Consider the following 72,089-nt stretch of genomic DNA (forward strand, 5'->3'; position numbering starts at 1 on the left):
AATCCTGGACTCTGTTGTTCACTGGATGCCCACTGCAGCATGGTTCATATCCCACCATCACCATTTTTCTTGTCCACCCCAGGAGAACCTGCTTTTCCCTGGAAACAATGGAGGCCCTATTTTTGCAATTTCCTCCTCACTATACAGACCTCTGATTTTATTCTAGGAAAGGGATCCCAACCCTTATGAAGCTGCTCTTTAGATGATCATTTCAACCCTACTTCAATGTGATTGCTGAATGTTACAAATTATATTCTAGATGTCAACTGCCTGGTGAATCACAGCATTGTCACAATATGTGAATCACAGTGGGGCTATTCCCACAATCAGGCAAAATCGGGCTAGGGGAGCCTAGCCCGATTTCGCCTGATTGTGGGAGCCACCGGGCTCGCAGGCGAGCCCAGTGGCTTCCTGGCAGTTACCCCGCCAATCTACCCCTCCCCTTAAACCGGGTTTGCAGAGTGAGTGCTCCACAAACCCAGTTTTTAAAATCATGAGTAGCTCCACGCCACGGCCACTCATGAGTAGACCCCCAGCCAGGAGGCTTAAAAGCAGCCTCCTGGCTCGGGGGTCTCTCCAGTATGCCCTGCGCGCTACCGCAGGGCATACTGGAGCTTCCGGGGGCTGCGCGGCCCCTGAACTCCCCAGCCCTGGCCTGTTCCGTGACGGAGCCGGCAGTTGTGTGGGTGGCTGCTGTGGCCGCCCGGAGCAGGCTGGCTGGTCATCTGCGGGAAGAGCGGGCTAAGGCCACTCTCCCCACAAAACCCCTAGAGGCTCTTCACACGAATCGTGTGAAGAGCCTCATTATGTTACAGAATTTTGTGCCACCTGTGAGTTTGCAAGTCTTTTGTCCACTACTGATTCACTATATGGTAAGGAGGAGTCAGCTGAACCACTTCCGAATCCAGACCATGTTTTAAGGGTGACAGAATCAGAGTCTGCTTGTCAAGTTAAACTTAATGGCCATGAAGTGCAGATGCTGGCTGGTTCTGGTTCTTCATACTCTACCATTTCCCATCTACTTTACAGGAAACCCGTTACTACATCAGATCTGCATTTGCAGCCTTCAGACATCCATCCATGGGGATATGGAAGTTCCCCTATTGTTATAAAGGGGAGGAATGTGTTGTATTCAATCCAGTTATCTTTTATGCTTTTTTTTTTGTTTTGTTTAGAAGTTTGTCCTAGTAGAGAGTGTGGGATGTGGAGTCAGAAAGGAAAAGGAAGGGGAAAGTGAAAGAGAAAATTGAGTTGTTTCTGAATAAACTCTTAGTTATATTTATACAAAATTCCTTTGGGTTTGTGAGTGAAGCACCTATAAAAAAGTTTCTGTTGTGACATAATTCTGGTCAGATTCATTGGCATTTTGTATAAACATCTTCCCATTTATATTTCTTTGGTATATTGTATTTAGAAAAGGGGACTGCACTTATGTATAATCTGTTTGCAATCCAGTGTGGTTCTAAAAGTAAAGGTAAAGTGTGCCATCAAGTCGATTTCAACTCCTGGTGCCCGCAGAGCCCTGTGGTTTTCTTTGGTAGAATACAGGAAGGGTTTACCATTGCCTCCTCCTGTGCAGTCTGAGATGGTGCCTTTCAGCATCTTCCTCTATCGCTGCTGCCTAATATAGTACAGCAGGGATTCGAACCGGCAACCTTCTGCGTGTTAGTCGAATATTTCCCTGCTGCACCACTACAACCCGATAAAAACTGGACTCTCCAGTTGGCTATGTAGAACTTGCATTCTTGGTAGCATAGCTGCTTTATGGCTCAGCATATTGCCTGTTGCAATTCTTAGAATTTCTCTGCGCAAAAACCCATTTAATAACGAGAGGCAGTGCATTCTCATCTCTTATCTGCCTTCAGTCTCTTCACCAGTCATTGCAATTCAAGCTACATGGTGCCCTGCTCTAGGGTAGTGGTGAGGGCAGGACACTATCACTTTTTAAAGCAGCAAACGTACCTGCTGTCAGCACCCAGCATCTTATATGGCTGGGTGACTGACCCAGCATCCCATGCAGAGGGTGCCTCGCTGGCCTCCATGCATGCATGGTAGCCATTTGAGGGTCCAGTGTGGCAGAAACCTGCTATGCTATATTGACCCCTCAAATGGCCACCACACATGCATGGAGGCCAGCTGAGCAGCAGGGGCAGACCACCCTCCCCACAGGATCCAGGGTTGGCTACCACCAGTAGGGATGTGCACGGAACCTCGGAGGTGTGGTCTGTCACTGGGGGGAGTGTGTCTTTAAGGGGGGTGGTAGTACTTCCCCCCCCGCCGCCGCTCTTCCCTCTCCGGCGCTGGACTTTCCAAAAACGTTCTTGGGGCGGCAGAGTTCCTCCCTGCTGCCCCTGACCCCGTCATTGTCTGCAAAGGGTTAAAGTAGAAAAAGCTGGCGCGCCGCTTTATTTAGCGGGGGAGAGTAACTGCCCCTATTCACTCCCAGCACAGTACTTCCAGTGACTATTGCTGGTATCTATCTTATGTTTCGTTTTAGAATGTGAGCCCTTTGGGGACAGGGAGCCATCTTGTTTATTTATTATTCATCTGTGTAAACCACCCTGAGCCATTTTTGGAAGGGCGGTATAGAAATTGAAATAATAATAATAATAATAATAATAATAAGAAGAAGAAGAAGAAGAAGAAGAAGAAGAAGAAGAAGCAGCAGCAGCTGTCTTGGCTTCTCTAAAAGATTCATGGGAAATATGGTTTGGCAAATATCACTAGTTTCACCTCCTGAACTATAATTCCCAGAGTTCCCAGCTTACTGGGACAAGAGACACTTTCAAAAGTAGTCTCTTTTATTTCGCCCAGCCCAGCATGCCCAGCCCAGAATGCCTCCCAGTGGCTGTTCTAATGTCCTCTTTGTTCTTTAACTGTGAACCCATTTGGACGACAGGGGACAATTTTCTCATTCGCTTTTCTCATTTTCCTGTTGCCATGTTACCCACTTGGTGAACCTTTTGGGTGTGTGTGAAAAGTGGCATATAAATATTCTTAATATTTTTTTGGAAGGGTGGTATAGAAATCAATCAATCAATCAATCAATCAATCAATCAATCAAATAAATAAATAAATAAATAAATAAATAAATAGACTTTAAAAATAGGTAATGGATGTTAAAACCAGTTTAAGTCTACAGTGTAGATATGCCTGTTAACATTTTCCTCCACTGAAATCTGCCTAACTGCTATAAAACAGAAGCAAACAACAACAACAACAACAACAACGAGGAAAGCTGTAGACAGTTTTAGGGGCTTAAACAAGGCCAGAAAAATGAACCAGAATATACACATTCCCCAAAGCTACCATCAAGACAAGAAGGATCCAGCCAACAATTTGATGCATGGTGTTGTCTGCATAGGAAAGAAATAGCTGTAATACTGGAATCAATTTGAGCCCTATAGGGGAACTATAAACCTGTGAGCCAAATTTGGCCTCATTGCACAAACAGTGCCTCCATTGATTTCCACAGAAGCCACACACATGGCTTCTGAGGGCAGAACATGGAACCCTAGGTCTTTAATCCTCTGCTGCTGCTGAGCTCAGCCATTATATATACTTAGTGGGGGGAAATAAAGGTCCAGTAGAGTTGTAACTTAGAGGAGTTTTTGGACCATTGACCATAAGTGATCTGTCTGAAGTGGGTTTCCCCCTACTAACGAAAAAGCCAATTTCACTGGGGTTATGGAAAGTCATAAATAGCCCATCGTTAAAAACTTCCAGTCTACCATATTTTTTAAAAAAATACAACACTGGGAAACTACTTAAAATTAAGAAAATCCATTTTCCAGAGTCAGGACATGATTCGCCAAGGAAAAACAATCAGGAAAGGGTGGTTTTTTTTAGCACCTCTGATTCTCTAACCGGCATGATTCTGGCATTCCAAGTTTCAGCACTTTTAGTACTGTATCATGTAACCTCCCCTCAGGTAGCTACTCCGTCAAGAATGGCTGGGAGCATTCCTCAGACATCTCACAGCTACATCTGTTTGCCTGTTTGCACAGCAGCCGCAAGAAAGTGATTAAACAAACAAAGATTATTTCGCTGGCGCAAGGTGATAAAATAAAGATTTACTTGCTGTCATGAAAAAATACCCATCATACTTTTGGGGGATGAAAGGCTGTTTGAAGATGCTTTCTTATGCACGTTCCCTGTATAGCCTGAGATAACAATATAACATGCAATGGTATGTCATTCATCTGGGGTTTCTCCTGGGTCCAAATCCATATCTTGCCTACCAATCTGTTTATTATAATGCAAATGTCTCACAGAGTTCAAGAGACAACATTATCATGTATAAATTATATCTCATGTATAAATTAGAATTTCTGAGTCATATAGGACTTCAATAGAATTCGGTAAGTTCCGTTGGTTTAAAAACAGTGGATGTGATCCAACCCTTTGCACATTTTCAAATAGCCCAGTCCTGTGAGCCTCTGTGCAGAGGGTATGCCTTGGAAAGACTGGGCCAAGGTTTAACTCCATCCAGTGTCCTGCATCCCAGATGCCTCCAGGAAGTCCACCAACTGGATGCCTCCAAGGAAGTCAACAAACAAGGAATGAAGACAATAGCTCAATCCAATGTTGCTTCCTAGCAACTGGAGGCCCACTGTCTCTGAACATGGAGGCACACTGCCAGAGGCAACTTATTAATGGGACAAAGTGAGGCAATGGCTTCAAGCAGCACCTACCAGGAGGTAGTGAGTGTGGGCATCCAACCTTGTCACCACCACCCCATTTCCCTCAGGTGTTGTAAGAACAGCCCTGCTGGATCAGGCAGAAGGCCTATCTAGTCCAGCATCCTGTTACACACAGTGGCCCACCAGATACCCCCAAGAAGCCCACAGGCAAGAGGTGAGGGCATGCCCACTCTCCTGCTGTTGCTCCCCTACAACTGGTATTCAGAGGTATCTTGCCTCTGAGGCTGAAGGTGACTTATAGCCACCAGACTAGTAGCCATTGATAGACCTGTCCTCCATGAATTTGTCCAAGCCCCTTTTAAAGCCATCCGAGCTAGCAGCCATCACCACATCCCATGGTAGAGAATTCCATAGATTTATTACGTGTTGTGTGAAAAAGTACTCACCTTGCTGCTCTCTGCCACCTTTCCTTGCCACTCCTTGCTGCTCGCAGTTTGTACTCACCTACTATCTTGGATATGCTGTGGTACCACCAGGCATGCATTTCCCAACTTTTCTTGAGAGAGAGAGAGAGAGAGAGAGAGAGAGAGAGAGAGAGAAGAACTATCCAGATGGCTAGTGAACTGCCTGCAAACTGTGCGATGCTGGCAGGCTTTGTGTGCCCTGCTGCCAGCCATGCTCCTGATGCCCATGCACTGATGTCAGGGGGCATGGTTGATGGCATCTTAATGTTGCCTCAGAGGCTTGAGCCAGCTCTGCACACTGCCTCTGAATATGGAGTTCATTTCCATTTCGCTATCACAGCATATAGCCATTAATAGACCTGTCCACCATGATTTTGCCTAATCTCTTTTTGAAGCTGCCTAAACTACTGACCATCATGACATTCTGTGGTAGTGAGTCCCAGACACTAATTGAGAGTTGTGAGAAGAAGTACTTTCTTTTGCCTGTCCTGTATCCACTGACAATCAGTTTCATTGGCTGACCCCGAGTTAGCTATTTTTGACAGCTGTGCAGAGCTGTGCGGGGTGATCAGGTCACAGAAATGTTTTGTTTTGATTAATTACTCTAGACTGGAGCATATAAAGCAGAGGGTGAATTTAGGTGACGGGTTTTCCTACTGAGCAATTATTTCATACAATCAAAACATGATAGGTTCCAACGTGGGAGTGAGTTATGTGCAGAAATGCCACATGTAATCGTCTCCACACCCATCATTCTTGCAGAGGCCAGCTTTCTATGATGCCTTTTCATTTCATCTGCATCTACTAGAGTAATGACAGCCACTGGGGTCCTTACTGTGTTTTGATAAGATACCATGTATGCCACTTCATCTTTCTTTAAAGCAGTCAGCCCAAATGGATAAATTATACAAAAGCAGTACAATCAGGAAAGTGTCTGCCTGCCCTAACCTCAGCATTTGTATTACACATCCACATAATTCACATTTATGCCAGCTACACAAATGTAGGCGTTTTTAAGCAGAATTCACTAGCTACATAAAAAGAGCAGAATATTTCTTCCTTCCTTCCTTCCTTCCTTCCTTTCTTCTTCTTTTTTTTTTAAAAAAAATTGCATTCTCCCCACCACCTCCATTTGAGCAACATGAGCTGGAGATGTCAACAAAATAGGACTTACATGCAAAGGGTTTGTTTGTTTGCTTTTTGCGCATCATGAAAAGAGAAAGGAGATATTCTAAAGGTTCCCTGCTTCTGGTGCCCTATAATCTTGGCTTTCTCTGGTATGAATAATTGGAACTTCTAAATGCTAATGCAATTTGTAGCTACCAATTGGCAATACTCTGGGGCATATAGCTAGAATCAGCCAACAGGAAACCAAATTGGTGCTGATATTATTTATATCATTTGTAATTGCTAGTTAGGCGACAGCCCTGTTCTGAGCAGTAATCTTCTTATTAAACCTCCACTCCCTTGTGCTGTTTCTTGTCTCTGAGCATTCCCTCTTGTGGCCCCTTATCAAATGCTCTTCCTCTAAGTACTTGGCTGGTTTCCTCTCTATCTTATTTAAAGACATTATTCAAGCTCATCGTTTCTATCTCATGATGTACCATTTGACATTTTTGTTTCCTCTTCCTAGGCTGATCCTTGTATGCTTGAATTCTCCTCCCTTTGCTCACTCTCTCCCACCTTCTGCCAAGTTCCCCCCTTCCCTCCAACGCTCCACTCTCCCTTTTTTGGGTCATGGGTGTTTTTTTCCAGACTGTGATCCTATGGACAGGGACGTGTGTGTGTGTGTGTGTGTGTGTGTGTGTGTGTGTGTGTGTGTGTGTACAGGACACATATTGGGAAATTTTAAAAAATAATACATGATGCTGAGATCAGGGGCAGTCGGTACTGGCGGATTGAGGGGGCAGTAAATTGTGTACACTGCCTAGAAATGGGCATATCAGGTTGTATAGACATATGATAGATAGATAGATAGATAGATAGATAGATAGATAGATAGATAGATAATCACTCCTCCTGCCCTGTCCCAGCTGCCTCACTCTCCCTCACTGCACCTGTCTGGAGTGTTAACTCTTTGCTCATGGGTTGTTCGTTTGCCAGGTTGGGAAACTGCACAAATGACCAACCCATGAGCAAAGGGTTAATGCTGCAGCCAGGCATGACAAGAGAGAGCAAGGCAATGGGACTGTGTGAGAGGAGGGAGAATGAGCCTCACCTGAGGCTCATTTACCACCCCCTCAATCAACCCGTACCAGCCACCACTGGTGAGATAGTGATGGGGTAATAGATGCAGAGATGACTTCACAGTGGAAGTTTGCAGAGCTCACATCTCACCGAATCCCATACTTGATCATTATCTCAATTTATAGTTAGTTATAATTATTGTACTGATAGTAAGGCTTAAGGGGAGGCTTAAGCACTTGATAGGGTTGCAATGAAGGCCTTGGAAAGGATATTTAGATGCCATGACGTGTCTATACCTACAAAGATTAGACTCGTTTGGACAATGGTTTGCCCCGTGACACTCTATGGATGTGAAAGCTGGACTTTGAAGAAGCAAGATAGAAAAAGTATTGATGCTTTTGAACTTTGGTGCTGGAGAAGACTTTTGAGAATACCATGGACAGCCAGGAAAACAAACAAATGGATCATGGAACAAATCAATCCAGACTTTTCACTCGAGGCACAAATGACTAGGCTCAAACTATCATGCTTCGGACACATTATGTGAAGATCCAGCTCCCTTGAGAAGTTCAGAATGCTGGGAAAAGTTGAAGGAAAGAGAAGAAGAGGACGACCAGCAGCAAGATGAATGGACTCAATTATGACAGCATTACAACAACTGAGAGACCTTAAAAGCCAAGTTGAAGACCGATTATCCTGGAGAGAATCTATCTATGTGGTCCCTAAGAGTCGATACTGACTTGATGGTACTTAATCAATCAGTTAATCAGGCCTCACTTAGAGCAACTGCTGAGAGGGTGGGCCTTTCCTAATAAGGTAAAGAGCCTGGAAAATTCAGAACTGAAGGATGAGACCCACAGAGCCACCTCCTGAAGAAGAGAAAGCTTTGCTCTGTTGGTTTGTTCTGTCCCAGGAGTGCCCTGAGGAAATAGCTGACTGAGAGCTGCTGGGGAAATAGAAAGGCTGCAGCCTGTGAATAAGAAGTTAGGACCAGTTCAGTTAGACACATGGGGAAGCTTATTTTTCTTCACTGTATTACTTGGAATCTGAGTTGCCTGATTTAATGAAAACTATCCCTCTTACAATCTACTTTGTGAAGATACAATTACTGTTATTGCATATTGTTGTTTTTCTTTTAATCTAATAATAAATCCTTGTTGGTGAAGTGTGCTACTCCTCATTTTGGGTCCGCCTTAGTCACATGCATGTGAAAGCCTAGGACTGCTCAGTCCTTTTTGGGAGGTTTTTGCCACTTTACCCCTCCCCCCAAGTAACCTTATATGGAAAGTGGGTTTCCCCACATCAGAATAAAGCAGATGGTGGCAGCCTACTGTGAATCCGTTAGACAAGGATCCAACACAGTTGACTCCCTCCGCCTCTTCTGGCTCTGGGAGGAGTCATGATAGTTATAGCCATTATCTCAATTCTAGTCTGGTAGCTATAGGCCACCTCCAGCCTCAGAGGCAAGATGCCTCTGAATATAGAGGGAGCAATAGCAGGAGAGAGGGCATGCCCTCACCTCTTGCCTGTGGGCTTCTCGGAAGCACCTCGTTGGCCACTGTGGGAAAGTTTCCACTGTCCAGGATGCTGGACTAGATAGGCCTTTGGCCTGATCCAGCAGGGCTGTTTTATGTTCTTGTTATGTATAGCTGCTGATTGGCTTGCAAATGCACCTATCATGAAATGTGTCCTGGATCTGCTTCACATTTTGTGATAGCCTGTGGCTAACTTCAGCCAAGTGAATGGTGTGTAGAAAAGATGGAAAGATCATTCCTTGGGCCAAGCTTTTTAGTCCAGTCCAACCCTGTGCCCAAAGCTGGGACTACTCAGTGCCTCCTCCAATTCAGCCATGCTACCCAGATCCCAGTGTGTCATAAAAGAAGAGCAAGTACATTGCCGAGAAGTATTGGTGGATAAAACAGTTAATATCTAAGATGAGCAACAGGTAAACAGTAGATTTTGCCTTATGATTTCACATCATTTGAGAAAACAGAATTGATTCATGCAACCACTTTAACATGGCAACAATGTTCTTGAGCATGACAACTTGTCATTATATGAAGTGGTAGGTTATCTTGCAAATGCTCTGTCATTCTCACTGACATGTGTTGGCATTGCTGCCTACTGACTCATATTTCTAAATATTTTCCAGGACAGAGTGAGCTGTGCTCTTGACTGGAGCCTGAAATACACGGGTGCATTCACAAGACTAGTTATCAGTCCAAGCAAAACGCCAACAAATGACAACTCATTGTGGCTCTGCTAGATCACCACAATGGCAATGGGGTTTGTCTCTGAGAAACCATAACATGGGCTGTACAGTTCACTAGCTCACTGCACACCTCAAAAGCCCATTTATTAGTCCACAGTTACACATTTCCAGTAATAGTTACACATGTCAAGGCATATAATAGCACATTTCAGGTTTTTAGAGTATGTTACATGGGTCTGGATCATGCAATCATTCAGAACTAGATTTAATGTGAATTAACTACATCAGCATTCTTGTGTGAGCACCAAGATCATTTATGGCCTGAGATGAATCTGAGATTTCCGCCTTGGCTTAAATTATTTCTGTAGTTACAGTATTTCAGTAATGCTTGCAAAAATTTTGCATGGTATGTCCTTACTATAGGCTAGGACTGAAGAGGACTCTGCTGCATCTCTTCAGGACCACTCAGGAAGAAAGCACAAAGAAGAAAAGAAGGTGACTGGTAGTAGAAGCAGAAAAAGAAGGGTGAAGGCAATTCCCTTTCTTTGAAGTAGCGATCATGTGTGTGCCCGCCGCGCAAGTCTCATATTGCGTGCACACGTCACACACGCAACGTACACATGCAACATGCACAGCAGGTGTACGTGCGATTGCTACTTCCGGTATTTTCGGCCAACAACGGGGGCAGGGGCAGCAGGGAGGAACGCTGCTGCCCCCAAAACATTTCAAAATATTTCAAAAAAATGGAGCGCCGGCGGGGGGAAAGCGGCGGGAGGGGTAAGTGCAACCCCCTGCCCTTAAAGGGAGACCCCCGCTGCCGGGCCGCTGGACAGGGCCACGTTCTAACCAGTTTGGAGACTTCTATAGTGGCCTCCAGACTGGATCGTGCACATCCCTACTGTATTTTGGGGTGCAGAATTTGCAGGCCCTTTGGGAAGTAGGGTGCAGTATTTCATATTACATTCTTGCTCCAATGTGCAGTACTTCGGGGTGCAATACAAGAGGGAGAAAGACAATAACTGGCAGTGCTGTACTCTGACACTGTTTATGCCCAAGGCCCCAAATTGTTTTGTGGGACTTCGGGTGGGGGGTGACCTCTTTACTAACTGCGGCTCCGAGAAACTGCACATGAAGAATGTACCGGTCCACGACTCCAAAAACGTTGAGAAACACTGCCCTAGGTAACCGCTTAGGTGGTCTGTCTAATTGATGGGCCAACCCTGCATGCTGACTGTTAAGGGGGACTCCTTCCCCTTTGTAGGGCTCCACACCAGAAACTGTCCCTCTCCTAATTTAATGCCTGTGCTGTAGCAGTCCTTAAGCTGCTCCTTCACAAAACCATTGCATGGTTTGATTTCATTTGTACCGTGAAGTCTAGACTGAACGTTATGTGAAGCCTCGCTTCCTTTGCTGACATTCTGTGCAAGTGTGGTATGTGTGTATATATATTTGGGGTAATGGATGGTTCAAGTGCCTGGGTGTGGATGCTGAAAAAGTTGGTTGTCTTCAGCTGATAGCGGAGGGTTGTGTGCAGAAGCAATTGCAGAGAAGGAAGCGGAGAGCTAAAATAAACACAACAATGTCTGATGAAAGGTGGCAGTTTTCTCTTATCACAACCATTAAAATGTCAGTCCAGAAGAGGAGGAGAAAAAAGAGTCAGGCCAGGAACCTCGTGGAATTTGCAGTCAGCATTTAGTTCAGTAAACTGTTTGTGTTTTGTTATTTTCTATGCTGGGACAGAATGTTGGTTGGGTTGTTGTTGGTTTTTGCTTGGAGTCACTTAGAGGGTGGGAAGAAAGCTTGCAGGATACTATGTGTAGGTCTGAGGAAATTGTTTTGACTGAGTAATAGAATCCAAGTAGGTCCGAAGCATGGATGAGCCACAGGTGCCAAGCCAGAATGGCGTATGGCCACAGTCATGTGGCAGGTTTCATGATCTAAGTCCAGATTCATGTTGCCTCCTAAGTCCACGGCTGTGTGTTGTCTAGACTCAAAGCCTGGCTACATGTTACATTCACAACACAGGAAGGAACCTTTAACATCCTTTACAGACTAAGCCCAGGATAAGAACATAAATACATAAGAAGAGCTTTGCTGGACTGGGTCTAAGGCCTATCTAGCCCAGCACTTTCCCACAGTGGCCCACCAGATGCCTTGGGAAGCCACACAATCAGGAGATGAAGGCATGCCCCTCTCCTGTTGCTGCTGTTCTACACCTGTTATTCAGAGGCATCCTGCCTCTGAACATAGAGCTAGCCTATAGCCATTGATAGACTTGTCCTCCATGAATTTGTCTAATTTGTCAGATGCTTAAAGCCATACAGGTTGGTGGCCATCACCATATCCTGTGGCAGAGAGTTCTATAGACTAATTATGTGCTGTGCGAAAAAGTACTTCCTTTTGTCGGTTAAATAGTTAGGTTAAATTTCTTAACAATCAGTTTCATAACATGACCCCTGGTTCTAGAGTTTTGAGAGCGGGAGAAGCCTATCCACTTTCTCCAAACCATCAATAATTTTCTAAACCTCTGTCATGTCTTCTTTTAGTCACCTTTCCCCCCTAAAATTAGAACATAAGGATACCTAAGGAATACCTTAACATAGGAACATAGGAATTTATGTATGTGAGATGTACATAGGTATATAGGATATGCAAGCCGGCTCACTTGGAGACGGCTCGGTTTGGGTAGTCCGAATTCGAACTGTCCAGCCCCCACAAAAGGAGAAGTCAGTCCTAATTTGAACCGGCCCGGCCCCTGGTTTGAAGAACCAGCTCGCGGGCTGGCTTGGGTATACTTATAAAGGGGAATCCTTAGGGGCATCCTTAAGAAAAGGGCATCCCTAATCCTAATGGTATAGGCAGTGTGGTAAGGGGGAGTAGCTGAAGAAATCAGCCTCCATTGGACTCTGTACCTTTAGAAGAGGTGATGGAGAAGTCGTGGTGGGGGACGCTGGCGACAGTGGTTTGTGTGTGTGTATGTAGGACTGGTGGTCACTGCCAAACAAACCTTTTTATGTGGTGTCCCCTTCACTCTGGAAGTAGTTCTCCACTGCAATGTCACTGACCAGGGACCTTGCCTTTTTAAAAAAAGTGGTTAAGAAGGTTATTTTTAAAGCAGGCTTTTAAGGGTTAGTTTCTATTGTGAATTTGTTCTGTCTTGTCCCCTTCTCTATTGTTTTGCTGATGTTTTATGATTTTACGCTGTATTTTAAATTTTGATTCGGTTCCTCACTTTGGGAGCCCCATCCTGAAAAGCAGATTATAATGTCTAAATAAATGACCAGAGGCTTAACTGCTAAGAATTCAGAATTCTTATCTCCCAATAAATGAGCAAAAGTAGAAGAGCTTGCTGTGAAGATCATACCAAGAGGGAAGGTTCTTCAAGGGTCTTTTCCCATTTGGATATCTCTGGTTATCTCAAGCAGCTAATCTTCCCTAGCAGTTGGGAGGAGAGGAGCAGGGAAGATTAACTGTGCGAGATAACTAGAGAAAACATAGGGAAAAAGCTTACTGGTCAGCAGCATCTCCTCCCTTTTCAATAGGACTTCAAGGCAAACAACTGCTTTTTTTCTCAGATCTTGGGAGGAAGGCTTCAGAATTCTGTTCAGTCAAAGCCTCACTGCTTTTCACTGAGTGAAATATGCATGTTCTCAAACTTTGTGGGACTTGAGTCTTCCTTTATTGGTTAGGGAACCCTTGTTACTTGCAAACAGCAAGAAGAATGTCCATAAGATTGGAGGAAATCATGGCAGCAACAATAGATTTTGTAACATTAGCCATAGCATCTGTGCCCTTCCTGATGGCCTTATTAGCCACAGTGTTAAGAATCACTTAAGTTGTTGCATCATAACATACAAAGAGATTAGTGAAATCAGATGGGCCAGAAAAGAAAAGACCAGAGAAACATATGGTGACAGAACAGGAAAGCTGTTTCTTAATCTAGTTCTTTTGTGTCTCTTTTAGATTGTGAGCCCTTTGGGACTGTCTTCTCACTCCCTGTAAATTACCATGCACACAGATGGTACTATAAAAAGAAATAGCTAATAGGTGCCACTGAGCCTAGTACTTGGTCATTGTTCAGCTCTGTTGGGATTCCATAAATTGCGCCTTCACAATAGGAGACACTGGCCACAACTTCTTTTCTCTATAGATCTTTAGGCCAGAATAAAGACATATGTATTACCATTACAGATTGTCTTCGAGTTTCTATTGTCAAACACACTGCAGTTTTTATTTATCTATTTTTTAATTTTACATTTTATATCCTGGTCTTCCTCCAAGGAGCCCAGAATGGTGTACTATATATTTAAGTTTCTCCTCACAACAACCCTGTGAAGTAGGTTAGGCTGAGAGAGAAGTGACTGGCCCAGAGTCACCCAGCAAGTATCATGGCTGAATGGGGATTTGAACTTGGGTCTTTTCCTGGTCCTAGCCCAGCACTCTAACCACTGCACAATGCTGGCCCTTTCTCCCTCTGTCCCCATCATTTTTTATAACTGTAGTTCTTCTACAGCCAGGTTTCTTGGGTGTTTTTTCTAACTCAAGCAGTTGTGGGTCTCAAAACCTGTACATCAAAAATGGCTTAATGTAAGCACAGGATGAGAGTGCAGATGCGGATGGCTGGTGATTGATTGATTGATTGATTAAGTGCCATCAAGTCGGTGTCAACTCTTAGGGACCACATAGATAAATTCTCTCCAGGATGATCTGTCTTCAACTTGGCCTTTAAGGTTTCTCAGTAGTTTATTCTTTGGTGTCATAATTGAATCCACCCACCTTGCTGCTGGTCGTCCTCTTCTCTTTCCTTCAACTTTCCCCGGCATTATGTACTTCTCAAGGGAGCTGGATCTTCACATAATGTGTTCTAAGTATGACAGTTTGAGCCTGGTCATTTGTGCCTCGAGTGAAAAGTCTGGATTGATTTGTTCCGTGATCCATTTGTTTGTTTTCCTGGCTGTCTGTGGTATCCTCAAAGGTCCTCTCCAACACCAAAGTTCAAAAGCATCAATGCTTTTTCTGTCTTGCTTATTCAAAATCCAGCTTTCGCATCCATAGAGTGTCATGGGAAAAACCACTGTCTGAGCGATTCTAATTTTTGTAGGTATAGACACATCATGGCATCTAAATATCCTTTCCAAGGCCTTCATTGCAACCCTACCAAGTGCTAGTCTGCGGTGTATTTCTTGACTGCGGGATCCTTTACTGTTAATGGTCGATCCTAAAAGGCAGAAACTATCCACCACTTCAATGTCTTCATTATCAATTCTGAGGCTGGTTGCTGTACCCGTTGTCATTAGTTTAGCCTGCTTTATATTTAGTCGTAGTCCCATTTTTTCACTGTGCTCTTTGACTTTCATTACTAGAGCTTGCAGATCGTCCGCTTTCAGAGTGGTGTCATCAGCGTAGCGCAGGTTATTGATGTTCTTTCCTCCAACTTTAAAACCACGCTCATTTTCTTCCAATCCATCTTCTCTCAGTATATGTTCAGCATATAAATTGAATAAAGAGGGAGAAAGTATACAGACTTGTCTTACTCCTTTGCCGATCTGGAACCAGTCTGTTTCACCATGTTCTGTCTGGACTGTGGCTTCCTGTCCTGTGTATAGGTTTCTCATGAGAACAATGAGATGTTCTGGGAAGCCCATTTTCCTAAGGATATTCCACAACTTGACATGGTCAAATGCAATCGAAGGCTTTTCTGTAGCTAATAAAGCACATATTGACTTCTTTTTTGTATTCTTTGGCTTTCTCTAAATACAATTATCCAGCATGCATCTTGTTCCTTGGCCATTTCTGAAACCAGCTTGAACATCTGGCATTTCCCTTTCCACGTAGGGCTCTAATCTGCATTGGATGATCTTGAGCATTATTTTGCGTGTGTGTGAAATTAAGGATATTGTGTGATGGTTTGCGCAATCTGTTAAGTCTTCTTTGGCAGGTACCCTGCCAATTAACTTTGTTAGTTGGGTACTTTGGCAAGTGCCCTGACACTAAGCATTAGGAACATAGGAAGCTGCCATATACTGAGTCAGACCATTGGTCTAGCTAGCTCAGTATTGTCTTCACAGACTGGCAGCGGCTTCTCCAAGGTTGCAGGCAGGAATCTGTCTCAGCCCTATCTTGGAGAAACCAGGGAGGGAACTTGAAACCTTCTGCTCTTCCCAGAGCAGCTCCGTCCCCTGAGGGAAATATCTTGCAGTGCTCACACTTCTAGTCTCCCTTCATATGCAACCAGGGTGGACCCTGCTTAGCTAAGGGGACAAGTCATGCTTGCTACCACAAGACCAGCTCTCCAGTATGACTGAGATATCTGTGGTAGATATCTCATTCATATCGCTTTTGTTTATTTAAGAGCCAGAAGAAACATAGCATAATGAGATACATATGTTAAAAGGGAGATATCTACAGACATAAAGAATGCTCTGTGCAAATTTTATTGGATTTGATGGTAAAGCCATTTCAGTACAAGTGCATTTACAAATGGGGGCAGCTAGTTAGATGTAATACCCCAAGAGATATATGACATGAATGGGATGCATAAAAATGACTTGTGGAAGGGAGGTGTGCTGGTTGGTACATCTCATATACTCTCAAAGATAACAGGAACAAAGACAGCACAGGTCCAGCCTTGCCTTGAGGACAGTGAGCCCCCAGGCTTCTTTCTTTAAAAGGATGATGTCACCACAGTTAAGTCTAAACCTGACTTAAACTGCTGGAGATGAATGATGGTCATAATCATAAAGAGTTAGCAGTTAATTCAAACCAGTGGAATATGCACTTAGAGAGGCAAGGCAATTACGCAGCACAAAGATTCTTGCATTGCAGAGGAGAGTTTACGAGCAGCTGGTTGATAATAGCTTTTTGCAAAAATAAACACTCACTAAATGCACAACTGCAAAAAAGCTCTTTGAATCTGAGGGCTGGGAAATACATTATGGGTAAAACAAAGCATTTATCACAGGGTCAATTTGTTTTTCTCTTGGGTAGTTGCCATATATCCTTCATGTTACCTTACAGGAAAGCAGCAGATGCCTCCTGGCTGATTGTCCCTTATCCCTGACAATCCCTGATTGTCACTTATCCCTGATCCCAGTACCTTTTAGCCACTGTTTAAAGATTTGCTACTGCCTAGAGCCGTGGTTTTCAACTACCCTATCTTCCAGGAACCCACACCACACTGATTTATGTGCTGCAAAACCCATTCATAGGAATCTTGGCACGTTGCAAAGGATTCTGGGCTATTTTCTAGTCTATTTGTGCCTGTTGGGCCTATGAAGCTGCCTTATACTGAGTCAGACCATTGGTCCATGTACCTCAGTGCTGTCTACCAGGGGCGTAGCAAGGTTGGAGTGGGCCCAGAGACAACATTTTAAAATGCTGCCCCCACCCCCCACTGAAGCTCAGCTCATGAAGTAAAGAAATCTTAAATGAGGCTGAATAGTGGTAAAAAATCATAGTAAAAGTTTATATATATATATATATATATATATATATATATATATATATATACCTCTCTCTCTCTCTCTCTCTCTCTCTCTCTCTCTCCTATGTGCCACAATAGAACATCATCCTAAATTATTTTTAAAAGGTTTTGTAAATTGTAGATGATGCAAGTCATTTAATGGTACTAGAGAAAGACATGCTGTTCTGGTAGCTCCAGGTCTTAACACCCACATCAATTTTGGAGGATGAATACAACTGAAGGAAGCCCAGGCGGGTGCATGGCTGGGGGAGTCAGTCATGTGACTTGCCTCTGGAGGGTCCCCCAAAGCAGTGGGCCCTCAGACAACTGTCAGCATGGTGTTGCTGACCACACAAATGGCACCTGTGCATGTGTGTGCTGGTGCCGCACAGGGGTACTTGGGCTGAGCACCACCCCAGCAGGAAGCTGCATGGGGCGGAGGAGAGCAGGTAAGGACCTGCTTTCCTCTTTCTTAAAGCTCCTCTGCGCTGCTACAAAACATGCTCGAAGTGCGCTTCAAACCGCAGTTTTGGCATAAATCAGACAAGCTTTCTTAAATTCCTTCAGTAAAATTACTCCCTGTGTCTGCTAACCCCCTTTGCATATTGTGTTTGATGCCGATTAAAAGTAGCAGAGTTGCAAGTGGCATTCTATTTTGGGACCTCACTTTGCCATGTTGGTTTGCTTGCTAATCTGGCGACATTAATTCACACTGCCAAACTGTTAAGTGTTGAATGGATCCATGGGAGACATTTGGAAGTGACTTCTTCAGCATACATCCCCAACATCCAACTCAGTCTAAAAGCCCTGAGTCACTGACAATCTTCCATGTCAAAACAACAACCACTTGTTGAATTAGGCACATGACCAAAAGGTCAGGTGACCCTCAGAAATGTCTGTTCATACATTTCTCTTGTTCAGACTCCATTGAAGTAAGCAGGAAATATTAAAAGAGTGTGATGATGGACATGGCAGTGGGTTGTAAGGTTGATATGCTAGTTGAATAGAATGGCTTCGTTGACTTTCTGATAATTGGTGTTTGTGTATCATTTTTATTATTTTTAAATATTGAAGTTTGCCTAGAGTGGACTGCACATAAGCTTTGCATGTCTGGGCATTTTGCCTGTTGCTGTGACATTTCTTTGGCTCCTGGTTGGTTCTGTCCCTGAGCATCCTACAGTGCCCTTTCAGAGGTTATCATCTTTGCACTTGCCCAGAGTCTCATAAATTAAGCTTGTAAAGTCATTTACATTCCAAAGCTCTGGTTTCTTGCATTGCCCTTGAGTGCTAATCCCATTAGCGAGTCTCTGAGGAATTGTACACTCATTCGAAGGGCCCTGCTGGATCTGGACAAAGGAACATCTAGTCCAGCATTCTGTTTCACAAAGGTCAGCTAGATGGGTCTGAGAATCCCAGAAGCCAAACATGGAGGCAAATAGCCCTGTTCTGCTGCTTTCCATAGACTGGTATTCAGAGACATATTGCTTCTGAAACTAAAGGTAGTGTAGCTTAGGTTGTGCTGTCGAGTTGCTGTTGACTCCTGGCAACCACAGAGCTATGTGGTTTTCTTGGTAGAATACAGGAGGGGTTTACCATTGGCTTCTCCTGCACAGTATGAGATGTGTGCCTTTCTGCACCTTTGTGTATCACTGCTGCCCTATATAGGAGTTCCCCACATTCTGGGAAACACACCAGCAAAGATTCGAGCCAACAGCCTCCTGGTCTCTAGGCAGGTTGCTTCCCCACTACAGACTAAAGAGGAATTGAGGGCCCTTGTGGGTGTGGAGGCCTTGGACTTTGGTAATCAGAGCACCTCTGATTACCAGGGGTCTTCATGTGCTGGAGGAGCAAGGCAGCTTCTCCCCTCCAGCATGCAGATGGTGGAATCCCGCTACATGAATGAAGAACTATGCAGAGGCCCGGGTCACAAAACTTCTCTCCCTGAAACAAAGCATGTGGGTGGGATTGCATAAATGAAGCCTCTGCATAACTGGGCATTCAAGTGGAGCTCCTGACTCTTATATTACATTATCTATATATTAGAGGTGAAAAGGATACATTAGCTCCAGCTAATGGCACAGCAGGGGAAATGCTTGACTAACAATCAGAAGGTTTCCGGTTCGAATCCCCGCTGGTACTATATTGGGCAGCAGCAATATAGGAAGATGCTGAGAGGCATCACCTCATACTGCATGGGAGAAGGCAATGGTAAACCCCTCCTGTATTCTACCAAAAGAAAACCACAGGGCTCTGTGAGCGCCAGGAATCGAAATCAACTTGACAGCACACTTTACCTTTAATATATAAAGAGGACATCATCTTTCCATTCCACTTTCTGGGATGGCAAATAATGAAACTATTTTCACGAGCAGTGAAAACCGGGCTAGGGAAGCTGAGCCTGGTTTTCGTTGTGCATGAGAACTGGCGGGAGCCATGCAGCTCCCAGTGGCAGCACAGCAGCAAGCCCTCTTAAGTAGCCTGCCACTTAACCCAGGTTTTGGGTGTGAATGCGCCCAAAAGCTGGGCTAAATGATCGTATGTCTGCCGCGGCTGCTTGCAGCCATGGCAGGCACACTCAGGGGTGGGGGTTCCGAGTAATGCACCATGCACTCACACAGTGTATTACTGGGGCTCCGGGGGGGTGGGATGCCACGTGGCAGTGCTTCCCTGCTCCCGACCCCCAAGCTGCTGGGAGAGCCGCGGGCGGCCCGCAGGAGAGCCACTGCTCATCTGGGGGGGCGATCCACTCACCCAGGGAAAGGTAAGCGATCATCTGTGGGGAGGGTTGGGCAAACCTGCTGCCCCCACAGACCTCCTTTAGGTGCTTCACACTGCTTGTGTGAAGCGCCTCAACATTTAGAACTGCATATGGGGGAGGGCTTGAAATCACTACTGATTTCTCGGGACAGGGAGAATTTCTCGGGACATTTCACTACTGCACTCGGGACAGGGCCTTCTCTGTTGCTGCTCCTAGACTCTGGAATGCTCTCCTAGTGGCCATTCGTTCCTCGGACTCCATCATGGCTTTTAGAAAGCTTGTAAAGACTTGGCTTTTTATCCAGGCTTTTACATAATCGTTTTTACTGCTGCTTCTGTGTGTTTTTATCTGTTGTATTGTTTTTATCTGTTGTATTGTTTTTATGCCTGTTTTTATATGTTTTTATACTTTTTAGCTTGATGTTTTTATTGTCTTTTTATTGTATGTTTTAACTTTTGTAAACCGCCTTGGAGTTGTCTTTTAACGAAAGGCGGTATATAAATGCAAAAATAAATAAATAAATAAATATTGAGACAGAAGCATTTTGGGTAGTCATAAGGAAACTTTTCTGCTTTGGTTTAGCCTGCCAAATAATATCCCACGAAGAGGTCTCATCCTGAGTCAGACCATTGTTACATCTAGCCCAGATGTAGATCTAGTAACCATCTACTTTGATTGGCAGTGGTCTCCAAGACCTCAGCAGAGGTCTTTTCCTGAGGGCCTTACTGGAGATGCCAGGGATTGAACCAGGGACCTTTTGTGTACTAAGCCCATGGCCCCTAATGTATGTGTGTGTGTGCTTATTGTGATTAATGACCTGCCTTATAAGGTTAAATATGAGGTTGAATGAGAAAGAGAACATCAAATATTTGATGCATTTAACATTTTGTAATAATAGTTGCCATCTGTCTTTTTGTAGTGAACTCTCTTTAAGCTGCAGTCCTAGGCACACTTACATTGAAGTAAGTTCTATTAGAATCAGTTAGAAATACTTCCAAATAAAGGCAGTTAGACTGAACATGTGAGTGGACTGATGCTAACCACTGCTGCTTGGGCTGTTTTCTTCATTAATTGCACCTGTGTCTTTCAGCCCTCTAAAGAGAAGCACGGCAAATTGTCTCTTGACTAAAAAGAGATTTGAACCAAAGCACTGATGTAGGCAAGAGATTGCAGAAATGTTTAAGGCTCCATGATCTAGATCTCAGCTCGATATATTATTGCTTACTACTTTCAGGGTCAGAAAGGAATTCTCTTCAAATTTGCTGAACACCAAGCATAGGGGGTTGGCTGGGGGTTACTAGCCTTTATTCTGTCAGGGCTCCTGTGCTTTTAAAAGCTTGTGTGTCAAGCAGAAATTCAGTGGATGAAGCTTTTGCAGCGTAGAGATGCAGTGCTATGAAAAACATCACAATTTGCTTACAACCCCCATTCTGTTAAATCAGGGCTGCACAACTTTGGTGGCAATGTGCATGAACCGAGGTTTGTGCACCAAGGTTAGTGCACATGCTCGCTCGCCACCACCCCATGCAGCTTCCTGCTGCAATGGCGCTCCCCACAAGAACCTGTGCGTGGAGCATCAGTGCATGAATTGTCCTGTTTTGGGACAGCAGATGGGGGAGGATTAACAAAACTTTACTCTCCAGAGAGCTTTGACTTTTTCTACCTTGTTGAGGAATTCATCAGGGAAGAGAGAGAGAGAGCTGGGGAGGAAATCCTGTTTGTTGGATTAAGTCTTGGAAAGCTGCAATGCCGAAAAGAGGTACCACTTTAGTCTTCTGCCAGTCTCCTATAGAGGAGACATAGGAGGGGGCTTGATTGGGGGGTCTCCTGAGGGTTGGAGTAGGAGCCTTAACTGAAGGCTAAAGAGTAAGTCAGGGCGTGACAAATCCTGGGTGTCAGGGAGCCATGTGCCTAGAAATTTAACCTAGACTAAATGGCACCTAGACTAGGATATTCAGAGGTAGAGTTATTTAATAAAAACTTTATTTGCCTCAGGTAGCCCTGTTTTGGTTCTAAGTTATTTGTAAAGGGGATAAAGAAAAGCCCATTTGCCTTCCCGCTCCACAGTGTCTGTCATTAAGCCCAGTAATGTTGTCAAGGGTCCATTGCCTAACTCCCAAATTTTGGGGCCAGCTCCTAGATGCAAAGAAAACTTGTCAAGGCTTGGAGTGAGGGGGTCATAACTGTTGACTTCCAAGGTCTAAAATTTATCTCACTGTTGGGCATTTATACAGTGTAAAAGAGCAAAACCCTGTTTCTAGATGTCACATTCTTCCCTACAGCAGGTGACAAGATGACAGAAAATGGGCATCGTGGAAGCATCATCCACAAAGAAGGAAATCGGAGCTGTGAGAAAAGTTTGGTTTGGTTCAAGGCCTTTCTTGAGAATGGCTGGTTTGAATCAGTCCCAGTATGAGGCTAATATATAGGTACTATCAGCAACAGAAACTGACTTGAAGACCTTGCTCTCAGAAGTCTGGGAGTGGTTCTGTTTTTCCAAAGCAGTATTTCAGATCTTGTATTTGTCTCTGTATGGATTGGAAACCACAGCCAAAAGGAAAGAGGAAAAGGGTGGTGATTTTATGTTAAGTTTCCTGTACTTCAATCACTGTCAAAGATGGGGACTTGGGAGAGGTAGCATTCCTCAGATAGGGGGGAAACAAAGAATGGTTTTATGTTTTATTGCTTATACTGGGAATATAGAGTGCTTTGGTGTGTTCATTTTTTAAACCCATACAGTTCTCTGAGAATGAAAACAGAGGGGAAATGATGAATTTATTGAAATGTCATTAATAAATTATAGTTCTTGGAACAGCAGTATAAATCTGCAGTGAGGGAGGAAGAAAGGAAAAGACAAAAGCACTTCCTTCTCACACATCATTAAATCAAGAGCTTAGTAAGGAACTAATGGAAGAGAATAAGTCTTCCGTAGCTGGGTAAAACATGGATGCAGAACATGTACCTGCTCTGAACCATATGAAGTGGCCAGGGACGTAGCATGGCTGGAGTGGGCCCTGGGACAAAAAGCAAAGATGGGCCCCTGATCCCCACACCTTCTTCAGAGAAGCATGAGGCAGAGAGCAGAGAGAAAGCTGTCAGTCAGGTGGCGAGGGCTCCTCCCTCAGGGCCGCAGGGACATTTGTCCCCCCTTTTTCAGTTGTAAATGCACCCCTGGTGGAAGTGGCCTTATACTGAGTCAGACTATTAGTCTGTCTAGCCCAGTACTAATTATTCTGACTGGCAGTGGCTCTCCAAGACCTTAAAAAGAAAGTTATCTCCCATCGCCTGCTACCTGACGTGGTGTTTTTAGCAAATGCCACCTAAAGGTCCAAGTTTCACAATGATCTGTTAGAAGCAGGAGCAAACATGATTCATTATCATTTTCTCTCTCTGACTCATAATGTATAACTACAGGGAACCCAGGATTCTGACTATTATTTGCACAGCTCCTAGCAACATAGTATTGGCATAGCATGGCATCTGCTCCTCAGCATTCACCATCGTTTTTCGAAAACAAGTAAAGATGTAGCTCTTCACCCAGGCTTTTAAATTAGATTTGTTTTTACTTCTGCTGCTCTGTGTTTTGTGTATTATTGTGTTATATAAGTTTTTAAATTTTTTAATGGAGATTATTATATCTCTATATATAATTCTCGTAAACGTACCCGTCGCTAATCCCATGTGTGGCAGCTCTCGCGAGAGTTCATGAGCGAGCTGCCAATTAGCGATGGAGACGGGTGGCTGGCCGGCTGAGGAGAAGCGGCCACTGGCGGGTTGGCTGGCAGGCCGAGGAGAAGTGGTTGTTGACAGGCCGGCTGGCAGGCTGAGGAAAAACGGCCGCTGCCGGGCGGGCCAAGGAAAAGCGGCCACTGCCGGGCAGGCTGAGGGAAAACTAGGGGCACAGATGCTCTGCACCAGGTCAGCTTGTTTATATTAATAGCTGTACTTTTTGTATTTGAATTGTGTGTTTTAATTATATTGTAAACCGCTTTGAGATTATTTTAATGAAAAGCGGTATATAAATAGAACAATAATGAAATAAATAAAACAGATGACAGACCACTATGAAAACTAGAATTATACAGCCGATGTTTGACTCTTTGCTGATGATCTTGAGGCAGTAAGGCTTTATTCATCAGAAAGTGGTCTCTGAAACCAGCAGCTTGGCAGTAAGTTGGAGATCTTAAATTTGTCCAAACTATCTATAGTATATGTATGTCCACCTATACGTTTTTCTGGGGAAATATCTACCCCACTAAAACTGCTGGTGTCATTCCCAAAATCAAAATAGGTGATCATTTGGCACAGCTGAAGCTCCACCAACATAGAGGTCCATCTTGCCTAACTGTCAAGTGCAGGCTTCTCCTGTAACCCGTGGTATACCTTTAGGACTGGCCTTGTTTTCAGGTAGGTCTTTCATATGGCAGAAGTTCTATCATCTAGAAGAAATCCTACTACCAAATGTATTCAAAATATATGGAATCAAGCCTGTATAATGAGTATGGGCTCCATCTTCCTCTCCCCTCTCCAGCAAGACATTCACATCACGAATTACGAAGCCAGTGGAGTATACTGGCATTCTCTACAACAAAATAGGAAATTATAGCCTAACACTTTGAAACAGAATCCTACAGCTGCTCACAAATTTCATGTTTCACATTTGTCTGAATCTTCCATTAACAGTTGTGAATCCAAAATTATATTTGAGGCTGGATCTGCCATATTTTATTTGACCAGAAAGAGAGAAAGAGGAGTTCTACGCTGCAGTTCTTTCAAGTAATTCTAAGGACAGAAATCTTATTCAAAGAATGATGCTGGCAAAATGCTTTCATTGAGAATTGAAAATCATCCGTTTCAAGTGAGCCTTGAAAAACTCTTGCTGAATTTATAGAGGCTTGGGAATCATGTGATCCGAATGACAATGAATTTGGCCTCCCCGCCTCCCCACCCCCGCTTCTCTCTTGTTTCTGATTGCTTTTAGAAATATCTGTGCAATAATGGAGAGGATACATGAAATGTAAGACTGTCATTTCCTTTTTAAAAACTTAGTTGATTAATTGTATGCATTTTAATAAGAAAAGCAGATGAATCAATTAAATGTACATACATCAAATGAGGCTACCTTAAGTTGCGCAGCAGGGAAATGCTTGACAAAAACAAGCAGAAGGTTGCCGGTTCGAATCCCCGCTGGTTCCATATCGGGCAACAGCAATATAGGAAGATGCTGAAAGGCATCATCTCATACTGTGCAGGAGGAGGCAATGGTAAACTGGGCCTTCTCTGTAGCTGCCCTGGGGCTCTGGAATGCACTCTGTGCCCAAATAAGAGCTTCTTTGTCTCTGACTGCTTTTAAAAAGACCTTAAGCTACATCTGTTTTCTCAGGCTTTTAGTTAATTAATTACTTTTAAACTGATTCTTTTATTTCATTAAGTTGTTTTAATTGTTTTATCTTGTTCTATACTTGTATTTGGAATTATGTACATTGCTTAGGGATTCACATATCAGGCAGTATATACTAATATGATGAATATTTATATATCGCTTTTCAACAAAAGTTCCCAAAACAGTTTACTTGTTGGGCTTGGGGGGGAGAAAGTGGGGAGGACTAGAGGCGCAGATGGTCTGCGCCTGGTTCAGCTAGTTACCTATAAAGCCCTAAACAGCTTAGGCCCTGGGTATTTAAGAGAACGTCTTCTTCTCCATGAGCCACGCCGCCTGCTAAGATCATCTGGAGAGGTTCGTCTGTGGCTGCTGCCAACTCGTCTGGCGACTACTTGGGAACGAGCCTTCTCCGTTGCAGCCCCTGGGCTTTGGAATGCGCTCCCTGTTGAAATAAGAGCCTCCCCATCTCTGGCAACTTTTAAAAAGGTACTGAAGACACATTTATTCACCCAGGCTTTTAATTAGATTTATAGTTTTAAATAATTTTAATACTGGGCTTTAAATATTTCTAATCTTTTACATTATTTTAATTGTTAATTGATTTAATATTTTAAGTGATTTTAATTGTAAACCGGCCAGAGACACAAGTTTTGGGAAGTACAGAAATATTTTTAATAAAATAAATATGATGATGATGATATACATATGATAATAAACAAACATTGGGCAGCATCCAAACTAATTAGTCATGACTACAAACCATTGAGAAAAGCTAGTCATGACAAAGTTTCAGTTAGGACAGTTAAGTTTCAGTTAGGACTTAGTCATTAATAACTTAGCCTAGATGCTGCTCTTATTTTGTTTGTTTGTTTGTGGGGGGGGGGATTACTTGGGGACATTTTAGATTGATCAAGAGGTTTTCAATCAGTTAATCTGATTAACTGACTAAACGTGGTTACTAATAAAGCAGTCACTTATTTTCTTGTACAGGGTGCTGCAGCTGCAGGTGTTGTACAGGAGTACCTCAAGGAGTACCTATCTACTAGGGTTCTGTTCCCGCAGATTACTGTGGGTAACGAAACCGCAGATATTAATGAGTTATTGAGTCTATGGGAAAGCTCCTAGACTCAACAAAACCACCTCCAGATCATGAAAACAGGCCAAATAAAGTGCCCTACCGTGCTCTTCAGTAATCAGAAGTTTATGGATGGCCCCTGCAAGGGAAAAAAAGTCCCCCCAATTCAGCTGAAAAACACAGATGTGTGTTTGTTTTTACACAAATGAGCCATAAAATGGCTCCTATGCTCAAAAGAGCAGCCTCTGAAGTCATTTCCGGCCACCCTCAACCTGTGGATATGCGGAATTAACGCTTTTTTAGCCAGATTTTTTCACGTACGCCGAGGTTGGGTATCCCGACCACAGAAATGCAACATTGCGGATTGTGAGTCTGCAGATAATGAGGAAAGGCTGTAGAGATCCCATCTCCTCACTTTCCTATCTAGAATGGAGTTCTCTAATAAATACTCCATATATTGATTTGAAACTATGAACTGGCACCAAGCTACTTTACTCTCAGCATACACACATGCCTAACTAAATTCTGCTGTGTTGTGCCTCTGTGCACTCTGCTATAATGAAAAAGGGTTTCTCTTACCAGAGAGAATTCCCAACAGCCATAACCATGGTTTTGTGCTGTTTCTGGAACTGAAATCATAGAGAGCCCAGACCCGCCCAGGAACACGCCCATTCCATGCCTGCCATGCTCCTCAGTGGCCGCCTCTCTGAGTACTTACCTGTCCCCGTCTTCATGCTCCTCGAGCTGTTGCCCGGCAACAGGGATGCCATCTGTATATTTGCATATCTCCTGTTCATTTTGTCAGGCCACAGGTTTATGCTGATAACTTTTAATTGAAAATATTCATCAACTAGAAACTGAAAGAGAAATATAGTTTTTATTCTGGAGGAGCCAGCTGTCACAAACTAGAATAATATTTTAGCTCTTGAGAGGAGGACTGCTGTTCAGTAGGGAATGAACAGGGAACTCAACACATTAAATTACTTTAAAACAAAGATTTATCTTCCTTTTCCCAGAAAAGATAGCCCCAGGGATTTTAAGGCTATAAAACCACATATAGCATATCACCCAAACAATTCTTTTTGAGGTTGGACAAAAACCCTTGCTGCTAATTATTGGTTAGAGGTGGCCTGCGAGAAACATACGTGTGTGTGTGTGTGTGTGTGTGTGTGTGTGTGTGTGAGAGAGAGAGAGAGAGAGAGAGAGAGAGAGAGAGAGAGAGAGAGAGAGAGAGAGAGAATGCTGGGCTTCATTAAAATGCCAGAAACAACACTCATGGAATTTGCACTGCTAGACTTTTCCCCCCTTTTCATGTGCTATCTCTGTTGATCTTAATGAGACTATAGTAAAATCTCAGAGAAATTCCAGAAGTGTAGTATTTCCAGGATCTGATTGGTAGATGAATCTGAACAGGATTCTGGTCCAATAAAAAAAGCTTGACCAGTTCTAGGAACAGCAGCTGGGACCCAAAAGGCCATGTGTGATGCACCAGATGAAGGAGCCTTCAATCTCCCCCTTCCAGCAGTTTCCCCACTTACTCCTGAAAAGCCAACACAAAGTTTGAGGGAATTTCCAACATGGCATTCCACAGTTATGGAACTCCCTCCCAAGGGAGACCTAGCTGGCTGAGTCACTGTTTGTCTTTCAGCGGGCAGTGAAAACCTGGCAGTGAAAACTTTTGGATGCTGCTGTTTTTATTATGCTGCAGCTGTTTTTAAAGTATTTTTTTCTGTTGCATTCTGTATTTTACAAGGTTTTATTATTGAATGTTTTTAATTGTTTTTATTCGCTGATGTTTTTGTCAACTTCTCAGACTTGGATACTTTAGTTGGTCTAACATACAGCAGCCCAGATGTTGGCTGGACCAGGCTGTAGAGCCCATAATACACTGATTCTTTTTATCTGCATAGATTGCCAGCTTGTTTCTGAGCTTCTCAAAATACTTTCTTTGACCTAAAGTTCTAAAAGGCCAAAATCTGGGATACCTTAGGGAATGCATGTGTAGGATAGTGGTTAGTGTCAGGCCAGGACCAAAGAGACACAAGTTCAAATCCCTGCTCAGCAATAAAGCTCAAGAGGTGACCTTGGGTCATTCATCTATTTTCAGCATAACCCACATCAGGGCTTTTAAAAATCTGCAACCAGATACAAAATGTGCAGTTCCAGGAAAATATATGCAGTTCAAAAATTCAAGATGCACAAAAGCTCTATCATATTAGTTGGTGTAAAAAGTGACTGAAGACAATGTGAAAATTTAAGTGAGTAGTCCAGGCTGCTCTATAACCCCAGAACCTGATTCTGCAAGCAAGCTCATTTCAATGAGGGAATATCTGAAGTCAAAATGTAAATTTACAATGTTTAAAGATTCGAATGCACACTTATTCCCCCCTTATCTGTGTATCTATCGGTGTCCGGACCTGAGGGGTAGGGATGTTCACAAACCTGTTTGGCGTTCTATTCTTAGAACACTGAACAGGTTTGGAACTCACTGCATTCAATCCGGTTCAAATGAGGGGGCGGGGGAGGCATTAAGGATGGTGGAGGGTGCACTTACCCACCCACCCTGCACTTACTCCTCCAGCGCTCTGTGCATAAATAGTCCTGCAGGGCACCAGCATACCTCCTTGCCACCCCATTATTTCAGTGACCAGAAGTGGCACATGCACAGCACTTCCGGTCACTTCTGGTCACTGAAACAATGGGGCAGCAAGAAGGTACGCTGCCGCCCCGCCAGAATATTTATGCACAGAGCACTGGAGAGGGAAGCACAGTGGGGGGTGGGGTAAGTGCACCCTCCCCCATCCCCACGGCTCAAAGGTAGCCGGTTCCGTGCACATCCTTACTTAGGGGATTTGCTGGAAGAATGGGCCTCTGAGTATCCATAGAGGTCATTTGTAATAACCAAAATGCATAGGACGGTTACAACAACACACCCTGTGTCAATTAATTAGAATTATATACCACTGTGCAATTCCAAATTTTCCCTTTAAAAAGCCCTTCATCACAGGTTGGTTGTGAGGGAAAAGTGCGGGGGAGAGAATCATATATGCCATCCTGAGTTCTTTACAGCAAGTTCAGGCGAGATAAAAATGTAGGCTGGCATCCTGACTAAATAACTCAACCGAAGTCCTATTGAAATTAAGTAATCCTTTAGAGTAGTTCCTGAGTAAGTTTTACGATTGAGTAATTTAGACTGGATGACAGCTGTAGTAAAGTAATCCTTTAGAGTAGCTCCTAAAGTAAAGTACCTTCTCTCACATGTACCCCTGATCTGTGAGTTAAGACTGAGTGGAGAGCTCTTAGTTCAGGTACCACAACTATCAGTGGTGAAGCTATCCTCCAGAATACCAGGGTGTTTTCATTGGTGGTGATACCAATGTTATGAAATTTCATATCAAAAGAGTTTTGTTTGGCCTGTTCTATTTTAGTCTTTCAGTATCAAGCAAAGGCTTGTCTTTTCTGCCAGGTTGTTTTTTTATAACCTTTGAACTTATTGTATTTACAGTGATGGCACACACACACACACACACACACACACACACACACACACACACAGGACAGAGAAGAGGCAAAGTGCATTTCTGTGTGGGAGACAAACTTTGCCTCAATGTAAGATTTCTGAAAGAAACATGATGCCGTATTTCTCATTAATGCTCCCATTCTTAACATAAATGGATGTGATGTGAGTCTGTGGGGAACTGTTCTTTATATATATACACTGACACTTTATATATATATAGATAGTTAATCATAAACACTCTAAATATGTAAAAGTGTCTATCTTTCAAATTACCACAGGGGTCTAGCAATGAGGAAGAGTGTCAAGGGACAAGCTACTTTTCTGGGGATGCTTACCCCACTTACTAGGGGTGTTCAATTTGGGGTTTTGGGTGATTCGGCTTGGACCCGAACCGAATCACCCCTGTTCTGTTTTGTGCCCGAATCTGGGTCACCCGAATCACCCTTGATTCGGTTCGGATTCGGATTTAATCCGAATCTGAATCCAAATCAATTCGTGTGGGTAAAAAGGGGCCCAGGGGCAAAATTTTGGGGTGGGGTGGTAGTGCCCAATGGGTGGAATCTACCACCCCAATTTCAGGGGGATTGGGCAAAGGGCTGATTTTTGGTGAATTTTTTAAGTTTTAGTGACTTTGGGGCAGTTCGGGGGCATAGCATGGGATCTGGGCAAAAGGAGTGGGGTGGGGTGGTAGTGCCTAATGGGTGCAGGCTACCACCCCAATTTCAGGGGGATTGGGCAAAGGGCTGATTTTTGGGAAATTTCTGAAATTTTCATGTCTTTGGGGCAAATTGGGGCAGATTGGGGCAGAAAGAGGGGCCTGGGGCAGAATAGTGGGGTGGGGTGGTAGTGCCTAATGGGTGGAGGCTACCACCCCAATTTCAGGGGGATTGGACAAAGGGCTGATTTTTTGAGAATTTTTAAAGTTTTAGTGACTTTGGGGCAGTTTGGGGGCAGAAAGTGGATCTGCCCCAAAAGAGTGGGGTGGGGTGGTAGTGCCTAATGGGTGGAGGCTACCACCCCAATTTCAGGGGGATTGGGCAGCGGCCTGATATTTTGGGAATATTTGAAGTTTTGGTGTCTTTGGGGTAGATTGGGGGCAGTAAGTGGATCTGCCCCAAAGGAGTGGGGTGGGCTGGTAGATAGTGCCTAATGGGTGGAGGCTACCACCCATCCCCAATTTCAGAGTGATTGGGCAGAGGGGTAAATTTTGGTGAATTTATGAGGTTTGTCTTCATAAGGTGAAGTGTGCTAAATTGATTACTTCCTCATATTCATAGTAAGTGTGAAAAAGTGAAAGTGGGGTCATGAGAGTTGTTTAATTGAAAAAAATCTCATTTGCTATGATAGAATGAGAATTCACACCTCAGAAAAAACTTCTGAGGGGGAAGTGGCCTCCTAGGCCATGGTGAGGAGGCTGAGGAGGAGGAGGCAAGCCCGGAGGAGGCCGTGGGGGGCAGCCACAGTGAGGAGGGGGTGGTGGCAGAAACCGTGACCGGGGTGTGGGGGGAGGAGAAGCGGCTTGGTGGTGAGGGGGGAGAAGTGGGTGAGCATCAGGAACCGGAGACGTCGGGTGGGCATTGGGGACAAGAGACTGGGGTGGAGGGCTTGGGAGGAGGGGAGTGGGGCTGAATGTGTGGGGAGTGTACTACCGCACAGATGCTCTGTGCGGGATCAGCTAGTATGGTTTTAATACCTGTTGCAAACTGCTTTGAATTAATTTCTAGGGCAGAAAAATGGCATATACATTTTAATGGCCGACATTCAGATGAACACTGCATGCATGCATCAAAGAAAGTGAGTATGCAGTTGCTGTGTTTCCACATAAAGCAGGACGTACACCAGTGTGCATGGGAAGGAATTTTCACCAATTGCCTTTCCCTCTGAAGTGCTCTTTGCCACTTGAAAATGTGCCCCTGTGAGCTGCATAAGTGTGACCCTCAGGGACATATTTTCAGGCGGCAAAGAGCACTTCAGAAGGAAAGGGAGATTGTTGAAAATCTCCCCACACAGCATCTGCATGCTCTCTTCCTTTGCTGTACACATGCAGCACTAGTCTGGATGTCAGTCAATCTATACAAAAAACATTATATGTGTTGAAACCCACCCACCCTGCTCTTAACCATTGTGCAACATTGGTCTCCTGTTGTTGACTAGATGCAACATTTCTTAAATGAACATTGATTTACATTTGACTGCAGCCTCCTTTCCAAATTTCAGAATGAGAAAGAGAACTGGAAAGCTGAGAATTGACTGTTTGAATGTTATCATTTCCTGTTCAACAAAACAATGAAAGTTGAAAAGGGTTCCCTTTCCAATTTTTCTTCCCTTTAATTAATAAAGGCATTCTTTGGAGTGTGACAGAAAAAATGTGATGAATGTATTTGATAGGTTATGATTAATCGCAGTCTGGGGAGGTTTTAGAGACATGAGACGCCCCATAAACACAGAATTAATACTGAAGTGAACATTTTTATAATGTCCATTTTGGCATCCATTCCAGCACATGAGGTTAGTAGCTTTATTTGCCATTTAATTAATGCATTAAAAAAAATAAAACAAACAGCTCTTTGCAAAACCATAACAATTCAATGCATGAGTTATGTGGGTTTTTGAGTTGGCACGGTTAACAAAAACATTCCTAATGCCACTTTATTTCCACTGACCATTTGTACTGTAAACTTGAGCAAAAAGTTCCACACCATATTTGAAGGAGTTCAGGCCAAGGGCATATGGAATAACAAGACCAGACATGGACTGTCCATTAGAATAGTTTAAGTGCAACATAATTTGCAATAATTAGAGGAATGAACTTTAAAAGCTTTAATAATTAGAGGAATGAACTTTATTATACTGGCTTTTAAACTGTATAATAATAATTAAAGAACAAACCCAGCAAAGGGGCAGGTTATGCAAAGGCCTTTGCAAGTCCCATCTTTTCAAATTTCCTGTGTTTGACACATCATCAGCATGATGTCAAAATGGCTTAACCAGCTATGGCACTTCGTTCCAGTGATGTGGCCAAGCAGAGGAAATATACAAAGGTTGGCTTATGGTCCTGAAAACAATTATCGAGCCAAAAAATAACATGGTTGCCATTTCTGAATTAAAATCAGCCAGACCCTCCCACTTCTTGCATATACTGTGGATAAAGCTCGTTACGAGGAACCTGAGCAAAGGCTTGTTGAAGCTTCTGTGGAAGATTATGGTGACTTCTATGGGTTTGGGGTCACATCTTTAAAGGCCATTCAGGTAATGCTGCCTTCATATGAACAAAGATGCATGTGTTGGGTATCTTTGCAAAGGTTATTTAGGATAAAAATGCCATACCATACTTTTCAGAATTCTGCACAGGACAGACGTATTTACAGGTGTGGTTTACAGTAGAATGAAATGGGATAATCTTGTGGGGATAAAAGTGAACAGTACCACTTTGGACTGCAGGTGAGTGGCATTTTTGAATGCTGCCCCATGTTAAGATCTCCCTGAAAGCAAAAAATGTAGCTCATCAGGGAAAATATATATATCAAATATCAACGTAGCAAGTCTTTTTTGAGATGGGATGAGGTTGGAGGAGAGGGATGGACAGGCACAGAAAGAACACAGAAAGAACATTGCCTACTACTCACAATTAACTAATCACAATTTGCTGTCGATTTCATAGTCATGTGGGTCAAGCAATCTTGTAAATAGGTTGGCAAAAGTAACTAGCCCATAAAAGAAAAATCACTGGCCTGTTCTGTTTACCATCAACAATTCCCTGAGTCCTAACCTTAATATGTTTTTGTGGATTGTAACTGTAAACAGTTTTGACAAGCAATTGTGGCTAAAAAGCAGGGTATAAATTCAATCAATCAAAGAAATTTTGCAAATACTTCTACCCTAATATATGGTTTTCAACATTGAAGTGACAGTGTATTTGTTTCTTTTCATATGTCTAATTCTGATTTATTTTTTTACAAATCTCATTTCTGTCTAATATTTTCTTTGTTTATTCAGAGCTCTTCCCATCCAGAGTCAGAATCAACTGCTGAGGCACAAACCTCATCATACACAAAATCCATACCACTAATTTTAGCCTGAAGCCACATTCCCTCATGCATAAGTGGTGTGTGGTCTTTTCATCACACAGAATGGAGGAGTTTCTGTTTCTCATAGCATTAAATGTCAGTGCGCCTTTTATCAGAGGTATAATATTTAGCACCATGAGAACAGGGAACCAATCATGAGTTGAATATAGGCAGAAAATGTGTCTGAATTATTCAGCTATGACATGATTACAGCAAAAAAGTATGACCAGACAGTATGCAATACTTGAGGAATTATATTATTTCCATGAATGAAAAATTGTTATCATCTGGGTAAGCTAAAGGAGGATTCCCCACAATGAATGAACACCATAGCCTGTGGCCATGCCCTGTTCTTGACTGGAAAACAAGATGTGTTCCGCTCTAGACAGGGGTGTCCGTGTCCTCCTGGTCTGAGGAAAATTATTCCCCTTCTCACAGGGCAGGTTGACAGAGCAGTTTCAATTCCTCGGAGAGGCACTTCTTGTCACCCTGGGAACAAGGAACCAACCCTCTATACCTCAGGTGCCTGTACACATGGACCTACTTTTCTGTGAATAAGTGAACATGCATTCATTTTAAAAGTGAACTTTTTAAAAAAACATACATCATGTTTATAAACTATGGCTGCAGAGTGCCTCTAAAGCCAGCACAATGTTGAGGACAAGACCCCTCCTCTCTCTTGAGTCGGGGGGGGGGGCTGGTGGGGTGTGTGACAACCTCTCAGATGCAGACTATAGGTAACAAGTGTATCCCTGTACAAGACCCCGGCCCTTTCTTGTGTCAGCGGGGTTGGTTGGAGGGTGACAACCCCATCAAATTCAGACCCCCTCAAAAGCAGGATACAGGTAGGTAAATTATACTTACAGGTAAATTATATGTGAGACATAATTTGCAAATAACTGTACATGTGTACCGATATGTACATGTGTACACAGCACACAGACTGTGAACATCTGGATAGGGTGTGCATGAAGAAAATATCCGAATGATTGTGCTTGGTAGTTGACTGCTCACTTGCCAAATTTTTCTTCCTGTTTGTTCTACTGATTCTACTGTTTGTTCTTCCTTCTTGTATGAAGTCCCGGAAAGCAATTTCCATGTCAATGGAAACTTCATAGCCTTCCACTGGTCGCTGCTTTCAGCTAGGGATGCTGTGAGACTTTGACTGGGGAGATCTCAAAGTGCATATTCTCCCTGCAAGAAGAAGAGGAGGAGGAGGAGCAGGAGGAGGAGGAGGAGGAGGAGGAGTTGGACCGAGTGCCTTTTGTGATGGGTCCTAGGGGTGTGCACAAAACCGGCTGGCCCAGTTCCGTTTGAGTCTGAACTGGAACCAAACTGGACTGGGCCAGTTCGGGTTTGCGCCCCATCAAACCACCCCTGTTCAGTTCAGGGTGTGTGTGTTTCGCGAGCCTTTTTACGTTAAAATATACTCACCCCCTCGGGAGACTTCTCTGAGACTGCGGGGTGGGGGGTCCACGGAGGTTTCCCCTCCCCCTGCTGGCCTCAGTTTTGGCAAAAACCACCTGCTTCAGGTGTTCTTCAGCCCATTCCGGAACTTCCCCCCTCGTTGCAGCCATTTTGGAGGGCACCGCACATACACAATGGGCCTCTGCGTGGCCTGGGTCATGACCCAGCAATGCAGGGGCCCATTGTGCATGCACAGCGGCCTCCAAAATGGCTATCACTATGCAGGAAAGGCCCGAAATGGGCCAAAGAATGCCCAATCTGGGCGGTGTTTGCCAAAACGGAGGCTGGTGTGGGGAGGGGGAACTCTCCCCCCCCGCTCTCCCCCCCCCCCCGCGGCCATGGAGAAGCCCCCCAGAGGAAGCAAGTACTATTTTTTTAAAAAAAGTTAAAAGGCTTGTGAATACCCCCAAACGGCCAGGAGTGGGTGGGTTTGGTCTGGGGTTAAGCCAAACCAGGGGTTTGACATCAAACCAGTTTGCACATCCCTAATGGTATAAAAATGTTTTAATAAATAAAAATAAAATAATGGGTCCATAGTCTGCTTCTGCCACAGCTCAGTCTTTCCTCACAACCTGCCCCCTGCCTCTTTCCCCATGCAAATAAAAGTAGGGGGTTTATCTTGGGGTAGGGAAGGAAGCAACTGACCGTAGAAGGCTAACTTCCACACAGGCGAGGTTCTTCTTAGCTAGAAAAGCCTCTGCCCTCTCTATAGCTGAAACAGATTGTGTTTATTGCAAGGCCTTTCCTGTGTAATAGTGAGTCCTCCCTACCACCCCGTATCTCCACTCTTGCCCCAAGATAAGGCTTTGGGGGAAGTATGGGGAGACTGGCAGGGAAGAAGGGACTGAGATTTACTCATATGTGGTAAAACTTCACCTCACAAGAGTTCTTGCTTCACTCCACAATTTTTTCTCAACAGGAAGGCTAAACAAGGCACACGGTTTTGTGGTTTGAGCCAATGGGGCCTTTCACAGAGCCACTTTATTAGACCTACTTCCAATTTACTTCCAAGTGACTCTATTAATGTTTTATTTCCACGGCTCTGGATCGCTTCACATTGGCATAGTAGATTCAACAGCAATTCTGAAGCAAAATGCACCAAACGTACCAGCTGATGAAGGGTCTCAAAGAGGAACACAGCAATCTCATTTTACAACTAGGGATCTGCGTTTCGTTTCGGATACAAAACGTTTTGTGCACAAAACAGGCAATTTCGGCTGTTTTGTAGCCAAAACAAAACACCCAATGCTTAAAACAGAAAATTTTGTAGCCAAAACAAAACGTCCCTGTTTTGGATACAAAACGTTTTGTTGTTTCGGCTGTTTTGGAACTCCATTTTGCAATCACAAAAAATCTTTCTCCTTCAGTCTGCATTTTGAGTTTTGACATCTGTTTGAATTTCCGGCCCTTCCAGCCTGCAGATTGGCCAGCAGGGGAGCGCGGGGTCTGGGGTTGGGGAGCGCAGCGCAGGGTCTGGGGTGGCAGCAGGGGAGCGCGGGGCTTTGGGGTTGCAGCAGGGGAGCGCGAGGCTTTGGGGTTGCAGCAGGGGAGCATGGGCTTTGGGGTTGCAGCAATTGAATTAAAAAATTTATGTGTGGTGTTTGTTGTTAGTTGTTGTTTCACACTCTTGTGTGTGGATAAATTGCATTTCGGGGGGGGATGTGAATGTGCATGACCAAAACTTGTTCTTTGCAAAGCTCTGCGGGTGTTGTAGATATGTGATGTTGATGTTATTTTGGAGGGGGAAGAGTGGGTTGGGTGGTAGTGCCCCAATGGGTGCCTGCTACCACCTAGGTTTCAGAGTGATTGGGCAAAGGGCTCAATATTATTTGATTTTTGAAGTGAAGTTTACTCTTTTCCCCCATAGTGAAGAATGGAGGTTTCAGCAGCCCCAGAATTGCACATGTGGGGCACTTGGGTGGCCCAGAGAGAGTGGTGGCATAGTGAACATAGGGTGCCAACCACCCCCATGGCTTGATAACCCATGGTGTACTGGGTTCTGTTGTTTTGGAAGTGTTCTGAGTGTAGATTCTCTGGTTGCATATGAGATTTTCAATAAGAAACCATGAATCCACTCTCATTTGCTACTGCTAATAGAAAAAAAAATCTTAAAGAAACATAAACTTCAAAAAAAATTTAAATCAACCCTTTGCCCATTTTTTTTGGAAATTGGGGTGGTAGCCTCCACCCATTAGGCACTACCACCCCACCCCACTCTTTTGACTCCACAGCCCATTTTTCCGATCCAAATGGATTCGGATTCGGATAAATTTGGATCCAAATCGAATCTGGGCTGATTCGGATGGGTCAGATTCGGACACAAATCGAAATGGGGGTGTTTCGATTCGGGTACAAATCGAATAACAAAAAATCATTTCGTGCACACCCCTATTTACAACCTGCCTCTCCCAACAGGATGGCTGATAGATAGATAGATAGATAGATAGATAGATAGATAAATAAATAAATAAATAAATTCTATAGTTCTATCATTTACAGACGGAGCTAATTCAACTGAAGCAGGTCAAATGCAATTTAAATGAAACCCTTTAGGGCTGTATATGAAAAAACGAATCCCTCGGGTTTCCTGATCAAGCTAAGTCCTCCAAATTCATTTTATCTCCATGGTGATGAGGATGTGCTGTACTGTATTTGCAGTGCAGCAGCAGAGCCTTGTCATGTTATGTGTTGCTAGATAACAGCTTGCACGGCTGATCTTCTGCTTTATCTCAGCTTTTGGAGATAGTCTGAGGAATGGAGAACTCCCTGATTATTAATTTGCTGCAGTCTTGCTTAGCATCTCCATCCAGTGCTGATCTAAGAAATAATTATGTTGACAGACCCAAAGTGCATTTCTAGATAAGTGATTCTGAATCAAAGACAGACACATACTTCATATCATTAACTATTTAGAATGGAATCCTGAAGTATTTTAGAGCCAGGCTATTTTTCCTGATAGACACTTTACTTTGTAAAAGGAAATGGAGAGATTAATATACATTGCTTATGCCCCAGCTACCCCATTCTCGGTCCCAGGTAAATTCCTGTCCCTTTTCTTGTCTTATTAAAATGTGTTAGTGTGAGCCGTCTGTCTTCAAGGCTCAGCCTTTTTGCTAACTCTCTAACAGGGTGGGACTAGGAGGCAGATGCTTCACTGTATTACTGTACTTTCTCACACATGAACAGCAAGGCCCCATTTAATTCACAGCCGGCTGTTGTCACATGCTGCTGTTAGTCAGGCTTACTTTGAGCCTGTTGATAACCTGTGTATTTCAGCATAGCTTTAACTGAAAGAACAAATACCCTCTTGGCTTCGATATCAGTGAGGGTAGGCTACTGAAAAGTAAATCTATGGAAATGTCTTCTTCACTATGAGCCCCACTGCCCATTGAGATCATCTGGAGAGGTCTGTTTGCAGTTGCCACCAGCTCATCCGGTGGCTACACAGGGACGGGCCTTTTCTGTTGCTGCCCTGAGACTCTGGAATGTGCTCCCTGCTGAAGTAAGAGCCTCCCCATCTTTGACAACTTTAGAACAGTCTCAAAAGACACATTTATTCACCCAAGCTTTTTAGCAAGACTTGTGGTTTTAAATTGTTTTAAGGTTTTACTTCCTGTTTTATGCTGCTGTTAACAGCCCAGAGACGGAGGTTTGGGGCTGTGTAAAAATATAGTTAGTAAATACTCCGATGCCTTGATTCGGGTTTTATTGATGCATTATGGCTCTATAATGTTGTAATAACGTTGCAGGAAAGTAGCTGTATTTTTCCGTGGTAGGGAGGCTTACAACGACATTTATGCATTGCAGCATGTTGTGGTGTGGATGGTTTTATGCCCCCCCCGCCCCGCCCGTGCTTGCTGCCTCCACCCCCCACTTCAGGATCCCAAGAGTCACCGCCACTGTCTCGCTTCTCCTTCTCGCCCCGCTGCTGGCACTGATGGCCCCCCTCCCCCTTCGATGGATCGGGTGGGGCTCAGGCAGGAGGAGAGGCAGCCGGAGGACGGGATGTGGTGCTGGGACAAGGAAAGAGAAGGAGGCAGCGAGGCTCTGTCAAGGGAGCGAGTAGGCGGGCAGGGACGGAAGGGAGAGGGACAAGCTTGGGGCAAGGCTGGAGGGCCGGACAGTGCTTTCCCCTTTCCCTGCCTAATAGGGACGTAGCAAGGTTGGAGTGGGCCCTGGAACAAAAAGTGAAGATGGGCCCCTCCCACTTTTTAAGAGAGGTGCAAGGTAGTGATGTGCACAGACCGGTTCGCAGGCCATTCTAAAGGCCTGCGAACTGGTTCGCTGGGGTGGGGGCGGTTTGTGGTTCGATGCCAGGGGGTGGCTCTTTAAGGGTGGGGGGGAGGGTGCACTTACCCCTCCCACCGCTTTCCCCCCCGCTGGCGCTCCTTTTTTGAAAAGCATTTGGGGCGGCAGTGTACCTCCCTGCCGCCCCTTCTCCGTTCCTTGGCAAAAGGCTTCAGAATGTGCGATTGCGTGTGCGCATGGCTTGCACGCGCATCACGGGTTTGCGTCGCGTACGTGCGTATGTCAGACATATGTGTGTGCGCACGTGACATACGCATGCAACGCGATTGTGTATGCGCATGGCCTGTGCATGTCATGTGTGTACGTCATGTGCATGCATACATCAGACGTGCGTGCGCAACGTACACATGCGACGCGACTGTGTACGTCATGTGCATGCGTATGTTAGGTGTGTGCGACGTACGCATGTGACGTGCGCACCATGTGCACACAAAATAGCACATTCTGAAGCCTTTTGCCGGGGTGGCAGGGAGGTATGCTGCCGCCCAAAACACTTTTCAAAAAAGGAGCGCCGGCAGCAGGGGCGTAGCAAGGTTGGAGTGGGCCCAGAGACAAGATTTTAAAATGGGCCCCCCCCCTCAAAGTCCAGGGCCTCCGCACACCCCAGGCCCCCAAGGATTTAAGTCTGATATTCCAAAATAAGTATGCTGCCTGCAAATACATTTCACTGAATACACACACACACATCACAATATATAGTGATATACATTGAGTACTATACATTTGTATTACTTTTAATGCCCAGAACACACTAGAAAGACAAATTATTAAAATGGTCCCCTCGCTGCAGATTAGCAAAGGAGACTTTCAACCATGCAGGGTGAGCCTATGTTTGTTTTCTCAGAATTCTGAACAAATTCAGTCAAGTTTGATTCCAGGAGGTTTTTCACAGGAGGCTTTTAAAGCCCTTTAAGACACATCTCCTCTGGAATGGAGGTGCTGCATTCACATGTTGGCCAGATTTACCCTGAAGTCCCTGCAAGTTATTGGGGAGCAGTTCACACACAAGAAAAATAAAATAAAAGCCCCACACATGCTTCACAGTTCTCACTCAGACCTTCTGCGTTGCAAAACAACTTGAACATAAGTGCATTTATAAATGAATGAATGAATAAATAAAATTAATAAAATACTGTTCCAGAAGTTTTTGCAATTTTCTGCCATGAAACAAGCCACTTACTTTTTAGATAGTTTTTTTTAAGTCAGCGAATTTTCCAAGCTGTTTCAAAATAAATATTCAGAGACTTCTCGGTCCCCCCCCCCCCACATATCCAAGCCCTATGGCAAGCAGATCCCTATATATGGGGGGGGGGGGGAAGGTAACCACAAAAAGGAGTTCACACTCTACCTGGCAAATGCTGGTATGGGTTAAGCAGTGCAGCAAGGGATCTTCTGCTGCAGAGAACACTCTGGCTGCCTCCTCCTTCCTGGCTGGCTTGGGCCCTACTCGAGTTCAGGCTTCACTGCGGCCTACACGGAGGCCTCCGTGGAAGCCCCGCCCACCCGCCGATCAGCTGAGAGGCGGGAGAAAAGGAGCTCTTTGCAGCTTGTCTGCTGCTTCGATTGCGGCCAGCAGAACAAGCAGGAGAGACGGCGAAGAGGGCAAGTGGCTGAGAGGCTATGGGGCTGGGCAGGGGGCAATTGGGAGTCACATGAGGTGCCCCTCCAGGCAGTGGGGCCCCCAGACAACTGTCTCCCCTTGCCCTATCATTGTTACGCGCCTGGCCGGCAGGGAGAAAGCAGCGGGAGGGTAAGTGCACCCTGCCCCATTCTTAAAGAGCCCCCCCCCGCCCAGCTGCGAACCGGAACACCGTGGTTCCGTGCACACCACTAGTGTAAGGGGGAGAGCAAAGAGCAAGCTATCACACTGTCAGTGGGGCCTTCCCTGGGACATTTGTCCACCCTACCTTATTCAATTGTAGCTACTTCCCCACTGCCTAATACTGTATTTACCCGAACAGAAGGCGACTCTGAATTTAAGGCAATGCCTTAAAATAGAGGTTAAACACAAGTTATACCTGTATTTACCCCAAATAAAGAGGACTCAGAATTTAAGACTACCCCCCCCCCCCGCATATTTAACAGGAAAGAACTGGGTGAGGGTGACTCGTCTGAGATTCAGGTAAATATGGTGGGAAAGGAAGGAGGGGGGAGATATTTGTAAAAAGGAAAGGATATATGGTTTTAATAGGGAAAAGAGAAAGATGAAAGGTGAAAGAAGGGAAAGGAAGCCATTTGGTGTCTGAAAGGCATCATCTCATACTGCGCGGGAGAAGGCAATGGTAAACCTCTCCTGTATTCTACCAAGAAAACCACATGGCTCTGTGGTCACCAGGAGTCGACACTGACTCGACGGTCCAATCTTTCCTTTCTTTCTTTTCAAATAGCAAAACATCTTTGTCTGACATTTCTTCCTTTCTCTAATCTGTGACTGAAATAAGGATTCATTCATTCATTGGCTGACACTGTATAGAAGTGTTATCAGTATGTTCCTATTTTTGTTGTGAAATGTTGATAGGTATGACATCACCAGGAGAAAAACCTTTTCTGGCTCATTACAGAGCAGCGGGGCCTTTCTGTATACATCAGAAACAGTGTTGTGGTGGCCCATTCGCACTTCAACCTTTGAGAGGTATTCCCACAAGCAGTGGCCTCGTGACAAAAGCACAATATCCTGCCTAAAAGTAATGAATGGTGAGGGACAGATTTGCTGTGGGAAGGGTGACCAATGTTACACTTCGTCCACATATTAAAACTTGCCTGGATATGTGCTCCAGTGCAGAAGTTGGAGGCATTCCCCAAAGAATTAAAACAAAATTAAAATAAACAAAGCTAGAAGTTTTCAAAATGGCTGATAAGGGAGCCTTGCTGTTCTTCACTTTTAAAAGAATGTCAGGATTAGCCCTGCAGCAGCAGCTCCTCCATCACCACAAAGTGTCGGGGGGGGGGGGGACTTTATAGAAAGCAAATGAAAAAGCTTTCAGTCTCCTTCATTGCTGAGCCAGCCATAACCCTAACCTCAATAATAGAGAACCAGTGGAAATTATGAGCAATAAGTTTTTATTAAATTCTCTGCTGATTTCTTCTGATTTATGTCTCTGAAATCTGCCAAAAGTGAGGCGGGGGAGATTTCTTCAACTACCTATTGTTGCTTTGGTCAAAGCTTTCATCATTTTTGTCAAATTTTAATTATTGTTGTTTTAGCCTTTTTTTAAAAAAAAGGAGGATAAAAAATACTCCCATGTTTCCCTTTTTGGACTTATTTCACATTTTCATGACCTTTTGCCTCTAGATCTCATTGTTCTCAAGGAAAGATTTACAATATTTATTCATAATATGTCAAGCCATGAACCATAATTTCCAGCCCACACAAAAGTGCATATTTTGTTGAAGGTGAGGTGGCGAGTGGGGTGTGGAGATGCCTGAACAATGCTTATAACCACATGGTAAACCTGCTACCTTTAACAATGAACATCTTTTAAAAACTGAATCCGTGGCTGAAGAAAAATATAAGAATGGCTACAATCCAGAGGTGCCCTCTGACTCTGCACCAGCCCTGTAGGCATAACTGGAGCTTATAATCACACCATTTCTTACTCATCAGCTCCCCCTGCCATGCCTCTAGTTTCCAAATGTAAACTTTCCTGAGTTTAAAAGCTGGTTTGTAACTTGGAAAAGAATATTCTCCAATGTGTTTAACGGAACGGATAGAATAATTCTCTAAAATATTCTCTTTTAATTAACCAATTGGCAAATATTCTTTCCAAGTCAATGTTAAAAATCTCATTGCAAGCAGTTATTTCCTTTTTGTGCATAGCACAGGTGTGGCCCCTCAATCTAGATCAGAAGGGGTAGCGGGTCTGTAACTCTTTGCAGGATCAGAGTCCCCCCTCCCAATGGGTGCTATTTGACAAGGAAAGAAAGCTTCCGATCACACAAATAAGTGCTTTTTACCCTTGTGAGATAGCACCCATGATTGTGACCATAGCAGGGACAAAGGGGCTATAGTCCCCCTAATCCCCTGCTGGTTATGATCCAGTTCAGTGCTCCACCCTCATATGAGTGCGATAGAAAAGAAAAAGACCTGGCCTGATCAAAATGATATTGGCTGCAGGAGCGGAGGGAGGCCAGCAGTGACCCCGGTTCTGCCGCCACCGCCGGTCCCCCACCCATTCCCCCTGTGTTTGTCGTCAGACACAGGGGGGTGGTTTAGCTCCTAAACGGGGCCGCATGGCCCCGTTTGGGAGTTAAATGGTGGCCGGAGCAACTCTCCCTGCCTTTTAAAGGCAGGGAGAGCCGCTCCGCCCGCGCGGCAAATGCAGCACAGGCCGATCTAACTCCCAAATATAGCTGCGTGGCCCCATTTGGGCTAAATTGGCCAGTACTGGCTCCCAGCCACACGGTGAACGCAGCGCTGATTTAGCTCCCAAACAGGAGCTGCACGGCCCCATTTGCAAGCAAAGCTATGCCCCCTGCATCTGATGTCAGACGCAGGGGACATGGCTGGACCGCAAGGCACGGCCCCTGAGGGAGGGCGGCAGTCCGGGTTCTTCGAACCTGTTTACTCAGTGGTGGCTCTGCCCCGCTGCACAGTGGGTCACCAGTCCAGAAGACATGCATGGTGGCTGCTTCTGTCAGCTAAGTTCCTGCAGATCCTGGATGTGGGGGCTGCTCTGTGCCTCCAGAGCTGTGTGCCATCACTGCTGTGCCCCCACTGTCATTGGAGCAGCGCAGCAGTGACAACACACGGCTTAGGAAGCTAGGAGCAGCTCCAGGCTTCGGAAGCTGAGTGGACAGGCTCTTGGTTGGCTCTGGAGGGCTCTCCCGGAAGAGCTGTGCTGTGCTCCCTCCCTCAGAGTTGTTCCCCCGCCTTAAACATTCATCTATTCAGAGAGGCTTTTTAATGACTTTTACTCCAGCGTGTATCTGCTGGCTTTTAATTTTTTTTTAATCCAGTTTTAACTGGGCTTGTTTTAATGGAACAATTCATTTTATACTGCTTAGGGTTTTATCTGTTTTACTGCTTTGTTTTAATTTTTATATTCTGTTTTTATTTTTATCTGTTTAAATGTTTTGCTGTTGTTGTAAGCCGCCCCAAGCAGTATTTTACTGGAGCGGTGGGAGATATATTTCTTAAATAATTAAATGAATTTGAACCATCTGGAGTTTTCAAATACTTCTCAAGGGCAGCCCCACCAAGAGCATGTTACAGAAGTCCTTTCTTGATATAATTAAGGTATTTGTTGCCATGGGCAGATCTCCTTTGTCTAGGAATGAGTGCTGCATAGGATACCCTCCCAGGAGACATCCATGGATCTCTCTCTTTTTCTGCATTGAGGCAGATGTTGAAAACACACATATTTAAGCTGGCTTTTAATGGTTAGTCATGGCTGTTTGGACTATATTGTTGCTATTTTTCCTGCTGTTTAATTATCCTATTGTATTTGTTTCTTTGATGTGTTTTATGCTTTATTTTTAATGCTAATTACCCCCAGATCTGAAGGTAAAACAAATTTTCTTCACCCTGAGTTTTGGAACCTCACTGTGCCCAGCCCCCCTGCAACCCTAACTCCCAGCTCAGGAAATATACCATAAGTTCTTAGGGGTATAAGCAATTCTTAGTTTCCTTCTTTTTCTCTCTCCCCTTTTTCTATATATGATTTTCAAACAACACCTCAGTTTTCCATGTCTGAACTGCTGTTAATGATAGGTTTAACTAATAGAGCAGAACAGCCTTCTAGGGATGTGCATGAACTGGATTTTGTGTTTTGTTTCGAGATTGAAATGTTTAGTCAAAACAACTGATCTGACTACGGGGTCTGATTCCCCCATAGGATCCTATGGGGGCTTTGAGGAAAGGTTAAAAAATGGTTAAGAATTGCCTGCTTGCCCATTTCTTTTGTGGGTTGGGTGGTAGGTAGCACCCATCATGCCCTACCACCCAACCCACTTTGGTGTCCTTAGGAGATACTCATGGGGGTACAATGGGATAATTCAAGATTCTTCATTGTTTCCTATGGCAGGAAGAAGCTGCACTCACAGAGTGTACAAAGTTTTACATACACAGAGCTGCCACTGTCCATTTCTTGCCACAACACTATCTCACAAATAAACCAAACCACAACTCAAGGAAGGCAAGTACTCAAGTTCTGCCTTTGTCAATCTGAGATCCAGCAAAACCAGATAGTTATAGCCACAATAGCACAGCATATTATACTCAATGCTGAGGGTAACACCCCCCCCCCCAAAATCAAACCTACCTACCTCCTCTCCTGGAGTACCCTCTTTAAGAGTGGCTCACTATAAAGGCTCTCTCTGCCTCCCAGTCCCTTTTGAATACATTTTGAAATTCCCTCCATTTGTGTTCCCCTCTCTGCTCCTCCCCCACAGCCAGCGGGGGCACAGTTGCCCATGACAACACTTGATTTCTATAACAAGCCAACCAAGAAGCAAAGAGATCACAAGCCAATCAGAAGCCAGTGCCAGAAAACCAATTAGCAAGGGGAAAACAGGCTTCCAAAATGGCGCTCAAAACATCGAAACGTTTCAGTCAAAATTGGGTTGTTCTGCTCCAAGCTTGAAACAGGTGCTTTATTTAAAGGGTGTTGTGTTTCAAGCTTGAAACACTTGAAATGGCCTGTTTCAATGTTGAAACATTTCGCACACCCGTACAGCCTACTCAACATCTGGTTCCTTTAGACCCTTCCCCATACCTACTGTGGAAGTGAGAGCTGCCCATAGATAATGATGGAGAAATCCAATATTTTAGCATGACTGAGAACAGATGGGAGCAGCGTGTCCCCTTCCCCCAGAACAAAAGGTAGCAGTAAAGACAGGTGTTCTCTGTCTGCAGACAATGAGATGCATTACAGTCCTGAAAGCTCATATGACTATTTGAGATGAGTGGGTGGGTGGTGTTAAACATTTCTTGTTACTTTAGAGTTCCTAGAGAGTTCTCCAATATGTAGAAACTACTATCTTATAGTAGGGTTGTTTGTCTCATTTTGTTTCTATACTGATAGCTATCTGACCACCTGAGATCGATATAGGTATATGTGTGTGTTCATGTGTACACATGCATACACACACACGCATTAATATGTCATAATTATGGAAAGGGACAAGAAGCAAGGAGGGCACTGATGCAGCACCTGCTGGCCAATGGCTATCCTACTCTGTCTCACTGTCGTTGTTGAGATTTGACTAGGCAATGCATCACACACTTGCATCTTCACAGTACTAGAAATTTGATTTTTTCTTTAAATGAAAGCGGAGACTCCTGGGATGCAGCATTCTACATCCAAATATACTTTCCACACTTGCTCTTAGAAGGAATCATAGAATCCATACAGTCCAGCCTCACACACGTTTGGGGCTTGGAATGTATTTGGTAAGTGAGTTTAAGTTGGTAGGAATGTGTCACCATTCATGCGTTATATTGTTATGCAGATTTATAGGCTGAGTGGTGGACTTGAAACTAAATAAAGATAATTAATTCCCATTGCTTTCATACTGCTGGCTTTGCAAAGCCCTTTTTCTGATTGTCAGTCTATTTCTTTTGGATTATGCCACACTGTTTCTTCTTGACAGATTTGTATAACTGGACAAGCATAGGCTAAGCAATTTCCTAGCTATACAGATCTCTTCAGTGCCTCGCATGACTGGGATGAAACAATCAGATGTTTTAAACAGTTAAATTATGCGTGTGTGCGCACCTTAACCCAAGAAGATAAGTCTCTAATCTTTACACAAAATGTCCAATTTCCTGTCTTTCTTATAGTAAGCTAATGATTACTAGGATTCCTTTCCTATAGCTCATACACACCAGGTAGTACTTCCAGTCTATTAAAATTCTAGTCTATTGAAAATCACTGTTGCAGATGGATTCTAGGATCAGCAACAGGAACAGAAGTAATTTGGCATTTAATTGTTGTAATATGGCTTCCCTACATTTAGAAATCATGTAAGTGAAATGGTATCTGTTGGCAATTAAATAAATGAGTCTGGTGTTTTAGTTGTCAAGGGATTAGATCACTAGACTGATCCAAGGGCACGGCCAAGGGTTGGTGAGGTCAGGCAGTTGTCAGTATGGAGCCTCTGAGAAACTGCCCTGCCCTTTTGGTCTCTCTTGGTATAGTGCAGCTTGGCCTTGTCAAAGAGAGAAACCATCTCCAGCCTAGTGGGCCCTTCACAGAGTAAGGATAGGCTCTCGATCTCCCTGCGATGATACAGGACAGGGGTGCTCAGGCTTCAGGCTTTCAGGTGCTTTTTAATTTTTTGGTCAGAGCCTGAATTATCAGTGTGAATTACCAGCATGAATGAGCAGATTAGGGAAGCAGAGCCAGTCACAATATGGCAGCTTGTACAACATTTTATTTTGGAAAAAACATTTTAATATCAAAACCCCTGAATTCTGGGAAAGTTTTGCTGCCGGTCAGGAGGGGAGGGGAGCAGGAAAGGCTGCTTTCTAGGGAAGGAAACTGGAAGGAAATTAATGGGTGAGATAATAAAATCAAGCCTGATCACTCGAAGAGAGATGGAAAATGGTGTGGCCACTTCTGCCCACTCAGCTAGCCAATCAGATTTGTTGTATCGGCTAGAAGGGGAGAGATTGAGAACTAAGTCAAAATGCCTGGAAAGCTACTTCAGATAAATCTGGGACCTAACAGTAGGTCCCAAGCTATCTAATGCCCATCCCTGACATAGGAATCTCTAAGATGGTCTTTATATTGCACTTCCCTCCAACTTCCTGTCCCTAGCAGCTAAGAGACCAGGCTGACCAAGTCCCCTTAGCAGCTGAAGCTAGCCCTGTCCCATAGACCCAAGGAAGCCTGCAGGAAAGGAGAGGAGAAGGAACATCTGCCCCCAGGCAGACCCCAGGGTGAGGGACTGGGTGCCTGCCTGCCTGCTCCTGCCTCCCCTGCTTACTACCTGCCCCCAGGACAGGCTACTGGCTGTGGTGAGGCTTTGCAGGACTGGGGCCTACAAGGGGTGTAGTTTGGCAGTTTCCTGGACTCCATCTGCCAGAGCTTGCTGCTCAAGGCTATTTAGGGCGGGCCTTTCCTAAGGAAGGACATTGAAGGGGGTCACTCCTTTGGGGGAGCCAATTTGGGGGACTGCAAGGGCGAGTCCTCCTGGCCCAGGTATTTATATGTGTGGGATGGTATTTAATAGTGGGGCTTCTGTTTTAATTAGTCCTGGGTGAGATTGTTTTAGAATGTGTCTGGGCTTACCTGGAGATGGGGAGACAGGGGGCGTGTCCACTGACTGTGGCATGGCAATTCCGGTGGTTGTGGGGAACAGAAGAAGTAAAATTGGCAAGTCAGCAGGCTGTTACGGGGAAGGGGACTTGGAAATCTAATAGCTGTTTCCCCTTCCGGCTGTCCTGCCAGCTCTTTGATCTTGGGGAGCAGTGCTGGCCAATCTTGGAACCTCACCTTGCTCATCTGTAATGCCAGGTCGGTCCAGAACAAATCAGAAACCATCCATGATTTGATTATGGATGAAAGCGCTGACCTGGTATACATTACAGAGACCTGGTTGGGGGAGGCTGGTGGCCCAGTCTGGTCCCAGCTTCTCACTCCAGGGTACTCCGTTGAGGAATGGGTGAGGGACCGTAGGTGGGGAGGTGGAGTGGCTGTGGTCTACAACAGGGATCCTCAATGTTGGGCCCCCAGATGTTCTTGGACTTCAACTCCCATAATCCCCAGCCAAAGGCCACTGGGCCTGGGGATTATGGGAGTTGAAGTCCAAGAACATCTGGGGGCCCAACGTTGAGGATCCCTGGTCTACAAGAACAATATCTCCCTTACCAGGATCCCTGTTTAGGTGTTGGACCATATCGAATGTGTGTGCTTAAGTTTGGGGACCAGGGATAGACTGGGACTTCTGTTGGTGTACTGATCACCCCGCTGCTCAACAGAGTCCCTAACTGAGCGGATGGACTTGGTCTTGGGCTTGATGTGGGAGTCTCCCAGGCTTGTGGTGCTGGGGGACTTCAATGTTTATTTCGGGACCAAATTGTCCAGTGCGGCTCAGGAGTTCATAGTGGCCATGATGACTATAGGCCTATCCCAAGCGGTCTCGGGATTGACACACATTGCAGGTCACACACTTGATTTGGTTTTTCATTCTGATCAGGGTGGTGTTCCGTGGGTGGAGAATCCTGTGATTTCCCCATTATCATGGACAGACCACCATCTGGTTAAGGTTGGACTTACAGTCATTTCCCACCTTCGCAGGGGTGAGGGATCTATTAGGGTGATCTGCTTGAGAAGGTTATTGGATCCAATAGGATTCCAAGAAGCCTTGGAGGAATTTAGTGTTGGCTCTGCTGGCAATCCTGTCGATGCCCTGGTGGAAAACTGGAACAGCAAACTCACCAGGGCAGTAGACATGATTGCTCCTAAGCGTCCTCTCCGACCTGCTTTAAAACTGGCCCCTTGGTATATGGAAGAACTATGGGGGCTGAAGCGGTGAGGTAGACCACTTGAGCGCAAGTGGAGAAAGACTCAACTCGAATCTGACAGATTACAACATAGAGCGCATCTGAAGATCTATGCTCAGGTGATACGTGCGGCAAAGAAGCAATTCTTTTCTGCCCGTATTGCATCCAAAAGTCCATGTCCGGCGGAGCTGTTTAGGGTTGTGAGAGGGCTATTATGTGCCCCTCCTCCCTTGAATCAGAATCTGGAACCATCGATTACCCGCTGTGACGTGTTTAATGAATTATTTGTGGGGGAAATCTCTTGTATTTGGGCCAACTTAGATTCTGTCTCCACAATTACTTCAGTGTCTGATGTGGAGATGTCCAGCGACTCCTCATGTGTGGTTAAGTTGTATCAGTTCCAGTTTGTGACTCCTGAGGATGTGGAAAAGCTGCTTGGAATGGTGCGACCTACCACCTGTTCTCTTGACCCTTGCCCAACATGGCTTATACTATCTGGCAAGGAGGTTGTTGTAGAAGGCCTAGTAGAGATTATAAATGCATCTGAGGGAAGGCAGGATGCCTCCTTGTCTTAAGGAGGCAATTATTAGACCACTTTTGAAGAAGCCTACCTTGGATCCCTCAGAGTTGACCAACTACAGGCCTGTTTCCAACCTTCCGTGGCTGGGCAAGGTAATTGAGAGGGTAGTGGCCTCCCAGCTCCAGACAGTCTTGGAGGAAACTGATTATCTAGACCCATTTCAAACTGACTTTCGGGCGGGCTATGGGGTGGAGACTGCCTTGGCCGGCCTGATGGATGATCTCCAATTGGGAATTGACAGAGGAATGTGATTCTGTTGGTCCTTTTGGACCTCTCGGTGGCTTTCGATACTATCGACCATAGTATCCTTCTAGAGCGTCTGAGGGGATTGGGAGTGAGAGGCACTGCTTTGAAGTGGTTCTGCTCCGACCTATCGGGCAGGTTCCAGATGGTGTCCCTTGGAGACTGTTGTTCTTCAAAATCTGAACTCTTGTATAGTGTCCCTCATGGTTCCGTATTGTCTCCGATGTTGTTTAACATCTACATGAAACCTCTGGGAGAGATCATAAGGAGATTTGGTGCAGGGTACTATCAGTATGCTGATGACACTCAAATCTACTTCTCCATGTCAACTTCATCGGGAGAGGGCATAACCTCCCTAAATGCCTGTCTGGAGGAGGTAATGGGCTGGATGAGAGATAAACTGAGACTGAATCCATATAAGATGGAAGTACTCATTGTGCGGGGTCGAAACTCTAGAGATTTCTGCCCGTTCTGGATGGAGTCACACTTCCCTGGAAGGTACAGGTATGCAGTCTGGGGGTGCTTCTGGATCCAAGCCTCTCCCTGGTCTCCCAGGTTGAGGTGATGGCCAGAAGTGCCTTCTATCAGCTTCAGCTGATACGCCTGCTGCGTCTGTTTCTTGAGATAAACGACCTCAGAACAGTGGTACATATGCTGGTAACCTCCAGACTGGATTACTGTAATGCGCTCTATGTGGGGCTGCCCTTGTGTGTAGTCTGGAAACTACAGCTGGTTCAGAATGCGGCAGCCAGGTTGGTCTCCGGGTCATCTTGGAGAGACCATATTACTCCTGTATTGAAAGATCTACACTGGCTGCCGATATGTTTCCGGGCAAAATACAAGGTGCTGTTTATAACATTTAAAGCCCTAAACGGCTTGGGCCCTGGGTATTTAAGAGAACATCTTCTTCATTATGAACCCCACCGCCCATTGAGATCATCAGGAGAGGTCCGTCGGCAGTTGCCACCAGCTCGTTTGGTGGCTACTCGGGGATGGGCCTTCTCCGCTGCTGCCCCAGAGCTTTGGAACGCGCTCCCTGCTGAAATAAGAACCTCCCCATCTCTGACAACTTTTAAAAAGTCTTTAAAGGAACACCTATTCACCAAGGCTTTTAATTAAACATTGTTTTAACAGTTTTAGCATCGTTTCAAAATGTTTTTTTTTTAATTTTAATTGTTGTAATGTGTTAACTTTTACTATGTCATTTATTTATTTATTTACTTATTTATTTATTTATTTATTAAATTTATATCCCGCCCAAACATACGTCTCTGGGCGGCTAACAAAACATATATAAAAATTAAAACAATGCAGCATAAAACACATATATAAAATTTATTTTGTTTTAACTATTGTTTTAAGTTTTTTTGTCATTTATTTTAACTAATGTTTTAGCTTTTTGTTTGTTTGTTGTAAACCGCCCAGAGATGTGAGTTTTGGGTGGTATAGAAGTGAAATAAATAAATAAATAAGGAAACTACTTAAAATGGCAGCACAGGTTACAACCATTAGCAACTAAAGCTTTTTTCTGTGGCAGGCCTGCTCAACTTTGCCCCCCCACCAGCTGTTTTTGGACTACAGTTCCCATCATCCCCAGCCACAGTGACCAGTAGCCAGGGGTTATGGGAGTTGTGGGCCAACTTCTGTAGGAGGGCCGAAGTTGAGCAGGCCTGCTCTATGGGATATCACCAATCATATCACTGTGAACCTACCGATATTTTCTGTTTCCTGCTAACTATGATTGACCCGTCAGGTCACAACTCACACGTTTTCTTTCTAGCTTTTCTGCTCCCATTTCCCTAGATCTCACTTTTGCTTTTATTGTTTCCTACGATTTGCCTTGCCCCTGCTCCTGTCAGCCAGCCCTAGGATCCTGGTTTTGCCCTTCACAAAGTAGTCCTGATAATTTCAAAGGCATTTACTTCCAAGTACTTCTAAGTTAGGTTACTAGCTAACAAGTTAGTTTACTTCCAAGTTAGGCTGCAACCCTATGCACACTTCCTTGGATGTCAGCCCCGTTGAAATGGATGGAATTTGCTTCTGGGTAAATGAGCTTAGGTTTGGGCTGTTAGGTTGCATGCCTAAGCATATTTATAAGGAAGGTCTGGCTGGGTATTGGGAGACAGTCTTTTCGGTGGTCACTCGTGCCTCTTGAACTCCCTCCCTGGTGGCTCACTCTGCTGACTTTTTGCCACTGTGTAAACAGTCTTATTCCAGCAAGCTGCCTGTGGGTGCAGCAAGGTTGGAGTAGGCCCTGGGACAAAAAGTGAAGATGCCCTACCACTTTCTTCTTGGGAGAGGCAGGAGGGGGGGCAACGAGGAGCAAGCTGTTGCCCAGCCGATGGGCCACCTTTTCATTTGTCCCACCTTGTTCCATTATAGCTATGCCCCTGGGCTGCCTACTGGCTGAGGTTTTAGGTCCGATGCTTTAGGCATTGTTTAATATTTGCCACTGAACTGCCCTTTAGATCATTTTAATTGTTGACTTTGGTTTGGGCTTTTATTGTATGATAGTATCATGTTTTACTTTTTTAAAGCTACATTGAGTTTTATGTTAAAAATGGGAAGGCAGGATATAATTATTTATAATCAATGCAATGACTCAATAAAGAAGTATCCCAGTGAACTCTGGAACTTATCTATCTATCTATCTATCTATCTATCTTGATTTCTATACCGCCCTTCCAAAAATGGATCAGGGCAGTTTACACAGAGAAATAATAAATAAATAGGATGGCTCCCTGTCCCCAAAGGGCTCACAATCTGAAAAGAAACATAAGTTAGACACCAGCAACAGTCACTGGAGGTACTGTGCTGGGGGTGGATAGCGATAGGGCCAGTTACTCTCCCCCTGCTAAATGAAGAGAATCACCATGTTAAAAGGTGCCTCTTTGCCAAGTTAGCAGGGGTTAGAGAAGTATCCCAGTGAACTCTGGAACTTGCTTCCAAGTATATAAACATTTCCAGGATCAGGCTGCATGCCTTTAAGGTGGTGTGGCACTTTTTGTCATCTTGCTAGTCTAACATGGCACTCTTCTGAAAAAATCACTCTATAGTGACATGTAGTGTGTGTCCTGTGTAGCCTGGAAATGTGCAGCTTGTAAAAATACAGCTTGGATGAGCTGTGAATCATTTTGAACATGCTAGCCATAATCTTCTGTCGTCCCAGCTTATCTCTTCTAAATCAGCTCTTTTCTAAGCCCGGCTTCTAGTTTAGTTAATCTTTCTTCATATGGAAGCATTTTGTTGCAAATTCTCTAGTTCCACCATTCCTTTTTTAGGATGGGGAGAGGCTTGGAACTATGTTCAGGATTTAAGTTGTAAGTGCACCATGGATTTATAGAGTGGCAATATGAGATTTTATTTTTAATAGAAGGTTTAAATCTATGGTCTGGGTTATGCAGACTGTCAAACTAGATTAGCATAATGGCTCCTGATGCCTTTAAAATGTCTGAACCTTTTAAGAGTGTATGTCCATTCTCATCACTGTGTTTCACTACACAAAAATGTCCACAAACGGAACCTTTGTCCTTCTTCTTTGAATTCTGCCTGAACAAGAATGTTGCGAGGCCAAACCATTCATTTTGTTTCACTAGCAGAAGTCAGTTCAAGAAGCAATATCAACTCAATGTCTCCGTTAATTAAGTGAACTGATCGAGTCCCAATAGGTGCATGTCTGAAAAGAAGAAATTTAAGGTAAAGTTACAGTTTGGCACATGACCTGTTATTTATTACATCTCTAGGTGCAGACAACCGGTATATACAAAACCCCTAGATCTAAACTACTAATGGCCTTATGTGCTGTTGCTGTCTGGACTTGCCGCATGGATGATAAACCTAAGAAGGTAACCTCATCAGTCTCAGAAATCATGACAGAATGAAGAGATGTATATTGAACTTATGCAATTAAGCAGTTGAGAGGTGAAAACCAACTCCTTCGGTTGTGCCTGGAAAACAACAGGGAGTCAGCACAGATTCTGGATCACCTATGCAATGTGTTCCCATGGTATCGTTTTATGCCAGAAGCTAGGCTGCTGCATTCTTCACGAACTGAATACCGAAGTTGTTATGCTAACAGGGAATGGTGAAACGATTAATCTGCAGCAGCCTAGACCTACTGGGTGAGTGGGTAGAGGTTTCTTCCATTCTTACTGGTCTGATAAACTAGACCAAGTAAACATACCGGTTGCTCCTAATAAACCTCTTTCTGCAGCTTGTGCTCATTTCAGGTATTCCAAGATAGGACTTTGTTCAGAAAATTTACCCCACGATATTTTAAGACCCTTCTTAATTATCACTTGGGGCTCTGGGTGGGGGTGGGGGTTTCATTTGGGGTTCTTCCATAACCTGAGTCATGCCCCCCCCCCCCGGGGGCTTCAGTTGCCCCTACCATTGGCGGTCCGGGTTCTTTGAACCTGTTCGCACAATGGTGGCTACGCCCCTGCTTTGCAGGTTGCTCAAGAAATCCAGTCTTCAATCCCTCTTTGTGCCAAGTGCACAAGAAACCAACCACCCCCTTCCTTTAAGCAAATCAGGCTTTAACCATCAAAACCCTTGGAATTCTTCTCTTTCAAATTGCAGCACAGGAGAAGTGTTACAGAAAATGTGACTTGCTAGCCTCCCACCACCTCCCAGCACACTAATCCCACTGTTGATGCGTAGGTATATTGGACGGAGACAGACACCAGATTTGGGGAGCAACATGTTGTCTCTTTAATGGGCTAGGTCGCTTTCCAGATTAACTCGAGACTGTGAGCTCCACAGAAGTAAAATGCTTTGGCCTGGCAGGATTGTATTGAAAACGTAAATAAAGGGTGGAAGCCATTTGTTGTGCAAAGTCACCAGCAGGGGAGCAGTCTTTTCTAGCTTGTATAAACCTCCTAAGCCCTCCTACAACAGGAAAATACAGCTATTTTCCTCCAATGCATATGCAACATTGTAGCACTGTAATGCAAAGCTAAAACCTGCAAGAAGGCACCGGAAATGTGAATGGCACCTTGCTGACAGCGCAGGGACTGCGATGTCGAAACACAGGCAGTACGGAAGCACACTTAGCGGACACATAGTGATACTGTTGTAGTGTGCAATCTGCAATGCGCCTAGACTGCAGGAAGATTGTCACAGCTGGTGTTTCTGCAGGTGTGTTCCTTATGTAGCTTTGATGGGAACCCTGCTGTGCACCAGGTCAGCACACTAATATTTTTGATATGTGCCATGGTATCACTCCCCCAATGGTCTGGCACATGTGCCCTTTGTAGTAGGGGCATAGCTAGGGGAGAGGGGGCCCATGTTCACCCCTCTCCCTGGCGGCCCTTCGGAGTGAGGAAGATAATGAAGAAAATAGGGAGGGATGGAGCTGGGGGACCCCCGGGAACTGGGTTCTTTGAACCCTTCCGTTCAATTACAGCTACACCCCTGCTTTGTAGGGAAAATTCCTTGTGTTACCAGGACTTAATGTGTTTGTGCATAAATCACTGCAGTCCTGAATTGCTGGAGACCTTGTTGTCCCCATCTTGTCATCCCATCCTTTTACTGGGGATGGACAAGGGGGCACATAAGATGCTGGGGAAAGCAGGCATTCACCAATGTGTTACTTTTCCTTTAAATGCAGGAACTGCAGGGATGCAACATCCCTGTTGCCAAGCAGGAGAAGAAAGTGGCAGGAGAAGAAAGAAGATGGCAAAGGGTGAAGCTTCAGCTCCGAGAGGTGGCCAGTGAGAAACACGGCTGCCCTAGAACTGGTGCATTTCTGGGCTGCTCTGAGCCAACCTCTCGATGGGAGCGACACAATGCTGCCTTATAAACTCAGGTTTCAGCAGTGAAACTCACTACAGACCAAAGGTTCAAATCCAGATTTGGTAGCAGAAATTGACCTGTAGTTGGGTGACAAAACCAGTTTCATGCATTCAGATGACCACAAACTCAAACCTCTGGCATGTTTGCATCTGGTTTGGTGTTATGTCCGAACGTGGTCACTATAAAGCATCTGCATATGTTTACTGTGAGGGCAGATCTTTTAGTTTCACATTACACTCAATGCCGGGGGTTGGGGTGAAGGAGGATAAAACACTCAAGGGTAATCATTTGCCATTTCTTCAAATGTACAAACCTAATTTTGGTATAAAACATTTTGATATTCACCTATTCTAGGGTATAGTGTTCTTCTGTTACAAAATTAATGTAAAGTTTGTCTTGGTGAACTTGGTGAACTGTCTTATTATAGGGGATGACAGCTCTCTCTCTTAATCTTAATATCTGCAGACCAATAAAATGGAGGAAATTCCATGAAATATATCTCGATAATATACAGTATACAGATACAGGGTCCCATAAGTCATTTCAGCAATTCCATGAAATATTGGGTCTGTATATGCTTTATCTATTGAATAACTGATAGGAGTTCAAATGGCTAGCAGAATTCCATTCTTAAAAACAATGGTTAAGAAATGAGTATTGAACAACGAATGGCATTTTTTGATCATAGACTGATGTCTGTGAACACAAATTAATATGAAAACATTCTAGAAGAAGCTGGGAAGATCAATGTAAGCTGTTTGCATTCAAGGCAGCAATAAGCCCTTGGGATCTCTGAGCAAGTGGTGTACATACGACAAATATATGAATATGAATACGACAAATATTTATATACTGCTTTTCAACAAAAATTCCCAAAACGGTTTACGTATAAATAAATAAATAAAATTGTCTTTGACTATATTTTTCCGTTTATATATGTAAAATTCCCACCACACCAACAAATTTTCATTTATGCACGCACACAACACTGTTTTATAGCTGCTTCTCTTGCAAACACAAAGTAATCTTATGTTTGTTTAACTAAGCTTTATTCAGAAACAATTCCATTTTTTCTCCTTCTCCTTTCCATGCCTTTCCTTTCTGACTCCACCCCCAGCCCCAACACCCCTGCTAACTAGGCAAAGAGCCGGCACCTTTTAACATGATGATTCCATTTTTGGATGGGCGGTATAGATATTGAAAAAATAAAATAAAATAAAACAACACTCCCTACAGGATCCTCACAGGGACAAAATTATAAGTAACAAAAAAAAATATGGCTGAATGGTATACAACAAACACTTGTATTTTAAGAAACAAAATGGACAGACTTGTAACTGAAACATGCTTGTATGTTCATGGCCAGAGGCCTAGTTCCCACAACCAACAGATGTGGTATTTAAACTGTCCCCAGACTGTGCCACTTCAGACTGCAGATGTGGACCACACAGAGATGTGGACCACAAATCTGTGCAGTATGTCAGTCACTGTTCCAGACTTATCCTTTTAAAAAGCATACCTTTTCAAATAGGAGGAATACTCAACTTTCATTTAGTTGCTTTCCTACTTAGCAGAGTACTAGGTTCATCAGACAAATATTTTGTTCTCTAACCAGGCTCATCTCGTCTTCTGTTTAAACCTCCAGTAAAGTTAGGATGTTCAGTTGGTGAGCGCTTTGTCATCTCTTTAATAACAGCCTATGATGTCACTGATATATAATTAGGAATAAATATATGAAAAGGCCTGTATGGGAAATCTGAGCACTGCCACTCTTTATAAAATTATCAACAGAAAATCTTCAATAGGAAGGTACCAATTGATGTATGGGGCCATATCTCCACCTGTTGCTGCTTCTAAGGCTTGGTTTGAGTCTCCCCTTGTCTCACACAGAAACAAAACAAAACAAAACAAGACCTCAAACTGTTTTTTAAAATTGATTTAATGATTTGCTGCTATTAATGGATTTTTATGTTAGCTCCTCTGGGAGTTTTGTTGGCTGATAAATGGGGGTAGAACTAAATATTATGCCTTTAAAACCTATTTCTAACATTTATGGGTTTTAATAGATATTAAGGTCTTACACATGACCATGAGAGGGGCAGGGAGTGAGGGCAGGGGGGCAGGGATTAATCTACCTTCCCCCCAGATGACTGATGATCTCCTCTTCAGCACACCATTGTACACCCACACAACCCGCACTGCTCTGAGCAGCATGGATCACTGGAGGCCAGGAAAACGAGCCCCAGCCTCTAGGAATCCCAAAATGCACTGCAAGAGCAGCACGGTGTATTGGGGGATTCCCCTGGAAGTTGGGCACCTGATTCTGTGTGTGATCCTGCTTTGTGCAGCCTAAGCACACACACAACCCTGTAGCTGGGGTGAAGGCCGCGCTCGCGCCCTTTAACCCAGATGAACCCAACTGTGCATGCCGCCGCCACAGTAGTGTGTGGACGGGGGCCAGGCCGGCTCAGTGGGGAATGGGATGGGGTCACGGTACTGCTGCTAGCAGCATTTGTGTCCTCTGCTCCACCACGCCAAAACCGGGCCAAGTGAGAAGATGGCCCTGCAGGCAGGGTCCACCTCAGTGAGGCACAGATCCTGGCTGCTGGCAGGGACGGGGAGCTGCCTGACTGCGCGAATGCCCCAGCCCCTCTCTCGACTCAGCCTGCCTGCCTCAGGAACGCCGCTGCACGTGCAAGGAGGGAGGGAGGAGCAGCAGCAGCTACGCCAGCAAGAGCAAGCATGTTGAAGAGGCGCGGGCCAGCTAGAGAGCTGGGGAAGGGGCCACCAGATGTTCTCAGCTCTCCACCACAGCAGCAGCGGCTGCCCCTGAGTCCAATAACCAGCTGAGTCTGTCATTAAAATGACAACTAACTGTCTGCTTGCTGTGTGGCTGCCTGTGGGTGGATGGGGGCCTCTGGAGGGGCTGGGGGCCTCCAAAGGCCTTTCAGTCCAGGCTCAAAGATCACCTAGGTGCGCCCCTGGTTGTCCCCCTCTCAGGGCAGCCCTTGTGTACACAATTGTGTTCATTACACTGTGGCAGCGTTCGTCTCAATAGCAGCCAGGCTCTTCCCTTCCTCTAGGCAAGCAAAGTAATTCTTATCTCTCAGTTCAGCACCAGTGGTGGAGAGCAGACAGGTAGCTAAAGGGTAGGTGCAGTCGGCTCTGAATCTATAGTTTATCGAACAAACTGATCTCACTGGTTTTGTGGCAGCTACTTGGCAATACTTTTCTTGTTTTTGTGAAACAATAATAGATGCATTATTATAAAATGGGCATCCAAGGTTTTAGGTGCAAACAGTGGGAAGGTTTTAGGGAAACATGCTCTCCCAGAATAATCAGCCAACTAGGGTCTGACGGATACAGAGAGGAAGTATTTGTGGTTATTTTGGATGAAGGCTTTATCCCCCAAAATATATATAATGAGATGATATTAGGAGATCTTCCTAGTGTACTAAAATTTGCCATGTGATACTACTTAGGGCAAAATCTGCTCCTGAGGTTTTGAATATAGGAAAAGCACATGCTTACATTACCACATATATTCTTCATGTGGTTCTGATATGCCCACTCGTTTCCATTGTGTAGCTTTAGAGATCTACAACCAATGATTAACAAAGGAACTCAATGTAGCTTTACTTCTGAATGTACCTACTATTTATCAGTTGTTAAAGGCATGCTCTACATTGGCTGAAAACCACAGGAAACCTACAGGGCTATTTCTATTCTCTAAGCCTTTGTACTTATTTTAAAAGTTAGAAGGAATGGGTGCCCTGCAGAGAACGCTGTAGCAAAATATTGAAGCAATTGAGCTGAAGGACTGCTGAGAGAGAGATGCAAAGGAAAGAAATTGAAAAGTAAAATGATAATTGCAGGAGCAAAGGGGGGAATTCACTCCAAAGAGTTTTAATTTCTGCATCCCACGTCTGAAAAAAAACTCTTTGGTTTTTGCCTGAATTTTACTGAACATTCCAATATATATTTTTGAATCAGGTGGATTCTGGTCTGGCAGAAAGGCCTCATTGTGGATGCACAAAAGTCACTACTGTGTTATATTGCCAATGGTGCAATAAAAACACAGTATATATGAGACTTTGTGTATGTATGCAGAGGTCTAATACAAAGCAAGGACTTACTGGAAGTTGCTGGATCCACCAAACGGCCTTGTAGACTCTCTCCTCACTTGCAAGAGATCGCCTCAAAACCTTCATGCAAAAAAGTCCCATTCAGCTACTATATGTGGTGGTTTTGAACACAGCCACAAAAATGTATGTTAACAATGACTGACATCCAGACTGATGCTGCACCCAATGAACGAAGATGTGCATACACAAGAAGGTCACTAAGCTCAATCGATGCTCAAAGTAACTCAATCTCTTGATTACACAAGGATAGCAAATAGCTTTACATCATATGGACTGAGCAACATCTATAGACTGAGGAAGAGGTTTCACAGCAGAAGGCACACCACAGGTTGCGTAAGCACACTTTGTTGCACCGGTACAACACTAGCCTGAAACATGAGCTCCCAGCTTAGCAGAACAAGCTAGCACAAGTGCAACATGTCTGCACTAGTGCAGTGTTAGTCTGGAAGTCAGCAATAATTCCTATTCTTGTCATTATTAAAGATCAGGAAACACTTTAGGGCATGGGTTATAAACTTCACATATCACCCTGTAGGCTTCTCTATTATGTGCTTTCTAAGTTGGATGTGCAGGGAGAAAATCATGGGATAGTTCCAAATAAGTTTCATCAAATGTGTATTTGTTATGGTACAGAGTGTTCCAAGTGCCCACAACTCATATCCCAGAATGAAGGAGAGGAGCACCAAGAACTTCTGCTCTTGACAGGACTTACTCATTTCCATTATTGATAGATGTGCTGAGGATTTAAACAACCCAGAGGTCGAATTAAATTAAGGTAAAAAGTAAAGTGTGCTGTCAAATCGATTTTGACTCCTGGCGCCCATTTTGACTCCTCCCATGCAGTATGAGATGATGCCTTTCCGCATCTTCCTATATCGCTGCTGCCTGATATAGTACCAGTGGGGATTTGAACCCTGCAACCAGTCAAGCATTTCCCTGCTGCGCCACTTGGATGATACACACTCAGTGGGACCTGACTAAAAATGTACAAAATGCAAGTCACACAACTTCTGGGGAGCTAATGTGAAGACTCACTAAATAGAGAGATCAACAGGCTATGTGAAAGGATTTGCCCACTTTTTCCACAGATGCCAACAACACTTTCAGAAGAGAGTAGTACCAATGGAGTTCTGACAAAAATTTTGGTATTGCGGTGAGGCAAGTTTGCAGAGCAGGATAAGATAAAGATGCATTGGCTATGATTCAAGTTACAAAAGCAATTAGGCATGAAACGGCTGGCCATGCCAGAACACATAATGAGTTATTTGAATTGTTGTCAGACTAAGTCTAAACCCCAAACACTGCTTGATGTGAGGATGATTCTTTACAGATCATGTTTCAGAAATGATGGCATGATCATGCAACTCTCAACATTCCAACTTATTGTTTTCTACCATAAGCGAAAATTTTGTGATGTGTTGGAATGATAAACATGGGCATAACCTTGTATTCACTTTTGTTGTATAATTTTTTTCACTTTTGTAATACTTACTAAGGCTGTTCTCATGAGCAGTCTAACCCAGGCTAGGGCAGCCCAACAAGGTTAAGCTGCTCATGAGCAGCTCTGGGATCCATGCGGATCCTGGCTCCGCCTGCCTGCCTCAGCTTTATACCCCAGCCTTTTGCTGTGGTTAAGGGCATGAGCGCAGCCTTAACCCTGGTCCCAAGGTTGTGTGACCACTCAGTTGCTTGCAGCCCAAGTGGACACAGAGATGGTTACCTAGAGCGTCCATAGCACGGGGGTATCCATAGCACTGTGCAATGAGCACAGTGCATTGTGGGATACGTGGATGCCGGGATGCATCTTCCCAGCGTCCAGGGATCCACATTGCATGAAGCAGCGTGGATCGTGTGGGAGTGCGAGACACGCTCCCAGCAGCAGTCTGTTGATGATCTTGGGGGAAGGTAAGTTAGCAAAGCCTTCCCCCCTGCCCGCCTATCCGCCCGCCTGCCCAGTCATGTGAATGGATTTTCTCGGTATTTATTTTATTTTATTAATTTTTTTTTAAGGGGGAATCTAATGGGGAGACTAGCTTGATTTATAACATGAAATAGCTTATTTTGGTGCTTACTCTGGGAGAAACCTTTGGACAATTTAGAAGAGCTGTTGGCATGTGAATGACAGTGTCATAAGGAAAAGACAATAAAGGTGCAGAAAGGCACAGAAGGTTCCTGTTCTTGGCTTGCTTTTCCTTTATGTTAATAGACTTTGACTTAGTGGAGGCAGTTCACTTAACAAACTAGGCTGAATGCCATCCGTGAGATATACGATCTACTCCCTTTCTCTTCTCTAAAGCTCTCTTTCGGACAAGCAGGGCAATTTCCACAACAGAACAATGTGTACCATCTCTCTTGTTTGTGTTTACCACACGTAAGGGATCATGCAGCATACAGTTCTGGTCTGTTGAGGATTATGTTCACTTGGTTCATGGCCCACTTTTCTTGGCAAAGAGAAATGAACTTCTTTTCTAGGGCTTACATGTGATTCTGCATGACTCTCCACAGATTTCACTAGCCTCATTTGCATGTAATGTCAAACCAAAGTTGAATGGGGCAGAGGTGGGAATTTGTGTATGTCTGAATGCTGGAAACTGTGTTTTTTGCAGCAAAAGCAACCTGCTGTTTCCCTCGCCAAACTCCAGTTTGAACCTTTGGTTTGTAGTGAGTTTCACTGCTCCAACCTAAGATTTGAAGGTGGCAGCATTATGTCCGAACGCAGATGCCACCATAACTGTGGTTTCATGCTGTTTCTGGAACCAAAATCATAAAGGCAACAGGGATGCCACCTCATCCCATCCCAAACTTCTAAGCCTATCGAAGGGAATAGTCACACTGGGGGATATCTCCTTCCTGCTGTGTCTCTTGTTCCTCAGGCTGCCAGTGGCTAGACTTCTCGAATCCTGGAAAATGCCAGGAAGATGTACTGGGAAAGGAGGAACTGAAGAAATAGGAACATGGGAAATGAGAAAACAGGAAATGGAGAAGACAGCAGGTGAGTGGCTAGACTTCTCGAATCCTGGAAAATGCCAGGAAGATGTACTGGGAAAGGAGGAACTGAAGAAATAGGAACACGGGAAATGAGAAAACAGGAAATGGAGAAGACAGCAGGTGAATAAAGCAGTTGTGGGGTGGGGGGAATAAGGAAGTAAGGCTGGAACAGAAAGTGGTCCAAAAGAATGAGGGGACAAAGGGAAGACCAGAAAGAGATGTTGAAAGCAGAGAATGATCAGAAAGAGGTCAGGAACCAGAAGTGCAAAGGCAAAGAAGCCTTAAGTTCATATATTGATTGAAATAGCCAACCAAGTCTTTGGCAGCAGGCCTCAACTATACTTATGGTAATGACCAGAAACTCATACTGGCTTCACATATAATGAAGCTGCCACGAAAGACAGAACAGGAAGCTGAAGTTCCTTGCACTTCCTGTTCCTGCACATCTCCATCTTATCTAAAACACAATCACATCACTAGTGATTTTCAGGCCATGATAATATTACAGTCATACCATGTTGAGACATTTTCACGAAACCACTTTACTATGCCAAAACTGAAGGGAAAGGGGGTGCAGTAAATTGTACGAAGGAGGCAATTTAATGGAGAGTGAAAATGTTTGTGAAAATTGACCCCCATTTTAGTTCGGCACTAATAGAAACCACTGCTCTGGAGTATAGTAAGCACAATTACTCTAGCGCCACAAGTCAGAGGAAGCAGAAAGTTGAAAATTCTTCATACAGTACAGTGTGTCAGGGTAATAAACCAAAAATAACAAACTAAACATTACTTCAACTTTATCAGACTTCATTTCTCATTAAATGACAGCATGCAACACATTATGCTTTATCTTTTTAGGCTGAGCTGGCTGCAAACATGGAATGTGTAGTATGCAAAGGTCCTCCTTTCCTTTTGGACTGCCATCATAAGTGCAGAATTGATGTGATAAATGCATTATACTGTTATCCACAAGTATTTAGGAAAAAAGAATCACATGTTCAAATTGAAAAGTTATATGCGTGAATCGCTTTTAAGGGCACTGATTCGGTAAGTGTTGTACCTCCATATGTAGGAGGTGTTGGTATATGTCCAGTTTATGAATAATACCAGAGTGCCTATTACAACCTTACCCTTGCTGAAAGAACACATGAGCCCTGTGCTGCCATGGTTCAGGTTCAGCATGCCTTAGCCACTGGGCCACTGTGGGCCAAGTTGCAGCAACTCCCAAAACTGGGTACTAGGACCAAGTGGGCATTATGGCAATCCCAAAGGGCATCCCGCATACCTGCAACTCAGTAGCAGGAAACAGGGTTTGCTGATGTTGGTGTGGTTGAACTATCTTTAAAGGCCCAAAGCAGGAGAGCTCCTGGCATTGGCTGACACAGGGGCAACTATGCAGTGGGAAATTGTTAGGTATGTGAGGGTTTTGTCCCAATGCAACTATGCCTGGTAGGAGATCTCCATTATAAGGGCCAACCCTAAGGGATCTTCTGGGTTCAGGCTGTGATATAATGAGTAGGGCTTATGGGAGAAGCCAGAGGAGAACCAGTAGTGGGTCTCCAAATGATTTGGTAGCCATTTTCAGATGTCATAGGCGTAATGCTGGATGCCTTATGATGTTTCCTTGATCCAGGCCAGCTTTTGAATGGGCCTTTAGTTACTTGTATTCCACTTCTGAAGTAGAGGCAGGGCCAACAAACAGCCAGCAGCAAGAGCATGGAAAAGCAGTCTGCACTTGCCTCTCTGTACATAATATCTATTTCATTAAACTGTTAATATTTCTGATTCCACTCCACTGCCTTGTCCTTGCATACCACAACTCTTTCCCTTGAATTCTACATGCCTCTATAGAGGAGGAATTTCAACAGCCTTTATAAGGCCAACATGTTTGCTTCTAACCCAAAAATCAAAGGGATAGCAATAGGAAAGAAAGATGTGTTTGTACCATGCTATCCTTTCTGATAAACTGCTGTTTCACTTAATGTAATATAAAGACACACTCACACACACACACACACACACACACACACACACACACACATATATACTGTGTATACACAGAGAGAGAGAGAGAGAGAGAGAGAGAGTGTGTGTGTTTTCACCTGGCAAATGTTGGCGGATGCACATAAATCTGTGCTGATATAAGAGCTGATGTTTTTCCCTTCTCTCCCACAATAACCCATTTACAGGCTATTCAGATATACAAAATCTAGATAATTCACTGCACAGCAAATCAACTTGTTAGAACTACCAACAAAACAAAACAAAAAGTAAATCAGGAACGTGGTTGTGTGATACGAGGTAGACTCTCCCTGATTTTTTAACAGTCACATATTTTTACAGTGAAGACACCCCTCTCCTTTTGAAGCTGCTATCACAATATTACTTTGCAAACATTGCATGGTGATCATACATTCTGAAAGCAAACATAATTAGTAAGCAGAGGGAAGCATTTTGCAGTAGAGGAGCAAAAGTGGGGAGTGGAATTTTAGGCCTGAAAATTCCCTGAACAAAAAGCTTCCTTTTCATCTTTTTCACCAACAGTCCACAAATTGTTCAGATCCTTCTGTTTATGAAGAAGATGAAAAAGTTCACATTTAGTTAAATCATTTATTTGAGGCATGTTTTCAAGGGCACAGGGAAAAGGCACCTACCATCATATGTTTATTGAGGACCTGACTTTAATCTAATTACCTAGGCTATAATTACCTAAGGAAAAGAGATAAGGGCCAGGACTAAAACAAATACTAAACTGTCTCTTTTGTTTGACAAATACTCATCATCCAAGAATGCACAGGAGGCTATATTTGCCACTGAACACTGGCAGTGGATGTTTTAATGTTTTTGGAAGTTCAATTTATTCCGAGTATTTCCTGTTTAGAAAAACTTGTAGAAAATAGATTTTTCACAATAACACCTTCCTAGCTTCTCTAAATATCTTTTGCCATATTTATTTATCTCTCTCTCACAGAGATAAATGCTCTTAGGCTCTCTTTTTAAATTCATTTGGGCTGAAAATTGCTCCAGTGGAAACAATATGTGCAAAGATTGTATAAGATCTAATGTGCTTCCTTTGTGGATATAAACAGTTTCAGATGGCTTTATCTGAGGGTTTAAGCACTTTCATCAAATACTTTTGCAATGATAAACCCATAAATAGAAAAGACATGGAATCTGAGCAAAACTGGTTTGGAATTAGCACAATGAAGTGCTGGTAAAACACTTGCAACATTGAACCACTTCAGGGTCTGGCAGGAATGGAATGCGCTAGAAAGCTAAATTACAACCCCACCTCTCCCCCAATATCTGGGGAAATGAAGTGTCAAGGAGAAGGCTTCTAATTTTTCTCATATGTCGTACTTTTGTATTTGAGTGGAGATGTTTGTTTCCCCCAATCAGGAAGTATTGAATCATACAACTCCCCACCTGACAAACTAGATGTTACATTAAACATGCAATCTGGGCTAGCATGAGAGCCGGTCTTGTGGTAGCAAGCATGAATTGGCTCCTTTGCTAAGCAGGGTCCTCCCTGGTTTGCATTTGAATGGGAGTCTACATGTGTGATCAGCTGTGGTGGTGCAGCAGGGAAGCAGCTTGCCTAGGGAGCAAGAGGCTGTTAGTTTGAATCCCCACTGGTGTACTTCCCAGACTGTGCCTAGTAAATATATATTTGTAGTCACCTGTATCAGGCAGCAGCTATATAGAAAGGTGCTGGAGGTGGATGCTCACTTCAGTGACAAAAGCAAAGGCATCATCTCATACTGCATTGGAGATGGCAATGGTAAACCACTCTTGTATTCTACCAAGAAAACCACAGGTCTCTGTGGTAGCCAGGAGTCGACACCGATTCGACGGCACAATCTTTCCTTTCCTACATGTATGAGCACTATAAGATATTCCCCTTAGGGATGAGGCCGCTCGGGGAAGAGCAATTGCATGCGGGAAATTCCAAGTTCCCTCCTTGGCTTCTCCTGAGAGAGACTCCTGACTGCAACCTACCTTGGAGAAGCTGCTGCCAGTCTAGTATGTAGACAACACTGAGCTAGATGGACCAATGGTCTGACCCAGTAAATGGCAGCTTCCTACGTTTATTTTTGTTTTAATCCAGTAAAGATTTATTCAGGCAGTTTAGAGTGCCACTGATCGACACCATGGCATAGTGGGGGTTAACTCTGCTTCAGTACCAATCCAGATCTGCTATTTACTGAATAAAAAGCAAGCATGTTGGTCCTAATAGCACCGTCGCAAGCTGCTAATCCTTTGGAAGTTGTTCCTCAGCACCAATTTCTTTCACCCATTTTAATTCAAGGTTCTGAGGACTGGTCTGCCAGCAAGGCTGCAGACTGTCCAGAGAAGTTCCTGCTAGCAATTCTGCCTCTTTCCCCCCACCTGTGTAACGCTACTGAATAACAGGCAAATGCCTCTCTCTGGCTTCCTGCCCCTTTGAACTATGTTTAGAGGGTTGCGGCTTCAGGAAGATTAAAAAATAGAGATGAAACATGAGTGTTGCTACATGTCTCTGTTGTTCTGTATTATGGAGATCAAAAGGATATCAGGACATCTGGGGAAAGGAAGATCCCTTATTACAAGGAATGCACCTTGACACACAAGCCTCTTGTTTTCCCTCATATTCCAAGCATCACAAAATTATCTCTAATTAGTATTATCCTCATGCTCTAATTTCAACAAATCTATGGGAATTACAAGGTATAGTAAAAGAAATTCACCCTGAGCCAACAGTATGTCCAAGTCCTACAGGCGGTATTAAGTAAATAACTTTGGTATTAATCTTTCAATCCCATCCCAATCACTATTTCATGCTCCATTTTCCCTTGTGCACTGTCAGCAGTCTGACAGCCTGTCTGCACATGGTTTTGCAACTCAACATTTAGAAAATACTCATTTAAATCCATCTTCAATGGTTGAAAGTCAGGATAGAAGGGTACAAAATAGTGAGTGGTTCCGAAACTGAACCTTGGGAACTCAACAGAGCTTTGATTGCTTAGCTTCAAACATGCTTCCCAAAAGGGAAATATGGTATGGTTTTAAATCAGTGTTAGACCATAACATACAACTGCATCCCTAAAAATTCTGATTAGAAACATAGGAAGCTGTCTTATACTGAGTCAGACCATTAGTTCATCTAGCTCAGTATTATCTACATAGACTGGCAGCGGCGTTTCCAAGGTTGCAAACAAGAGTCTCTCCCAGCCCTACCTTGGAGATGCCAGGGAGGGAAACTTGGAACCTTCTTCATGCAAGCATGCCAATGCTTTTCCCAGAGCAGCCCCATCCACTAAAGATCTTACAGTGCTCACACATGTAGTCTCCAATTCAAATACAAAGCAGGGTGGGCCCGGCTTAGCATAGAGGACAATGCATGCTTGCTACCACAAGACCAGCTCTCCTCCTGATTATATCTCACATCTCCTTATTAGATATGTGCTTCCCAATGAGAAACATGGTGATGCTTTAAACCAATGAGTACATGCACGTGAGCTTGAATATCCAGACACTATTTTTTTAAAAGTATATTGTTATTAAAACATATTGTTGATACAAAGGGAAAATACCATAATTATAAGAGTTCGGTACCTTCAGTTCATAAACTCAATAGTATTATGATAATCTCACAAAACCGTGGATACTCAGTTTGCAGTTGGCAAGACCAGTCACAATTTCCCAGTTGCAGATACTCAAATCCACGATTGGGAAACCCGTGGTTGGTGAGGGATGACAGTGAATACAATATAAAACAATAAAAATTAACAGAATTTTTTAAAGTTAAAAGACCAAGCCAAAACCACATTTAAAGTTACAAATTTTAACAGTTTAAAATTACTTCACGGTTGTTGTGAGGAGAAACACAAGCATGTAGTACACCGCTCTGGGCTCCTTGGAGGAAGAGCGGGATATAAAGGTAATAATAATAATAATAATAATAACAACAACAACAACAACAACCAACAGTGTGACCAACAAATGCAAGATCTAATAATAACACCAGAATTAATAAGTGAAAGAGCAAAGCAAATTAAAAATTGGACTGCTCCAGGCGACGATGAACTGCATGGCTTTTGGCTTAAATACCTAACAAGCCTTCATAAAAAACTATCAAAACAGTTCAATCACATTTTGCAAGGAGGTGATATTGAACGATGGTTAACAACTGGGAAAACTCATCTCATCATGAAAGACCCAGCAAAAGGTGCAGTTCCAAGTAATTATAGACCGATCACCTGCCTGCCAACCATGTTCAAATTATTAACTGGAATAATAGCAGATGAAGTGATGCAACACTTATTAACTAACAAATAGCTTCCAGTTGAACAGAAAGGAAATTGCCCGAACACCAGAGGCACAAAAGACCAGCTGCTGATTGACAAAATGATTTTAGAAAACTGCAAGAGAAGAAAAACCAATCTAAGTGTTGCGTGGATTGACTACAAGAAAGCCTTCAATTCATTGCCTCACACATGGATACTAAAATGTTTAGAAACAACTGGTGTCAGCAAAAACATTCAAATATTTATTTTTTAAAAAAGCAATGAGCATGTGAAGTACACAGATAACAATCAATGGTGAGACACTTGGACAGGTTAGCATTAGAAGAGGCTTTTTCCAAGGGGACTCACTATCCCCTCTATTGTTTGTAATCGCCATGACCCCACTTTCACAAATACTAAACAAAACAGGCCTCGGATACCAAACATCTAAAACATCAAGTCAAATAAACCATCTGCTCTACATGGACGATCTGAAGTTGTATTGAAAGTCCCAGTCAGAAATCGAACCACTGCTAAACACTGTCTGTATATTCAGTAGCAATATAGCAATGGAGTTTGGACTAGACAAGTGTGCTGCATTAATAATAAACAGAGGAAAAATAAGAAAAACAGAAGGAATAGAACTGCCCAATGGAAGCAAGATCAAGAACCTGGAAGAGAAAGAACATTACAAATACTTGGGCATTCTCCAGGCTGATAACATTGCATACACTGAAGTTAAAAGAAAAATTGGAAGTGAATACATCAGGAGAGTTAGAAAAATCCTCAAGTCCAAACTCAATGGCGGAAACACCATACAAGCCGAAAACACCTGGGCTATACCTGTTATCAGATACAGTGCAGGAATAATAGACTGGACCCAGGCAGAGCTAGAGACGCTGGATCGTAAGACCAAGAAAATCATGACTATCAATCATGCTCTGCACCCCCGCAGTGATGTCGATAGGCTCTACCTCCCTCGCAGCTCAGGTGGAAGAGGAATGCTGCAAGTCCATCAAACAGTAGAGGAGGAGAAAAGAGGCCTTGAAGAATATATCAAGGACAGTGAAGAAGATGCACTTCAAATGGTCAATAACGAGAAACTATTCAACACCAATGAAACAAAGCAGGCCTACAAGAAAGAACAAGTCAAGAACCAAGCAGAAAAATGGAAAAAATAAGCCCCTGCATGGTCAATATTTGCACAATATAAGTGGAAAATCAGACATCACCAAGACCTGGCAGTGGCTTAAGAATGGCAACTTGAAAAAAGAAACTGAGGGTTTAATACTGGCTGCACAAGAACAGGCACTAAGAACAAATGCAATAAGAGCAAAAGTTGAAAAGTCAACAACAAACAGCAGGTGCTGCCTTTGTAAAGAAGCAGATGAAACAGTGAACCACCTAATCAGCTGTTGTAAAAAGATCACACAGACTGACTACAAACAAAGGCATGACAAGGTAGCAGGGATGATACACTGGAACATCTGCAAAAAATACAAGCTACCTGTAGCCAAAAATTGGTGGGACCATAAAATTGAAAAAGTTGAAGAGAATGAAGATGTAAAAATATTATGGGACTTCCGACTACAAACAGACAAACATCTGCCACACAATACACCAGATATCACTCTAGTCGAGAAGAAAGAAAAACAAGTCAAAATAATCGACATAGCAATACCAGGGGATAGCAGAATAGAAGAAAAAGAAATAGAAAAAATCACCAAATACAAAGATCTACAAATTGAAATTGAAAGGCTGTGGCAGAAAAAGACCAAAATAATCCCAGTGGCAATTGGCACCCTGGGTGCAGTTCCAAAAGACCTTGAAGAGCACCTCAACACCATAGGGGCCACAGAAATCACCATCAGCCAATTACAAAAAGCAGCTTTACTGGGAACAGCCTATATTCTGTGATGATATCTATAACAATTGACAATAAAATTCTGGCATCCCAGGTCCTTGGGAAGGACTCGATGTCTGGATAAAACAAACCAATCAATAACACCTGTCTGACTGTGTAAACAAGAAATAATAAAACTTATTAATAAAAAGCTAAGAACTAAGAGACCTACCAG

At 43.9% G+C, this 72,089-nt stretch overlaps 1 long non-coding RNA gene across 2 annotated transcripts; it reads left to right on the forward strand.

The window, feature by feature from the left end:
• Positions 1-25,357: 25,357 nt before the first annotated feature.
• On the forward strand, positions 25,358-57,521 carry LOC128328144 (uncharacterized). Of its 2 annotated transcripts, none has more exons than XR_008309046.1 (3): positions 25,358-25,595; positions 54,560-54,661; positions 56,428-57,521. It is a non-coding gene; the product is annotated as an uncharacterized LOC128328144 (long non-coding RNA). The 2 variants fall into 2 exon arrangements; XR_008309045.1 differs by lacking the exon at positions 25,358-25,595 and adding an exon at positions 41,125-41,296.
• Positions 57,522-72,089: the final 14,568 nt, after the last annotated feature.

This window comes from Hemicordylus capensis, chromosome 5 (assembly GCF_027244095.1).
Source record: "Hemicordylus capensis ecotype Gifberg chromosome 5, rHemCap1.1.pri, whole genome shotgun sequence".
NCBI classification, from domain to species: Eukaryota; Metazoa; Chordata; class Lepidosauria; order Squamata; family Cordylidae; genus Hemicordylus; species Hemicordylus capensis.